We start from the raw sequence: 72089 nt of genomic DNA on the forward strand, positions 1-72089 counted from the left end.
ATGAATAGTTTCAAAAGTGTAAAAGTGTGTAAGTGTTTAAGTGTTAGTTCCTTGATAACAAGATCATTTTTCGTCTAATTCATCTATGTATTGCAATACTCAAAAGTGGTTGACATTTAACATGCAGGATTTTTTTTAAATTAAGGTTAACTGATTGCAAAACTCGTCAAATTCTTTTATGTCCTTATTTCCACCTTATCCTTCATAGTGATCAGTTCAAAGATATTACTTTGCAATATACATCACTTTATAAACTACTTATTTGATATACTGATAAAGGATAGTCAAGCTAAAAATAAGTGTGATAATTACATGTGATATGTAGATAGTCATATTACTCTTTTTCCTATTGGGAAATAACAATCTATTTAAATCCTTCTCTCTATAAATAAGCCATCTCATAATAATTTCATACTATATGATGAAATTTCATACTATATGATGATGGTTTTGTTATCATATTTTAATCTGGGTTACTTTGAGAAAAAACTGTTAGAAATTAGTCTTTTTATCTCAGAAGAGGACATAGGTCTTGATCTAATTTGTGAATGTTGATTTATTTGCACATTGAAGGAAATTTTTCTAAAAGACTGTAGTTATAGATTTCATTTATATACTATAGAAGTCAATTTAAATTAGAATGCATTTCTCTTTGCTTTTTGTATAAACATTTCTTTGTGGAAACATTGGCAGTGGTATGCTTATAATGAAAATCATTCATTATATTTATTGAAATCATATCTTCTGTAATGGCAACATCCTTAGCAAGGGAATGGAAGATAGTACTCATTAGATACTTTTCTTGATTTAAGAGCCAAATACTATATTAGTTTTATCCAATTGCCATCTGCCGTACATTTTATATACAGGATGCCTAAAGAACTCACTCCATACTAGGGTCTATAAGATAAAGGTAGACCATATTGTATTTATAGTTGTAAGTATTGTATGTATTAAATTACAAATATTTATGTGTCACTAAGGTTTGTGTAAATGGCTGGGGGTAAAGGATAAGTTTGATTAGAAATGTGGTTAATTTGTGCATTTAATCTGCCAGTTTGATTTGAGCTTCCATTTATTTTGCTCAATATCATTTGTAAGATAAATAAGCAAATAATGTCATATGTTTGAGATTATTTTTTAAATCACTTAATTAAAGATTTTTGTGTGTGTTCGTTTGTATTGTAACCAGGGTTATGGCTGAGGCTCAGTGGCTGCACTAGGACTCCACTGCTCCCGGTGGCCATTTTTTTCTTTTCTGTTTTAATTTCTATTTTATTTTCACTTGTCACGATAGAGAGAAATTGAGAGAGAAGGGGAGAGGAAGAAGGAGAGAGAAAGATAGACACCTGCAGACCTGCTTCACCGTGCAAGAAGCATTCTCCCTGTAGGTCGGGAGGGGGGGTCTCAAACCCAGATCCTTTAGCATGGTAATACGTGCACTAGACCAAGTGTGCTGCCACATAGCCCCCCATATTTGCACTTAAAAAGAGTGCACTGTTGAAATATTTATGTTACAGGGTCAGGCATTTAATTGTTCTAATGAAGAAGCACATTTAATACCTTTTCAAGTGAAATAATTAATTTGTATTAATGAAATTATGTAATGATATTACTTGATAACTAAAGTCACAAATTTTGTAAGCACAGTGGCATATTTCAGTTTTCAAATGGAGAGAACAAAATTGTCCTGTTTTTTGACATCGTACATAAAAACTTCAATTTACAACATAAAATATTGGTTTTTAAATCCATTTCAGGAAAATCTAATATTAAAATTACTAATGAGTATGTAAATATAAGACCTAATCTAAAACAATCCAAAATAGTTTTGCTTAAAATACTCCTTGTAAACTCATAAGGAATCTCTTATTTGGTTTAAAATTATGAAGGTGAAAACCTCCATGCTTAATATTGATGAATTACTTTGAATATTCACAGAGGCAGAAATACAGTCATTCTGATGATTCTGGTCAGATTGAGTGGATTATAGCGGTGCTGCTCTCATACGGCAAAGATGTGTGTGTCCATGTGTGTGCAAACGTGTGTGAACGCTTGTATACAGGCAACATGGCATTCAAGAATTGCACAAGGAAATGAGCCAGAAACGCCTCACATTCTTTGGCATCTGTGGAGTGTCGCCATATGAGAACCATATGACTGCTGGCAGATCGGCATGTCAACTCAGGCATTGAAAACTTGACCACATTGAGCTCAGGGTTTATCAGTTTATCACAGAACTGTTGACACAATGCACTTTCTCTGTGTGCAAAGACACTTTATTCTATTGTAACATGTTTCTGATCTCAGTAACCGGGATCCTTTGTAACCATCTTTGAATAGATATAAGGCACATACTTTTTTCAAGGTTATTTAAAATGAATTACTGAAAACTACCATAATGTTTTATGAGGAATCCATGCCACCCCTTCTTTATACCATGGTCAACAATCACTACCCACCATGCTCTGATATGAGTCAGAAACACCTATTGAAAAGCAAATCATCTTAACACCATCACTAAGGTAGGACTAGAGTGTGGGGTCACAAATCTTCATAACTGAGTAGAATTACAAAGAGGCAGCCTCTCTTGGAGTGATATGTACTTTGCATATTGGACATTATTCCTGAGGTGAATTGAGTCTCCAAACTCTAGACAAAAAGAAGAGCATCTCAGTTATTGATATTTATAGGCCAAGAGAATACCTGTTATCAGAAAAATAGTTTCCATCATCTACACTGTTTAAAAAAAACCACATTTCTTCTTGTTATAACAGAGTGGCCTTTTAATGAGTGGCTATTTTGAAATATGTTCTATTTAATCTTCATAGCCAGAGGAAAGAAAATAGAAATAACATTACCCTATTTTTTTCCCATCAAATCTACTGTAATCATGATTATTTCTGGTTTTTTTTAAAAAATTTCTTTATTGGGGAATTAATGTTTTACATTCAACAGTAAATACAATTGTTTGTACATGCACAACATTTCTCAGTTTTCCATATAACAAAACAACCCCCACTATGTCCTCAGTCATCCTTCTTGGACCTGTACCCCCCAGAGTATTTTACTTTGGTGCAATATGCCAATTCCAGTTGAGGGTCTACTTGTGTTTTCTCTTATGATCTTCTTTTTCAACTTCTGCCTGAGAGTGAGATCATCCCATATTCATCCTTCTGTTTCTGACTTATTTCACTTAACATGAATTTTTCAATGTCCATCCGAGATCGGCTGAAAACAGTGAAGTCACTATTTTTATAGCTGAGTAGTATTCCATTGTGTAAATAGACCACAATTTGCTCAGCCATTCATCTGTTGTTGGACACCTGGGTTGCTTCCAGGTTTTAGCTATTACAAATTGTGCTGCTAAGAACATATGTGTACACAGATCTTTTTGGATGGGTGTGTTTGGTTCCTTAGGATATATCCCCAGGAGAGGAATTGCAGGATCATAGGGTAGGTCTATTTCTAGCCTTTTGAGAGTTCTCCAGACTGTTCTCCACTTCTAGTGGGTTTGTATGAATTAACAACCAAGCTGCCTCAGCTGCCTCACTTAACCACCAGGGATTTATGCACAGAGCTGCACGTCAAGCATGGGGACAGGCAAGTGGATACTCTGGTGTTTGTCACTTTCAGGGACAATCTTTTTTTTTTTTTTTTTGCCTCCAGGGTTATTGCTGAGGCTTGGTACCAGCACTATGAATCCACTTCTCCTGGAGGCCATTCTTCCTTTTTTTTTTTTTTTTTTAATTGGATAGAATAGAAAGATATTGAGAGAGGAAGGTAAAATAAAAATGGGGAGAGAAAGACACCTGCAGACCTGTTTTACCACTTGTGAAGTGACCCCCCTCTACAGGGGGGAGCCAGGGGCTCAAACCGGGATCCTTGTAAGTGTCCTTGTGCTTCATATTATATGCGCTTAACCTGGTTTGCTACCTCCCAGCCGGCCCTTGGGACAATCTTGAGACATTCTCCATACTTTCTCAGGACCCTTCCCCCACTCCCCAGGCCTCTTCCCAGGGTGGGTTGAACTCCAGTTGACTTGAGTAGTAACTGGTTCCCAGAGTCAGTGCCTTATTGCACTTTTGCTATTCCCTCTCTCATTGTCTCCACTGTCAAACTACAACTTTCCAGGATCAAATTCAAATCCAGTATTGTCCTCACGATTTTATCTTAGGATCTGTATTTGGAAGAGCCCAAAAATAAACATCCAGTATATCTAGTATGTCTACTCCTTTATATTCTCTTTGAAAGTATTTATCACCTAAAATAGCTGACTTACATCCTATGACCAACGTGAATCTTGGCTCCACATCCTGCTAGCACTTATCCCCACTCTGAACTTCACCCAATGCTTTCATACTGAAAACAAAAACAAAAACTTGTTTATTTTGCTCTTGCCATAATTTCTTTGGGAATCTCAAATTTTCCTGGATTGAGAAGCATCTTTAATTATGTGCTCAAATGGTTTTGATAGGCCATTCAATTTATGACACTTGATAGATCACATTGATATTTTATCAAAATCTGGGCTCCCTCCAACTCCCATCAAAGAAGCTGACACCATAGCTGCTGACACAACAAACTTGCCCTGCCAACACCCTTCTTCAGGAAACAACTTCACAAATGTGTGAGTCAAATGGGAAATGGCAGAGCATATAAAATACATGATTCAAATATCACTGGGTGATCTTGAATGTCTACTCAAGAAATTATTGTTAAAATCTTTGAATAGGAGGCCAGGTGGCACACCTGGTTGAGTGCACATGTTACAATGCACAAGGACCCAGGCTCAAGCTCCCAGATCCTATTCCTCACACACAGTGGGGAAGCTTTACAAATGGTGAATCAGGGCTGCAGGTGTCTCTCTGTCTGTCTCCCTATATATCTCTCCCTTCCTTTCAATTTCTTATTGTTTATATCCAATAAATAAATAAATAAAGATAACAACAAATTTAAAAAGAAACATTAGAAAGTTTTAAAAAATATTGACTTGAAAACCTGATACAAGAAAACACAAAATTACAAGCGTAACTAAGAAATGTTTTCACTCATTATACAAAAACATTTCTCTTTTATAAAATATTGCTTGAGGAGGCCTGGTAGTGGCACACCCAGTTGAGCACACATATTACCAAGCATGAGGACCTAGGTTCAAGCCCCCTGTCCACACCTGCAGGAGAGAAGCTTAACAAGTGTTGGAGCACTGTTGCAGTTATCTCTCTTCTGTCTCTCTCCTTTATCACTGTGTGTCTCACTCTATCTAAAACAAAATTTAAAAAGAGGCCACATAAGTAATAACCCTGGTAGCAAAAATTAAAAACCATTCGCTTGATTGTACACTTTACAAAAAAATATGCAAAAATACAACTTCCCCAACAACTGAGTGTTCTTTGTCATGTAGCAATCATCTTGTTCATTTTTATTCTTTGATTACATGAGGCATTCATCAAACCATTTATGAAAATGAATGTTAGGGACCAGGCAGTGGTTCCCCTGGTTGTGAACACATGTTACAGTACAAACGGACCCAGGTACAACACCTGGTCCCCACCTGCAGGGAGACGCTTCACAAGCTCTGCTAATTCCATCTTTATTTTCCCCTTCTCTCTTGATTTCTTTCTGTTTCTATCCAACAAATAAATAAATAAATAAATATTTTAAAAAGAAAATGAAGGTTAAATACCTAAACACTTTTGCTAATTATATAATATTCAAAGCTTACTAAACTATTTATGATTGGGTGAGTGATCTCACAATGACTATTTAAGATAGCAATAGATGGTAAAGGGTAATTTCACTCAGAAATAACCCTATTTATTTATTTTTTTAGCTAGAATAGAGCTAGCACACACATTTAGTATGTAGTAATCAGAATCACTGGCCTGGAAACTAGCCAGACAGAGGTTAAACTCTAGTTCTCCTAATTAGGAGGTACAATTTACTTTCAAATCTCTTTTATTATTATTAGTATTTTTGCAAGTGGCTTCTTTCATTTTTATTTAATTTAATTAATTAATTAATTAATTAATTTATAAAAAGGAAACATTGACAAAACCATAGGCTAAGAGGGGTACAACTCCAAACAATTTCCACCACCAGAACTCTGTATCCCATCCCCTCCCCTGATAGCTTACCTATTCTTTAACCCTCTGAGAGTGTGGAACCAAGGTCATTGTGGGATGCAGAAGGTGGAAGGTCTGGCTTCTCTAATTACTTCCCCCTGAACATGAGCATTGACAGGTGGATCCATACTCCCAGCCTGCCTCTCTCTTTCCCTATTAGGGTGGGGCTCTAGGGAAGCAGAGCTCCAGGACACACTGATGGGTTTGTCTGTCCATGCAAGTCTGGTTAGCATCCTGATGGCATCTGGAACCTGGTGACTGAAAAGAGAGTTAATATACAAGGCCAAACAAATTGTTGATCAATCATGAACTTAAAGGCAGATGAAGAGTTTTGGGGTACTCCATTTTGTAGATAGCATATTTGAGTTATATTTCAAAGGGCCTGTGGCTATACTAGTTTTTTTTTTTTTCCCCGAGCCTGAAATCTGATATGCCAGTGGATCCAAGTTATTGTCTGGGGAGATGATGTTATGGCTGGAAAAGGAACAGAAAGCTGGATCAGGGAAGAGAGTGGCTCCCTAATATGAGAAAGGGGTATAAATATTGTTGACTGTAAACCCCATGTATATATGGGCTCCAGACCAAGTCAAATAGATTTGATCTAAGTAACTCACTTGGATGGTGTGCTGCGTTGCCATACTGCAACCTCGGTTTGAGCTTGACCTCCACTACAATGAAGGAAGCTTCAGTGCTGTGTTCTCTCACTTTTTCTTTGCCTCTAGTCTTTAAAGGAAAAAAAATCATAAAGGTGTGGTAAGAAGAGGGTGGGCAGTCGCACACCTATAGTAAAGAGCACAGGACAGCCTGAGCAAGGTCCCACTTCAAGACTCCAGTCCCCAAATGCAGAGGCAGAGTTTCATGAGTGGTGAGGCTGTGTTTCAGCTGTCTCTCTTTCTCTCGTCTGCACCGTCTCCCCTTTTCCTCTCAATTTCTTTGCATCTCTGTCAATTAAATAAACATGTATTTTAAAACTGTGATAATTATTACTGCAAAACTTCTTTGGCAGAAGTTAGCACAAAAATACACGAAGCCCTTAGACAATGTTTACCCTTAGTTCATGCTCACCAATTGAATAACATCACTATTTATATCACTGTTATTCAATTTCTCTGGCTTCACACAATACATATTGGTAGATGTAGGACAGAGAAAGAAGGTGAGAGAGAGAGAGAGAGAGAGAGAGAGAGAGAGAGAGGGAGAAAAGCCAAAGCATCCCTCAGTACACATGGTGCTGGCAATTGATCTCGGAACCTCAGGCATGCAGGTCAACTCTTTGCTAGTGGAACTCACTCTGCAGCCAGGTAACAATAATTTTTAACAAGTGTCCTTTGTGTGAAAACCTTGGTCAAAACAAGTCACCTAAAATCATAATCTGAATTGGTAACATAGGATTTGAAACACTGATATTTTCCTGAGATACAACTATAGTCTCAGGTATGTCTGGTTGATCCAATCCATTAACAGAGGCACAGATCTAACTAGGGGAGGTGAATGACAGTCTTCAGGATTCCATTTGGGGGATCAATAACCAATATATACCCTTTATGTCATAATGAAGTCATTATTTTCCTTTAGAAAGTACTTCCATTTTTTTTTTCCAGAATCAGGTCGTCATGCATGCTCCATTGTTGAGCTGTGCCGTGGAGAAGAGAGAGAGAAGATCTGGAGTGAAGAGGGAACACAAATCTTTATTTGTGCTGGCACCTCAGAGTTGGGTGAGAGAGAAGCAGCTTGGGCCATGTGGAGGTAGCAAAAATGGCCGTCTCACTCAGTAACCTTTCCTGCCTCTAAACACCAAAGTGAAGGGCTGGCAAGAGAGAGAGGTGCGGAAGAAGAAGGGCTTTTATGGGAGTAGCTCTCGTGAGAATGGGAACAGGTAGGAGTAACCATAGCACTCCAGCGTAGGATAATAACTCTAGTGAGAATGGGAAGGGGGAGGAGTAACCAAAGGACTTCAACTATCATGGGGAATCAACGGTGCCCTGAGGGCACAACATGGCAGATGTGACTGCATCTGCACAATTTCCCAGCACTCCATTTCACTTCTACGGACCTAATTTTTCTCATTCAGAGAGAGAGAAACCACAGAACCAGATCTTCTTCTACTGACATAATACTTCCCATGTGTTGTCTAGGTTTGAACCTGGGCCTTGTGCATGACGAGGCATGCTTCCTACCCAGTGAGTATCTCTTTAGCTCTAGAAAATACTTAACTTAGATGATACCCTTGAGATGACCAATAAATGTACACTTGACGTAGCTACCGGGATTGTCTGTTTCATTGTCACTGTAGTCCGTGGTGTTGAGCTGATAGAAAGGATCACCTGTTCCAAGGTGATCCTTTCTATCCCTGCCTGATTCATTCACAAGCCCAGGATTGTCTGACATCAGTGCTAAAGTTTGTTGCTCCTTGCTTCAACTAAGATTATTATTTATCACAAAGATCTAGGTTACAGTCTTATAGATCTATTTTGCCCATTCAAAGTTGCATTTTTTAATTGATTTAATAATGATCGAGAAGACTATAGGATAAGAGAGGTACAATTCCACACAACTCCCACCACCAGAGTTCCATATCCCATCCCCTCTATTGGAAGTTTCCCTATTTATCCCTCTGGGAGCATGAACCCAGGATCATTATGGGGTGCAGAAGGTAGAAGGTCTGACTTCTGTAACTGCTTCTCTGCTGGACATGGGCATTGGCAGGTTGATCCATACCACCAGCCTGTGAGTATAGAAGTTGCTTTTTAACCCACCCACAGTAGAAACAATAAGGACACCTACCTGCAAGTTTAGCTTGTCCTCATCAAAACTATAATAACAATTTATTTCCCCTGCTTAGGCATACATAGTTCCCCTCTTAGTAATTTCAAGGACTTTGATTATGCCTCTTTGTTGGCAAACTATCCCAAACTGACACATTTACTCTTATGAAACAGCAAAATAGACACATCCCTACTCTCTCCATTGACTGTGGCTGGTCTAAATTTGTAATAAGCAGACTCTTATAGCATTTTGTGTCAAAAAGATGGGTTTTCTGAGTAAACCCATTCAAAAAAGATCAAGATACCTCCTTTTGGAAGAAATATGATGTCCTATTACAACAAAAATCTGCTTCTAAAAAACTATTTCTGAAAAAGTCTGTTGAATATGTATTAAAGAATCAATTACACCCATCTGGAGAAACTCATGTTAAAAAAAAAAAAGGCTACATGAAACAACAAACCCCAGTTATAGCACTTCTTGCAGCAAACAAAGAAATGCTGAATGTATCAACAGGCAGGCTTCTTTCTGATTAAAAAGTATTTACAGAAAGAAAACGAATCAAGCTGTTATCCTTTCTAACTCTTTTCATAAGGTGAGGATGATTGGTAGGGGGTAGGGGCAACTGCACATTCTGAGTAATTCATACAGGAAAAAAAAATCATTTTCGGCAGTCTATGGATGGCTTTGAGTGAGGGAAGATTTCCATGCAGAAATGATCTATGGGCCAGGGATTACACCCCTTTCTGCTCACACGAGGACTGATTGCATGGCCCACAGCTGGAGCTAATCCAGATATCTGTTTAATTAAATAGGAGCTGTCATTCTGTTGTATTACATCAAAGCCCAGGAAGGTGACACAGAGGTGAGATGGCAAATGTAAATTTCTAGTCCTTCGTTTCTTCTATAGTGAAGGGATAAAAATTATTTTTTTTAATTTTTGTTTTTATTTATTTATTATTGGATAGTGACAGAGAGAAATTGAGAAGAGAGGGAAAGATAGAAAGGGAAAGAGACAGAGAAACACCTGCAGCCCCTGTTTTATCACTCCTGAAGCTTTCCCCCTGCAGGTGGAGACCAGGGGCTTGAACCTGGGCCCTTGCACAGTGTAACGTGTGTGCTTAACTAGGTGTGTCACTGCCTGGACCCTAAACATTCTGGTTTTCAACAATGTTTTCTGTGAGAAAAGAGTAGAAACACAATAGAGACACCTGTATATGCTTCAATTTCCCATCAGGATCATTCTTCCTGAAATTGTTTATGCTTATGGAGTAGAATATTTGGTAGTGTAAGTCTTATTTAAAAGGATATTAGTGAGACAATAGTTTTCTTCAAGTGTAATTCTGAGTCTCAGCTATCAAAATCACACTAAAAGGAATATAATAGACCCATCTAAAATTCAGTTTTCTAATAAAAATACTAAAGCTACTATAAGAATACTATTTAAATAGTTGAATAATTTTGCCTTTTGGGATAAATTTATCAAAATCAGTACCTGAGTGAATTGTATTTACATTCAAAAAAACAAAACATTATTTCTTTAAGTACTTGAAAGAAATTATTTATTTTGAAAGAAGGACAACCTACAATTTGCTAAGTTAACTTTAACTTAAGTACATCATATACATCTAGCAAACTTCTATAAATAAGGTTCTGATAGAGTCTTTCCACTAAGTCATCATAAAATCCTCTTCCCAGATGTGCCTCAGAGAAACCTTTCTGATAGAGAAATGTCTCTCCTGGCTGGAGAGTTTTCCTCCTGCCCCTGTTCCCCAGTCTGCATGCCTGTTTGTGAGAAGGCAAATATTTCCATGACAAGGTCTTTATTATTAGCGTGAGAAATTGTTCAGAACTGCCTTTGTTCCAACTTTGTGTGCAGAGACTTCATGAATTATTCTCACAGTAGATTTGTGCCAAATTACGTTAGGTCTTTTTTTTTTTTTTCCTTTAACGTACACAGTAAGAAGGTGACTTAAGCGGATTGACCCATCTCAGGAGCTTTTGCACCCCTATGATTATTGGGTTGTCATAAAAGACATGACACATTTATTGCATAGAGAGCATAGAAAAATATGTCATGGCTTTTCCAACAACCCAACGTTTACTCCACGCCCTTGTTAATCTAGTAGCTAAAGTCACTAGGGTGCTTTAATGATATGGAGACATCTGTCTTCATTTTGGCTTTATTGAGGAAAAGAAAACACAACATTCAGGTTAAATAATCCCAGAAAAATCACAGCTAGTGTACTTGCCACCTATCTCTCACAGTGGCTGAAAGTATTTTTTAAAGTTCAGAGATGGGTGGTAGTAGTTCATTTCCATGCCTACCCATTACTTAACTTTTCTTTGAATGTCAGTATCTTTGTATGTAAAGTAGGGATGGTAATAATTTATTCATGTTAAGGAAGTGAAAGACAACTACTGGATTGCTTCTCCCATTCTCATATTGTAAAGTAAGGCAAAATATAAATACAGAAGGCTACAGAGCACAGTTTGAATCTCACGGTGTCACTGGGCAGAAAGACGTCTTTTGTTTCTTCACTATTTCAGTTTTGTTCTCTCGGGGTTGCTGGGGGGAGTTGTTTATACAAAACAGCTAAGAAGTAAAGTGGGAACTCTGACACTTCTTGTTACTGTGGTTATTCTGTATCCTTTTCTCTTTCATTTACTTGTGGAAGGAGGTTATTTGTATCTCTAAAATTCACAGCCAGCATCTACAGTAACCTATACAGTCCTGTTTTATGAAATCACGAAACAATAATACTGTTAATAGCAACATTTGCATAGCAGATTTTTACTGGACACCATTCTAAAAGATTTTCATATATTAACTCACTTAGTCCTTGCAAGAACTTTATGAAGAATTGTAGAAATGTTCTGACCTGTAAAGAATGACACTCAACAGGGAGCTTTACTAATGATCTGTGAAGAAAAAAAGGGGGGGCGGGGAAGAAGCAAATGTATCAAATGGAGCACTAGTAAGGGGAGCCCAGGAACTATATATGGGGCAGAGTTTCCTTTCTGGGCTGAGATGCACCTTGAATTTGAACTAATTGCTGTGGGTAAATACAAGTTAGCTGATGGAAGCTGTATATATGCAGGATATTCCTTCATAGTTGGAACATAGGGAACTGAAACTTATGAACTAGCAAAAAGAAAAAAAAAAGTGAACAAATATTTACTAAGATTTGTGCAAACTATAATACCTTATTGGATGAAGAGGAGAGATTGGCTAGTATTTCAACCTTTCTAAGCAGGGCAGCTTGAACACAGCAAATGCACTCAGGCAAAAGAGACACAGAAGAGATGAATGGCTGTTGTCCAATGCATTTACCACAAGAAGGCTGGAAGTTTTGAGGTATAGACCATGTAGGGAGACAGGTGCACTCCACAAGCACTAGCATTTTATTTCTGAAAATCAGAGTAGTATGGCCAGGGAGGAAGGTGGTTCAGTAGCAGAAAGCAGCTCTTGCATGCAAAAGCTACAACTCTCATCTCCCTTGCACTACATACAACAGAGAGTGATACTCTGGGTCTTTCATTAGTAAATGAGTCATCTTTTTAAATTGAAAGTGTAAGTGTAATTCACAATAAAAGTTTAATCCTTGATTCCAAAACAAATAGTGTTTCACTGGGTAGAACTTATATCTGTGTCCCTGACGCATGACCAGAATTAGAGCCCTGGTATCAGATGGCAGTACCATGGACTTAGGGGCAGTTATGGAGCTGTGGTCTCTCTCTCTTTCCCAAAATAAAATGAGAGAATGTACTCAGGGGCAGTGAAAGCATACATATATGAGTTTTCTGGAGCTGCAAAAAAAATAAATAAGTAATATAAGATGACTAGAACTAAAGTCATGAAGATATATCTGAAATATTTTTATGTAATTATTTCTGGAAAGAAAATAAAATGTGTATTGCACTAAAGTAAAAGTTTCTGAGGTAGTAGGGGGAGAGTACAGGTCCTGGAAAAGGATGACAGAGGACCTAGTGGGGGTTGTGTTGTTATGTAGAAAACTGAGAAATGTTATGCATGTAAAAACTATTGTATTTACTGTCCAGTGTAATTAATACTCAATAAAGGGAAAAAATGAAAATAAATAAATAAAATGTTACACAGAGACAATACAGAAATGTTTACATTTTCTGATATTCTTCCTCGTAACACTGTGCTCATGCATCCTCATATGGAAAATACTAAATGAGAACTAATTTTTTATCTTCAGATATATTTTCATTAATTATTCATTAAAATTTATTATTACTTTGTGATCAGTTTTATACACAGTAACTTTACCCTTGCCTTGGTCTCCCATACAAATTGGGGAGACATTTTTGATTTCATGACAAAAGAGTTGTTGTGTCTTGCTTGAATGACCAACTCATGCTCAGTATTACCTTCTGTCTCTGGAGTCTTAGTTGTCATAACCCAGGGGACTGTCTCCCTTATCTAGCGATGACCAATGTCAATGTCATAGATTCATTGTTCTGGATTCCATTGGAGGGCTCTCAATGAAGTCTTGTTTTCTTTTATTTGTTTAATCTTTTCTAATGTATAACAACAAAGATATATTCTTCCTAATTCCCATTTTGCATCTCCTTTCTGCTTCAGTAGAAAAGTTTTTTTTGCTTCCATTTCAATTTTAAGTATATGTAATTATGCAAAATGAAGCCTGATTTGGTAAATATATCTGGAATACTATTAATCTATCAAGTACTAAGTCTTGTTAAGGATAAATGGCTCATTAAAATGCACAAAACAAGACCTGCTGTCATGAAATCTAACGTTTATTGGAGAGCTAGTCATTGAAGAAACCATCACAAGAATTAATCTCTATTTAAAAAATGTGATGTGTGTTATGATGTAAAAAGCTCTGTGAACACATAATGTGGCAGTTTAACCCTGCCTGACACTGTGTGTGTGTGTGTGTGTGTGTGTGTGTGTGTGTGTGTGTGTGTGAGTCTGTGAGATGTCAGAGAGGATTCTTGAATAATATCCCTGACATGAGTTGTGACCTATACTATGTATAGAATTAATTCCCTCCCATGTAGGAATTCTTACAGAGAGACAAAATGTGTGTGTGGTTCCTAGAATGGAAAAAGTCTGATGCCTGGACTAACTGCAAGGGTGGCATGAAACTCATGGTAAGTACATATGAGGTATGAGATAAGCACAAAAGACAGGTAGGGACTAGAGTAGACTAAAGAGTTATGAGTGGCAGCCTTTATTCAAAGTTCATTGAGTAGCCATTAAATAGTTTATAATAAAAGGGTAGTATGAATGGAATTTTGAAATTTTAATTAATTTGTTTGATTCATTTCATATAAGGTAAACAGAAAGAACTTCATATGAGAGAATAAAACACATCTAGAGAGAGAGAGAAGCCGAAGCATTGGGCTGCATTGGATCAACCTTCCCGTGGTGCATCCCATGAGTACCCATTCATTGGGGAAACTGATGATCCTTCCTAGCCGACTGAATCCACATGGATCCACATGGATTTCAAAGCCAGCAACAAGCAGCTCCTGACAGCTTTCAAGCTGTTGGTCCTGCTCTTTGAGTCCTCCAACTTAATGTTGAGGGGCTGTCCTTTGCCAAACGCGTTCTTATTGGTCAATTGGCGATACAGCATCAGGCAGATGTTATTTGCCTACAAGAAACACATATAGCAGTCGATGAAGCTGCTCGATTCACCATCAGTGGATTCGATTTAATATGCTATAATCTCCATCCTAAACACGGCCAAGCCATCTACGCTAAATCATATCTTGCGGATGTTTATCATACGGCCTCTTCGACCTTCTACGACTCCATTACTATTGGAACTATTCAGCTCGTCAACGTATATAAGCCTCCCAGTGCCTCATGGGATAATGAGGTCCTGCCTAGCCCGAACCACCCAGCCATTTACGTTGGAGACTTTAATAGTCATTACCAAGACTGGGGATATTCCTCCACTCGTGCTGACGGCTCTATCTTAGCCGACTGGGCTTCAGCGAATGACCTCAACCTATTATACTATCCCAAACAGCCAGGCTCTTTTCACAGTGCTAGATGGAATAAAGACTCGTCACCCGACCTGTGCTGGATTAGCACAGTCAACAGCCAAGCCGTTCCCGCTACGAGACAAGTTCTCAAGATCTTCCCGCACAGTCATCACCGCCCAGCTATCATCCACATTGGTCTCCAGCTCCCACTGATTCTGTGCTCGGAGAAACTAAGATGGAACTTTTGGAAAGCAAACTGGCGTCTGTTCAGTGATCTTACCAACAAATCTGTTCCTGCAATTCCAATTAACTCTATCCCCTCTGAAGATTCCTACAGGTGCTTCTGCCAAGCCATCTTCAAAGCAGCTTCCCAAGCCATTCCTTGTGGGAGACGTGCTAACTATACGCCTTGTCTTGATGCTGAATGCGAGCAACTACTAAAGCAGTATGATGAGTCGGGCGACCCAGATGTGGCTGACCATCTCATTGCCTCCCTGGATGCAGCACGCCAAGCCCGCTGGCAACAACTCACGGAAAGTCTGAACTTCACCCACTCAAGTAGGAAGGCCTGGAAGCTTCTTCATAGTCTGGGTGCCGGCAGCCAACCCTCTCCCATCTCCCATCCTCCTGTATCTCCAAACTCAGTGCCCAGTCACCTAACTCAAGTTGGACGTGCTAAGATTGACCCAGCCTGGAAAAGAGAAATTTCCCATGAGTGGTCATCCCACTTCCATTTATCTTGTCCATCTCCAAAACTCTCTCCCTTTACACTGTCTGAACTGGAAGATGCTTTGAAGAGGGTTAAACCGGGAATGGCTGGTGGCTATGATAACATCACCCCAGAACTCATTCTTAACTTGGGCCCCGCGGCAAAGAAGTGGCTCACTACATTCCTGTCCCACATCTTGGAATCCGAATCTATGCCCAAAATTTGGCGTCATGCGAAGATTATAGCGGTTTTGAAACCAAAGAAAGACCCAACACTGGCCGCCAGCTATAGACCAATTTCTCTCCTCTCCGTGTGTTACAAACTCCTTGAGAGGCTGCTTCTGTCATGAATTTCTCCTCTTACAGAGAAATTCCTATCACCCGCCCAAGCTGGTTTCCGCCCAGGAAGATCTACCTGCGAACAAGCCCTGGCCCTCTCAGCTTACATTGAAAATGAATTCCAGAAGAATTTAAAGACGGGTGCTGTCTTTGTTGATCTCACAGCAGCCTATGACACGGTCTGGCACCGTGGTCTCCTGGTCAAGATCTCAAGATGCCTGCCTCTATGGGTGGCCAACACGATATCGTTTCTTCTCCAAAACAGAAGATTCCAGGTGCATCTGGGTGACAAGTCTAGCAGATGGAGATTTGTCTCAAGTGGCCTCCCCCAGGGCTCTGTTCTGGCTCCTACGCTTTAATATTTACATCAGTGACCTTCCAGAAACTTCTTCAAGGAAGTTCATCTACGCCGATGATATCTGCTGTGCAACTCAGGCATCCAAGTTTGACATCCTCTAGGAAACACTCACGAAACACATGTCTCTGATATCTGATTACTGTAAAAAATGGCGACTAATCCCTAGCACTGCAAAAACGGTATCATCTGTTTTCCATCTACACCGTGCCTCGGCCTCACGTGAGCTTAATGTGCAGCTTGATGATATGAGAATTCGGCATGAAGCCCAGCCAGTCTATCTTGGCGTTACTCTCGATCGCACCCTGTCATTTCACGAACATCTCATAAAAACTGCAGCAAAGGTGGGCGCGAGGAATCACATCATTGCAAGACTGGCCAGTGCATGGGGCGCGAGCGCTTCCACACTACGATCATCCTCTCTGGCATTATGCTATTCCACTGCAGAATACTGTGCCCCAGTATGGTTCCGTAGCCCCCATGTCCACTTGGTCGATTCCAAATTATATTCCTCCATGAGGATAATTTCTGGAACCATCCATTCCACCCCGGTTCCATGGCTGCCAGTTCTTAGCAACATCGCCCCGCCAGATATTCGTCGGGATGCGGTATCATCTAAGTTCATTTCCCACGTCTACGCTCAACCAGACCTGCCAATATACGCGGATATCTTTGCCCACCCTGTCCAACGCTTGATGTCTCGTCATCCAATCTGGTCTCCTACGCCTACACTGAACTTCTCTGTTCCAGACTCTTGGAAACAGAGTTGGCAGTCAGCTGAGGTAAAGAACAAACACCTCATGACAGACCCCTGCAAGCGTCAACCCGGCTTTGACCTAGCACGTTATGATTGGGCCCTCCTCAATCGCTATGGAACAGGCCATGGCTGGTGCGCCGCTATGTTCCACCGCTGGGGAGCCAGAGACGACCCGAACTGCCCCTGCGGCTACAGACAGACTATGACCCATATAGTCAACGACTGCCACCTCTCCAGATACAAAGGAGGTCTCGAAACTTTACATCAGGCTCAACCTGATGTTGTTAACTGGCTACAGAAGAAGGGCAAACGCTAGAAGAAGAATCACTGTGGCATATGCAAAGCTCAGGGATTAGTTGGGGAGCTTCAGGCACACAAATCCTGTGTTCTGACAGTTGAACAATTTCCCTGTTCGTGGCAATTTTGTTTTAGATGAGTGTTCCTGTATTGAGAGTGAACTGGAAGAAGGCAAGGTTCAAATCAAGGAGACTCACTGAGGAAGTTTGTAGCAAAGCTTCATGTGAGAGATGGTTATATCTTTGATTAGCCCTGAGAACAAACATGGCATGATATGAATGTGCCCAGGAGATAGACGAATTCCCCAGAAGACGTCCTAAATATCAGAATATATACAAAAGAAAGTCTAAGTGGTATCATATTTTTCCCTTTCCTTTGTTATTTTATTGCCACTAGAGTTATGTCTGGGTCTTGATGCCTGCATGAAGAATCCACTGGTCTTGGTGGTCACTCCCCCACCTTTTTTAAAAAGTTTTTTTTGATATTTATTTATGTCCTTTTGTTGCCCTTGTTGTTTTATTGTCGTAGTTATTATTGTTGTTGTTATTAATGTCATCATTGTTGGATAGTACAGAGAGAAATGGAGAGAGGAGGGGAAGACAGAGAGGGAGATAGAAAGATAAACACCTGCAAACCTGCTTCACTGCTTGTGAAGCGACTCCCCAGCAGACGGGGAGCCAGGGGCTCAAACCGGGATCCTTATTCCAGTCCTTGAGCTTCGCACCACATGAGGTACTACCACCTGACTCCCTCCCTTTATAAAATATTTCTTAGTGATTTAATGATTGACAAGCTTGTAAGATAATAATAGGAATGTAAGTCTATACAGTTCGCATTACCAGTGTCCCATACCCTCCATTAGAAACTTCCTTATTATTTATCTGTCTGGGAGTATGGACCAAAATCATGTAATTAGTTAATTAGTTTTATTACCACAAAGGTTATTCCTAGGGCTCTTTGCCTGTAGTACAAATCCACCACTCTTAGCAGCCATTATTTTTTCCCTTTAAAAAAATTATTTTAAAGGACAAAGAGAAATTGAGAGAGGAGGGGGAAATAGAGAGGGAGAGAGAGAGAAAGAGACAGAAAGATACATACAGATCAGCTTCATCACCTGTGAAGCATCCCCCCTGCAAGTGGGGAGCAAGTGTTTGAACTTGAGTCCTGGCATTTAGTACTATGTGTGCTTAAGTAGGTTAAGCACTCCCGCTGGGTCCCTTGACCAAAATTCTTTATGGAGTGCAGAAGGTGAGAGTCCTGGCTAGTGTAATTGTTCCTCTGATGGACATGGACATTGGCAGATTGATCCATACCCCCAATCTGTTTCTGTCTTTCCCTAGTGGAGTAGGGGTTGGGACATGTTGGTGAGGTCGTCTGCTCAGGGAAGTCAGGATGGAATCCTAGTAGCGTCTGTAACTTGGTGGCTGTGGATTGGTGAGGTTTTGAGGAATTCCTAGTCACATTTTGAGGAATTTTCATTGCTTTGCCTAGTTGATCCTGGAAAGCAAAAGAGCAACTACTACTACTGCATAGTCACGCCTCTGGGGGTTCCCCTCTTATTCCTCCTCCTCCTTTGAAATTGTGAAGGAGATGAGAGATAATGAGGGAGAGAGAAAGAGAGACAGCTAAAGACCCACTTTACTGGTCTAAATCTTCTCTGACAGTAGGGAATGGGGCTTGAGCATGTAATGTGCATGTTCAACCTGGTATGCTACCTCCCAGCCCTCTTATTTTTCTTTTCTTTTGCCACTAAGATTTGCTGGGGTTCCAATATAATACCATTTAATAGACACAATCTCTCTCCCTCTCTCTCTCTCTCTCTCTCTCTCCCTATATATATATTTGTTTTGTTTTGTTTTGTTTTTACTAAGATGAAGGGTGACAGCAAGGGAGCAGCAGAAAAAGAGTACAGACATCTCTGAACACTGCTCCACTGCTTGTGAAGATTTCCCTGTGCAGGTGTTCCTGTGTGGAGGCTGGGGGCTCAGGTCCAGGCCTTCGACTACCGCACAGTGTGTTCTTTACTGGGTGAGCTATCTGCCAAACACCTGTTTCACATTTTATACTTAAGTAAGCTAACCCCACTAGATGCCTTGTTGGTGAGAAGACTATGATTATACACTTAGGCTTATCTGAATCACTGAAGTACCTTCACCCAGACATAAGTCTGAAATGAGGTACTCAAGCCAGCAAACAAGTGGGGACGTTGGTGATGCTGTCATTAATTAGCTCCTCAGTGTACTGCAAGATGTTGTTCAGTAAATCGAATAAATCTAGTAAATCTAATGCCACTGGTTCTTGCTCTAGAGTCCTAGGAGGCCATTCCTTCATAGTATAGTCAAATAATTTATTATAACAGAGATGAAAGGGGAGAAAGTTTCTTTAATAAATGGGAAAAAAAATAGACCACTACCTCATCTCATACGCAAAAATTAATTCAAATAATATTAAAGAAAATAGAGGTGATAGTCTTCTTTTGCTTCAACACTGGTTCTCAATATCATAAGATTTTAGATGCTTAGTTCCAAGCACTATATATATATATATGTATATATATACATATATATATAATATCTGCTACATATATTTCACCAAACCCACTATCAAAGATTCAGTGCATATAACAGAGAAATCTACCTACCTATATAATCCCACCCCATCCCCATGTACCCTTCTCATCCCCCTTAATAATCACTACAGTTTGCATGGAGTCTATAAGTCAGTTTACTTGTCATGATGATTTGAAAGTTAATCTTTTAGTTATTTATCATCCATATGTGAGTGAAATTTTCTGATGTTGTTTTAAACCTCTTGTTTTACTTAGCACAATATCACTTCTAGTTCCATCTGTTTTGTTCCAAAAGACAAACTGGCAGCTTTTTAATGGCAGAGCAGTATCCCACGGAGTATATATTCCTCAGCTTCTTTATTTGGTTATCTGTTGATAGGAATTCAGATTCATTTTAGAGTTTTGGCTATTGTGAAAATTACAACTATGAATGTAGGGGTGCATATATTCTTTGGAATTAATGTTACCATGCCTTTCAGATAAATGCTTAGGAGTGGTATTGTTTTGGGGAGAAGGGAAATGATGCTTGTTTCCCCAACATTTAAAAAGTGTGTCATGAATTATCTCAACAAAGAATTGAGGAGAAAGCATGATTTTCAGGAATGTTAAATTTTATTTGGGAAAATTGAGAACATTCGCGTTAGGACATGAGATGCATTGGATCGACCTTCTCGTGGTGCATCCCGTGAGTACCCATTTATTGGGGAAACTGACGATCCTTCCTAGCCGACTGAATCCACATGGATCCCAGTCACTTTCAAAGCCAGCAACAAGCAGACATCAGACTCAACCTGACGCTGTTGACTGGCTACGGAAGAAGGGCAAACGCTAGAAGAAGAAGTGGGGAGAGAGGCGTGGGGAGAAAGAAGAAGTGTTAATAAATAAATGATGATCTGAACAGAAAAGAGAGAAAGCCCAGATCACAGGTCTAACTTATAAACACTCAAGTCCAGCCTCCACCTTTCCAAGCCACACCTGTGATCACTCCCATTTTCTGGGTGGTACCTCCTGTCTCTCAATAGTATTTTAAAATTATATGGGATTTTCATTTTTAGTTCATTTATTTTTAAAAATTGCTTTACTGGGATATGATTTGCAACACTTTTGTCAACATGTGCACAGTTTCCTGTTCTCCACACTATGCATCAGCACAGCTCACCCAGTACCAACGTATTGTTTGCCACATAGGACACTGGGCTCCCCACCCCCTTCCAGCATCCTCCCATCTCCCCCACTAGAGTTACTGGATCTGCTAGAATAGGCCATAGCTAATAAGGTGCTAGGGAACAATACTGAGCAAAATAATTGTGATCTCTAGTCTCTATGTCTATATAGTCATCAAGTATTGTATGATATAAAATGTTCTGGTGGAGCAATTCTCTTGAAACATTTATTCCAGTTGTATATGACTCCAGAAAGATGAAAATTTAGTAGTCCAAAAGTAAGTAGAAAATTCATCTCAGGGAGAAAGAATGATGGATACCAAAGTTGTAGTGAAAAAAAAAAGTTTGTTAACAGCTTGCTAATATAATCTTTTTACCCATGATTTTTCTTTTGTCTTTTAGTTTTATTTTGTAGACAGAAGAGGGCCCATTCTTTTAATTATTTTATTGGGTGGAGGGAATATATTACATCACCACTCCACTGTCCTTGTTCTATAAAATTTCTTATATTTTATTTTAAAAAGTCTTCTATGCTTACAGCTTATTCAAGTTTTTTAAAACATTAATTTATTGAGAGAGAGAGAGAGAGATAGATTCAGGGCACCACTCTGGCACATGCAATGCTAGGGATCAAATTATGGGCCTCGTGTCCATGATTCCAACACTTTGTGCACTGCACCACCTTGTAAACCACAGTTTATCCCATGTTTTTATAAAAAATATTTTATTTTTATTTTATAGTATAGAGACAAGAAATCAAGATGGAGGTGGGAAATAGGAAGAGAAAGACGCCTGCAGCATTACATTACCACTCAGGAAGATTTCTCTTTGCAGGTGAGGACTAGAGGCTTGAATGAGTGCACCACTGCCTGACCCTTAGTTTGCCCCACTTTTAAGTGACTTTATATATACTATACAACAATGGAGAGAAAAAAGGAGAAAGAGTCTCATATGTAGCTAGAAGTTTTGAGCCAGATAGTGGCACACCTGGCTGACTGCACATGTCAAAATGCACTGGGACCTGGGTTCAATGCCCCAGTCCACACCATAGGAGGAAAGCTTTGCAAGATGTGAAGCAGTGCTGCAGATGTCTTTCTGTCTCTCTACCTCCCTATCACCACTGTCTTCTCAATTTCTCTCTGTTTCTATACAATAAATAAATAATTTGAAAAGAAAGAAAAAACTTTACTTGCTAAAAGAAGTCCATGGTAAACGAGAGAGAGAGAGAGAGAGAGAGAGAGAGAGAGAGAGAATGTTGAAAAGATAAAGGAGCCAAAAATCCCAGGGATAGGGGTTCTGTTAAGCTTCTTATTTTTTTAAATTTATAAAGTGGAAATATTGACAAGACTATAAGATAAGAGGGGTACACATTTCCACACAGTTCCCACCCCCAGAACTCTGTATCCAATCCCTTTCCTTGATAGCTTCCCAATTCTTTATGCTTTTGGGAATATGGATCCAGGATCTTTATGGGGTGCAGAAGGTAGAAGGTCTGGCTTCTGTAATTGCTTCCCTGCTGAACATGGGCTTTGACAGGTCCATCCATACTCCCAGCCTGTCTCTCTATTTGCCTAGTGGGGCAAGGCTCTGGGGAGGTGGGGCTCCAGGACACACTGGTGGTGCCATCTGCTCAGGGAAGTCAAGTTGGCATCATGGTAGCATCTGTTAAGCTGCTATGAAGGTAGAAGGGTGAAGATATTCTTAAGATCCACAGGAAATTGTGGTCCGGGAGGTGGTGCTGTGGCTAAGTCACTGGACTCTTAAGCATGAGGTCCTGAGCTCAATTCCTGGCAGCACATGTACCAGAGTGATGTCTGTTTTTTTTTTTTTTCTCCTATCTTTATCATTAATAAATAAAACATTTTTTAAAGAAAACCCACAGAAAATGATGTGGATCAGGTTAAAAGCTACAAGTGTCCCTGTTCTGATAAAGGAGGATCGGATGACATGAGGAACATCCGTTCTTCTTTCTGCTATCTGACTTTTGTAGGCAGGAAGAGATACTAAGCTGGTGCCTACTTACAGTCAGTCGTACCATCTATCTCTCCTATGTTCTGGTGCTTGTGGGGTCATCTGCTGGTCAAGGAGGCTTGCAGGATAATTAACTGGGGCTATGGCTGTTAAGTGTCTTGGCAAAAGTGCTTCCATTACTTTACATGTATCTTCTTTTTCTTGACCAATCTAACCAAAGGTTTATCTATTTTAGAATATTTTTCAAATAATGAAGATTTTAATCATCTCTATGATCACCTTGATCATTAATCAAGTGGGTGATCAATTTTACTTTCATTTACTATCAGTCATTTAATTTTTCTCTCATTTAAAATTTCTTTCCACCTTCTATGGGCTTATTTTGTTCTGTTCTTTAAATTGTTTATTTGTTTAGTTGAACTCAGTCAATTTTGAGGGTCTTCTGTGTCCTGAATTTTTTTAATTTAATTTTATTTATTTTGGATAGAGAAAAAATAGAAATTGAGAGGGAAGGGTAAGAGAGAGAGGGATAAAGACAAAACTGCAACACTGTCTCGCCACTCGTGAAGCTTCTCCTTGCAGGCGGGGAGCCTGGCTTGAATCTGGTCCTGGGACCCTGTAATGCTCGTGCGTTTTACCAGGTGTATCACTGCCTCATATCTGTGCTCTGTATTTTACAACGTTATAAAATGTATAGAATCTTGAATTTTAAAATATTATAGAGAATCTAAATCTGATCACTAGGGGGACAACATAATGGCTACGCAAAAGACTGTCATGCCTGAGGCTCTAAGATTCCAGATTCAAACCCTAGCACCACTATAAGTCAGAGCTGAGCAGGGCTCTGGTGTTCCTTTTGTTTTTATGTGTCATTCTCATTAAAGTAAAATAAAATATTTTTAAACGAATAAAGGTGGTCTTAGTTGCATTCTCTAAAATTATGCACTGTTGGGAATCAAGCCCAGGGCTTCAAGCTTATGAAATATGTGTTCTACTGGTGAGGCTCTTCCCCAGCTCAAAATTCTCTAAAATTTTATATATAATCCTTCAGAGGTTTTTTAGTGCTAAATATTTGATCATTTCTCTTGTGATCCCATTTCAACCTATAAAATGCAAAGGTTATTTTAAGCATAGGAAATGTGATAAATTTATTTCAAGGTAGTAGGATCTTTCCTTTTTTTGTCTTTACCTATCCATTATCAGGAAATTGTGGCGATTACTTTGATATCACCACTGAAATGTGTGTAAGTCAGAATTTAGGTACTCAGCTAATGGTTTTGCAAAGAGCTCAGACTTCAAACTGCTTGATCTTGTCTTTGTGTTTTAGTAAAACATTAAGGATACAATTCCAGTTCCCTCTAAATGATATCAGTTTCATTTCCCAGCTCTCTAAGCATACTCCTGAAAGATGTAACTTAATATTGAAAGACAGTGACACTCTGTTTGCAGAAGTTAAACTCAGTTTGCAAAGAGAGATCAAGAAGATACTCATGCACCATTTCCCCCCTTGCTCTTGTCTGCCCTTTACCTTCAGGGCGAAGAGCAGAGTTTATGACCAGTTAAAGGAATAAGGGTGGGGAAGGTCCATATATATGATCTGATGGCCTCAGTATCCCACCCTGTTTATCTCAAACCTACCTTATAAGTTTAAAAAATAAAAATGGTGATTTAATAATGATCAACAAGATTGTCGGATAAGAGGAGTACATTCCACACAATTATAAGTGTTAAGCAATGGACAAGTTAAAGATTCTAGTCCTTCCTTTTACCTGTCCAGATACCTTCAGTAGCAAAGAGACTGGGGTATTGAAATTAACTAATGAATATTAACTTAAGTTCCTTTCTTTTCTTAATTTTTTTCTCTCCAGGGTTATCGCTGGGGTTCCTGGAAGCCATTCCCCCCCCCCCCCATTTTATTGGCTAGGGCAGAGACAAATTGAGAGAGGAGGGGAAGGTAGTGAAAGACATGGACACGTGCAGACCTGCTTCACCATTTATAAAGCTTTCCAGCTGCAGGTGGGGAGCAGGGCTCGAACTGGAGTCCTTAAGCGGGTCCTTGCACTTAGTATGGGTGCGCCACTGCCTAGCCACCTTGAGTTCCTTGCTTAAAGGCAAATGTTGATAGGTCAAGCTTTAGATATAAATTAAAATAGCATTCTTGACAATAATAGATAATAATAGATGCTAGCCAAAGTTTCTATCTTAACAATAGTATATGCTAACTAGAGTTTCTTAAAAATTTTCATTTCTTGCTCCATTACAAAATAAAGATTATAATTACAATATTTTAATTAACCAAATAATAATGATGCTATAATGTGACTTTATGTCTGTGTAACCCACCATGAAAAAATGTTAAATATTCCGTTTGAGATTTTCTTTATATTTTTAGATGACTCACATTTTGAAAACAAAAAAGTGATGTGAAAATTGTTACTACTTAATTGGAAATATTTTTATTTTTATTTCTGAAATAAACTAAAGGCTTCATGATGGGTAGATGTGGGATATGTAATAATGCCCGTGCAAATTTAGAATACAAGAAAACTGAGAGAAATTATGTAAAACACAAAGTCCCTGATGCACTATGAGAACTTAGTGAAAAATGGCAAATAAGGAAATTACACAGATTCACAGTAACTCTTGGTGCTTTCACATCCAGAATCTACTAAACTAAAAAGGAATTTAGAATAGTTAGCAATGAAAGAAGACAAAAATTATTTCTCTCAGGTGTGCTCATTGATTCTGGTCAAGAACTTTTCTCAGCAAATTTAAGACTCAGGTATTTCTTTCATAACACTTATGAAGAATTATGCAAATACAAACTTTTATTGACATTTTAGCTGTATAAAATATGTTTCATTTCCATGAAGAACCCAAAAATCATAAACGTGGGTCCAACTGTTTTTTTTAAATGAAGTAGTGTCTTTCTTTCAAGTGACAACTGAGAATCTAGTCTTGTTATTTGATTGAATAAACGAACAAACATTAATTAAAAAGGAATGCTTACCTCCTGTCTAATTGAGTACTAACCAACACAGTCAAAATTACTTTTGAAAACAAAGTCACCATCCACCCATTCCACTGACTGCAGGCTTGTGTCTGGTCTCTTGGAAACCATAAGCAGGGCTAGGAGAGCCAGCAAAGGTCACCCTAAGAAGCAGAGGTGGAGGTAAGAGACCAGGACTTACTTAGGCTGTGTTAGGCACTCTGTCATTTTAATAGCTCACTAATTCCAAAAACTTTCAACATTATGGCCTTGAAGCTTAATTACTCTCATTTATCTTTCTAATAAATGAAGTCAGAGCTGAGAAATGCAAGAGATTTTACCCAGGCTAAATCAATAAATGAGTTTAGGGTCATGACTATATTGGAACACCTGATCTCTGCTAAACTTAGTTCAGCTTGATGCCAAAACAGTCAGTAACAGTAATACTCAACACAGATGTCATTGCATCTATCAGATAATTGCCATCCTTTTAACTGATATCTCAGTAGATTTGATTAAGACTAAATGCTCGGCACAATGTAGTTTCAGTATTTAGAAGATACAGAGATGAGTAAAATGAATCAATAAAATCACAAGAATGAGAATTATGACTGTATTTGGCCTCATTGTATCTATTGAAATTTAATAGAGATAAATATTTTGAAAAGGGCGAGAATCCCAGCAATTAATAATCTCAATTTTTTTAAATGGATTAAGTGGAAGGAATTTAAGAGATTATGTAGATTAAAGGCCAGCTCAAGTCAAAGCGACAGAAGTCTCAGGAGTGAGAAAGATGTACTCTGCATGTACTCTGCATGGAAATTCAAACTGGTACTACAGACTATGAAAACATTTATTTTATAAAGCAATGAGATACTCTATTCTTTCTTTTTTAAAAAAATATATTAGTGTTTTAATAATGATTAACCAGACTATAAAATAAAGGGTATAATTCCATACAGTTCCCACCACTAGAGTTCCTTGTCTCATCCCCTCCATTGGAAAGTTCCCTATTGTTCCCTATTTTTAATCCCTCTGGGAGCCTGGGCTAAAATTCTTTATGGAATGCAGTAGGTGGAAGGTCTGGCTTCTGTATTTCTTCTCTGCAGGACATGGACCTACCCCACTAGGGAAAGACAGAAACAGGCTGGGGGGTTGGGTTAATTCTATTCTTTCTTTAAAATATTCATTAAAATAATGGGAATATTAAAATACATATTAAAACTAATTTCACAATGCAGACATCTTCTGTAGACACATCTATAAATTTTGGTGTAAATTCTTATATATCATCTGAATATATTAAAGTGACATCACTAAAAGTCTAGTCCCATGTTTCACCATATAATTTTTTTCAGTGTTTTTATTTTTTTTATTATCTTTATTTTATTTATTGGATAGAGACAACCAGAAATCAAGAGGGTAGGGGTGATAAAGAGAGAGAGAGACAGAAAGACACCTGCAGCACTGCTTCACCACTTGCAGAGCATTCTCCCTGCAGGTGGGGACTGGGGGCTCGAACCTGGGTCCTTGTGCTCTGTAACATGTGCGCTCAATCAGGTGTGCCAACACCCAGCCCCTACTCTTTTTTTTTTTTACCTGATTTAAGGTAACTACTAATTGGTCTTATTTCTTCCTTCAGTTTTTTCTCCTTTCATTTTCTTTCCCTCCCTCCCTTTCTCCTTCCTTCTCTTTCTCCCTCTCTCCCCTCCCACCCTGCCCTTTCCTTTTCCTTCCTTTCTTTTTTCTTTTTCTCCCTTCCCTCCTCTCTCTTCCTCTTTCTCTCTTCCTGCCATTCTTTCTCCACTCCTTCCTTCTTTCTCCATCCCTTCTTTCTCCCCCCCCTTTCTTATTAAGTATATGTAATTCATCTTTATGTAATCATTTGCCATTGAACACGTAAGCTGCTCCCAACTCTTGGGTTTTGTAAATAATGGCGTAATAAATACCCATGAATAGTGGCTGGCTATCTGAATTACTGTTTTGGTATATTTGGGGGTAAATACCCAGATATGGGGTGTGAGGAGCATATGGATTTTTAATTTTTATTTTTTTACATTTCAACTAAGGGGGTGCAAAGGTATTCTTCTCTCCACCTTCTTCTCAATACTTGTTGTCTTTTGTTCTTTGAATAATACTCTCACGGGTGTGAGATAAGATCCCATTTTGTGTTGGTTTCATTTCCTTAGCGATAAGAGATGATGAACATCTTTTCACATGCTGATGGTCATCAGTGATCTTCCTTGGGAAGTATCAATTCAGATTCTCCACCCATTTTAAAAGTATGTTAATTTATTGTTGAGTTTTATGAATTCTTTGTGTATTTTAGCTATCAAGTCTTTGTCAGATGTAATGCCATGTAAATATCTTCTCCCATTAAACAAGATGGTTTTTGTTCACTTTGATAATATAATTTCTTACACTTCGCAGAAAGACTTTTAGTTTGAAGTAATCCTATTTGTTTAGTTTAGTGTTTTTTATTGGTGACTTAATAATGATTAACAAGATTTTTTTATTGGTGATTTAATAATGATTAACAAGATGGTTTTTTTTTTTTAACCAAAGCACTGCTCAGCTCTGGCTAACAAGATTGTTTTATTGGTGATTTAATAATGGTTAACAAGATTGTATGATAACAGGCATACAATTCCACACAGTTCCCACCACCAGAGTTCCCAGTCTCATCCCTTCCATTGGACGCTTTTCTTTTCTTTTTTTCTTTTTTATTTGCCTCCAGGGTTATCATTGGGGCTCAGTGCCTGCACTACTAATACACTGCTCCTGGAGGCCTTTTTTTTCCATTTTGCTGCCCTTGTTATTATTATTTTTGCCATTGCTGTTGTTGGATAAGACAGAAAGAAATTGAGAGAAGAGAGGAAGACAGAGAGGGGGAGAGAAAGACAGACAGACACTGCAGACCTGCTTCACCACATGTGAACCGAGCCTCCTACAGGTGGGGAGCAGGGGGCTCGAACTGGGATCCTTAGGCCGGTCCTTGCCCAGGAAGGTCAGGTTGGCATCATGGTAACATCTGCAATGTGGTGGGTGAAAGGCAATGATATAAAGCAAATTGTTCAATAAACAGGAACCCAAAGGTAGGAATAGTTTTTCTTTCCTTGCTGTTGAAGTCAAATCCTCTAAGATATCTTTAGGTCAATGCCAAAAAGCACATCACTGATATTTGTTCCTATATATTCCATGATTTCAGGTATTGCATTCAAGTATTTCACTCATTTTGAATTAATTTGTGCTATTGAATTAGGTAGCTATCTAGTTTTATAATTTTGCATGAACTTGTTCAGTTTTTCAAAAGACATTTATTGAAAGAGCTGTCAATCTCCTTTGTTGTAAATTAGTTATGTATATGTGGTTCATATGTCAACTCTCCATTCTGTTCCTCTTATCACTGCCTGTCTTTACTTATATACCATGACATATTGATTACTCTCAGTAGTATATCTTGAAATTAGGAAGCATAATACATCTGTTTCTTTTTTTTCTTTTTTTATTTAAGAAAGGATTAATTAACAAAACCATAGGGTAGGAGGGGTACAACTCCACACAATTCCCACCACCTAATCTCCATATCCAATCCCCTCCCCTGATACCTTTCCCACTCTCTATCCCTCTGGGAGCATTGACCCAGGGTCGTTGTGGGTTGTAGAAGGTGGAAGGTCTGGCTTCTGTAATTGCTTCCCCACTGAACACAGGCGTTGACTGGTCAGTCCGTACTTCCAGTCTGCCTCTCTCTTTCCATAGTAGGGTGTGTGTCTGGGGAAGCGGAGCTCCAGGACACATTGGTGGGGTCTTCAGTCTAGGGAAGCCTGGCCAGCATCCTGATGACATCTGGAACCTGGTGACTGAAAAAAGAGTTAACATACAAAGCCAAACAAATTGTTGAGCAATCATGGACCCAAAGCTTGGAATAGTGGAGAGGAAGTGTTAGGGGGATACTCACTGCAAACTCTAGTGTACTTCTGCTTTCAGGTATATATTTTGCAGTAGTTTATGGGTATGTGTGAACATATGCTCTCTCTCACAGAAACTGGTGTATATCTAGGTTTTGGGACTTTGTTAGAAAGTGAACCACCTGAGATGGAATTAGAGTATACTATGAAAGGAAAGGTCTCACCCGAGTAATGAAGCTGAAGGGTTGTCATTCCACACGTCTAGTCTCTGGACACAGTCTGAAGTGAAGCATGTTGAGGTGGCAATCGTTGTGTTGGTTAGATTTGATCGGCAGATGCAATGTTATTTGATATGGATTGGGAGAGGCATATGGGAAAGTAGGCCCTATCCAAGGGTTCCAGGACTGGGGGAAGAAGAGGCCCTATAGTGGAGATGTGAGGTTCCTGCTGTCTTAGGGTTCAAAAAGACAATCGATAGTTAATGTTATCATCACATTATTTGGTAATTGGGTTAACTTTGAAAAGTCCTTTTGTTAGGGTTTGCTGTACAGTACCCAGTATCTTGTATATAGCTGTGCTATTGGTTGCTTCTGATCTACTTGGTCTAGGCTTTTGAGAGAGTCTGCATATCAATTACACAGCCTATATATTAAAAAGATTCAGTCTGTGTTTTGAAAAATTTCGAGACATACAATTAATTTTCCCCCTCTAGTATTAATTAACTAGTGATTTATAGGACTACATTTTACTAGGAGTGTACATAAACACCATTCCCACAACCAAAAGACTGTGACCCATCCCTCCCACCCACTCCCACCACCCACTGGCCCAGGAAGCTACATGTCTACCCCTCACCACTGGGTTTTTACTTTGGTGCCCTACTTGCAATTTGGTCAGGTCCTGCTTTTAGTTTCCCTTTCAGATCTTCTTCCTCAACTTCTGTTGATGAGTGGGATCATCCCATACTCATCGTTATCTTTCTGACTTATCTCACTTAACATAATTCCTTCTAGCTCTGTCCAAGATGGGTCAGAGAAGGTGGGTTCATTGTTCTTGATAGCAGCATAGTATTCCATTCTGTATATATACCACAGCTTTCTCAGCCACTCATCTGTTGTTGGGCACCTGGGTTGCTTCCAGGTTTTAGCTATTATGAATTGTGCTGCTGTGAACATAGGAGTACACACCTCTTTTTGGTTGGGTGTTATGGACTCCTTGGGGTGTAACCCCAGGAGAGGAATTATTGGATCATATGGAAGGTCCATGACTAGCCTTCTGAGAGTTTTCCAGACTGCTCTCCACAGAGGCTGTACCAATTTACATTCCCACCAGCAATGTAAAAGGGTTCCTCTGTCCCTGCAACTTCTCCAGCATTTGTTGCTGCTGTCCTTTTTGATGTATGCCATTCTTACAGGAGTGAGGTGGTATCTTAATGTTGTCTTTATTTGCATTTCTTTGACAATCAGCTACCTAGAGCAATTTTTCGTATGTTTGTTAGCCTTTTTGGGTCTCCTCTGAGGTGAATGTTTTGTTCATATCTTCTGCCCATTTTTGGATGGGGTCATTTGCTTTTTTGGTGCTAAGTTTGCTGAGCTCTTTATATATTTGGTGATTAGTTTCTTGTCTGATGTATGGCATGTGAAGATCTTCTCCCATTCTGTGAGGGGGTCTCTTTGTTAGTTTAATAGTTTCCTTGGATGTGCAGAAGCTTTTCAATTTGATGTAGTCCCATTGGTTTGTTTCTGCTTTAGTCTTCCTTGCAATTGGGTTTAATTCATCAAAGAAGTCCTTGAGGTGAAGGTGGGAAAGTGTTTTACCAATGTTTTCCTCTAAGTATTTGATTGTTTCTGGTCTGACATCTAGGTCTTTGATCCATTTGGAGTTGATTTTTGTTTCTGGTGAGATAAAATGGTTCAATTTCATTCTTCTGCATGTTACAACCCAGTTTTCCCAGCACCATTTATTGAAGAGAGCCTCCCTTTTCCATTTAATCCTTTGGGCCCCCTTATCAAAGATTAGATGTCCATAGGTGTGGGGATTTATTTCTGGGATTTCAATTCTGTTCCACTGGTCTGTGTGTCTATTTTGTTCCAGTACCATCCTGTTTTGATGATGATGGCTTTATAATATAGTTTAAGGTCTGGGAGTGTGATGCCTCCATTTCTGTTTCTTTTCCTCAAGATGGTTTTGGCAATTCTAGGTGTTTTCAGGTTCCAGATAAATGATTGTAGTGTTTGTCCTATTCTCTTAAAGAAGCTTGGTGGAACGTTGATGGGTATTGCATTAAATCTGTATATGGCTCTGGGGAGAATATTCATTTTGATGATATTTATTCTTCCAATCCATGAGCATGGGATATCTTTCCATTTCTTGGTATCAGTTTCTATTTCCTTGAATAGCGACGCATAATTTTCAGTATACAAGTCTTTCACTTCTTTGGTAAACTTTATTCCTAGGTATTTGATTGATTTTGCTGAAATAGTGAATGGGAGTGATTTCTGGATGTCTTCTTCTTCAGATTTAGTGTTTGCATAAAGAAATGCCACTGTTTTGTACATTGATTTTGTAGCCTGATACATTGCTATATTGCCTAATAACTTCCAGTAGTTTTCTGCTGGACTCTTTAGGTTTTTCTATGTATACTATCATATCATCTGCTAATAGTGAGAGCTTGACTTCTTCCCTTCCAATCTGTATTCCTTTGATTTATTTCTCTTGCCTGATTGCTATGGCAAGAACTTCCAATACTATATTGAAGAGTAATGGTGACAGTGGACAGCCCTGTCTAGTCCCCGATCTGAGGGGGAATGCTTTCAGCTTCTGTCCATTAAGTATGATGTTGGCTGTAGGTTTGCTATATATAGACTCCACTATCTTGAGGAATTTCCCATCTATCCCCATTTTTTGTAGTGTTTTGAGCATGAATGGGTGTTGGATTTTGTCAAAGGCTTTCTCTGCATCTATTGAGATAATCATGTGGTTTTTGGCTTTGCTTTTATTGATGTGTTGAATGACATTGATTGACTTATGGATGTTGAACCAGCCTTACGTTCCTGGGATGAATCCCAGTTGCTTGTGATGAACAATCTTTTTGATGTCCTGCTGTATCCATTTGGCCAAGATCTTGTTTAATATTTTGGCATCTTATTTCATCAGAGATATTCGTCTGTAGTTTTCCTTTTTTGTTGTGTCCCTATCAGCTTTTGGTATCAGGGTGATGTTGGCTTCATTGAAGGTGGAAGGGAGTATTCCTGTTTCTTCAGTCTTATGGAAAAGCTTAAGAAGTATGGGTACTAACTGTTTCCTGAAAGTTTTGTAGAATTCATTTGTGAAGCCATCTTGCCCAGGACTTTTGTTATTGGGGAGATTCCTAATAACGGTTTCAATTTCTTTTTCTGTGATTGGTGCATTTAGATTTTGTAGTTCTTCTTGGTTCAGTTTTGGAATGGAATATGCTTCTAGGAATTGTTCCATTTCTTCCAGATTTTCTAGCTTGGTGGCGTATAGTTCTTTATAGAGGTTTCGCAGTATTTTCTGGATATCTGTGGTGTCAGTTATGATATCTCCTGCACTGTTTACAATTCTATTAATTTGAGTCTTCTCTCTTTTTTGTTTGGTGAGTCTGGCTAGGGGTTTGTCAATTTTGTTTAATCTTTCAAAGAACCAACATTTGGCTTCATTGATCTTTTGTATGGTTCTCTTATTTTCGATGTTGTTTACTACTGCTCTAACTTTAGTGATTTCTGTCTTTCTGGTTGCTTTAGGGTTCCTTTGTTCCTCTTCCTCTAAGTCCTTGAGGTGTGCAGTAAGGTCGTTCATTTGAGCTTTTTCTTGGTGTTTAATATGTGATTGTATGGCTATAAGTTTCCCTCTCAGTACTGCTTTAGCTGTGTCCCATATTTTGATAGGTTGTGTCTTCATTTTCATTTGTTTCCAGGAACATTTGAATTTCCTGCTTGAGTTAATCTCTGACCCAGTGGTTCTTAAGGAGTATGTTGTTTAGTTTCTAAATTCTGTGACTTTTAATAATTTTCTGTTTGTTGTTAAATGTTAGTTTTACTCCACTGTGGTCTGAGAAGATATTTGGAATGATTTCAATGCTCTTACATTTATTGATGCTGTCTTTGTGGCCTAACGTGTGGTCTATCCTTGAGTATTTGTTATGTGCATTTGAAAAGAAGGTGTATTCCAGTTTTGGGGGGTGAAGGACTCTGAAAATGTCCAAGAGGTCTAGTCTGTCAATCTCTTCACTCAATTCTCTTGTGTCTTTGTTGATTCTGTGCTTTGTTGATCTGTCTAAGTGTGAGAGTGGGGTATTGAATTCTCCCACTATTATTGTATTACTGTTGATGTATTTTTGAAATTCTTTCAGTAAGTTCTTGACGTATTTAGATGGTCCCTCATTGGGTGCATAGATGTTAATAATTGTTAAGTCTTCTTGGCTGACTGATCCTCTAATAATTATGTAATGTCCTTGCCTATCTTTTTTTTTACTTTATTTAATTTAAAATCTATCATGTCTGAGATGAGAATGGCTGTTCCTCCCCTTTTTTGAGGTCCGTTAGCCTGTATGATAGTTTTCCATCCTTTCACTTTAAGTCTGTGTTTATCTTGTGGTGACAGATGGGATTCTTGCAAGCAGCATATGGTTGGGTTATGTTTTCTGATCCATCCCCCCACTCTGTGCCTTTTGATGGGTGAGTTTAAGCCACTGACATGTATTGATATTATGGATTTAATGTATTGTAGTGCCATTGTTCAAAAAAAAAATTTGTTTGCTCTGATATATTGCAAGTATTATAGTGATGTTCTTGTTTATAAGAGGTCTTTTAGAACCTCTTTCAGGGCCAGCTTGGTGATGGTTGCCTCCTTTAACTGTTGTTTGTCTAAGAAGGTTTTGATCCCTCCATCTAGTTTGAATGAAAGTCTATCAGGATGTATTATCCTTGGTTGAAACCCTTTTTCATTCAGGGCTCGATAGATATCTTGCCATTCTCTTCTGGCTTTTAGAGTTTGAGTGGAGAAGTATGCAGATAATCTTATGGGTTTTCCCCTGTATGTGACTTTTTGTTTCTCTCTTGGAGCCTTTAGCATCCCTTCTTTATCCTTACTTCTTCTCATTGTGACTATGATGTGTCTTCATGTCTTCAGGTCCGGGTTGATTCTATTTGGAACTCTCTGGGCCTCTTGAATCTTGATGTCCTTTCCGTTATTCAGGTCTGGGAAGGTTTCTTCTATTATTTCCTCTAGAATTTTTGCTTCCCCTTTCTCTCTTTCTTCCTCTGGCAGGCCAATTATGTGAATGCTACTTCTTTTGAGATCATCCCATATGTCTCTGTTGTTGTTTTCAGTGTCTCTCAATCTCTTTTTAAGCTCTTTCACCTCTTTCTTAGTTTTCTCTAACTCATCCTCTGTCTTACTAATTCTGTTTTTTGCTTCTGTTAGTCTGCTTTCCCTTGCCTCAGCTTCTTTCTTCATTACAGCTATTTCAGCTTTCAGTTCTCTAATTGCCTCAAGATAATCAGTATTTTCCTTGGGGGTCTCAACTGTTGTTTCCCTAATACTGCCATTCCTTTCCTCCAATGTTGTTTTCATTTCTGTGATTAATAAGTTTATTATTGCTTGCATACTTTTCTTATCTATGGTTACTTCTGGCTGATTTGTAGTTTCTTCTGTGCTCTTGTCTTCATTCATTGGAGTAGCAGTTTTATTTGTTTTTGATCTACTCAGTTTTTGATTTATGTTTCTTTCTTTATGCTCTGTTGTTCCTCAGTTGTTGTGTCTTGACTACAAGCAACACTGTACTAAATACCTTTATGAAAATTGCACTCACCAACCTCAGGAATTACAGTAGCAACTGAAGCAAGTATTAAAGCAGTTTAATCACTACCAGTTAGCCAAAAAATTTCTCCAATATGTGAAAAAATAGTAACCAAATCGCAGTGAAGAGGAAAGAGAAAAGAAAGAAGGGATAGCAAGAATAGACAGTTATGCAAATCTACTATCCATTGTATATTCTAGGGGTAATAAGAGGAGAAAGGGAACTAGAGCAGAGATACACACATAGAGAGTCCACTCTGAGTCAGATTTCTTCCCCAACATAATTCACAAATTCAGAAAGGCAAAGAGAAGGAAGAAGTGTATTATAAGATAAAAAAAAAAGAAAAAAAGAAAAAATGAACAAGACAGAGAAAAGAGAAAAGATAAGAAAAGGAGCTGTAATTAAAGAGCAGTGAAAGGAAAGGTTTTTTTGATTATTTTATTTTTAATTTAATTTAATTTAATTTTTTTAATTAGCTAGGAGGAGGAGGGAGGGGAGAGTCTGTAGAGGATGTAGGAGTAACGAGACAAGTTCCTCCCACAATAGATAAGATGCCCACTACTCTAGCAATGAAAGATACCCTAAGAGTTAATTCTGATCAACCTCAAGGGGGGGAAGATATATGCCTTTATATAATGTTAATAATAAAATAGAGCAGGTTAAAAAAAAACCCTGTCCCAGATTACCTCAAACCTTGTCATCAGAGGCAGCTGATTGTTAAGAAAGAGAAAAAAAGAATTAAAAAAAAAAACCTCCTCAGGACTAGACAAGGATAACTGAAATAGACAGTTATGCAAATCTACTATCCACTGTATATTCTAGGGGTAGCTCAAGGAGGAAGGGAAGTTGAGCAGAGATACTCACAGTGAGAGTCCACTCTGAGTCAGAACTCTTCCCCAAAATAATTCCCAAATGTGTATCAGTGAATTCAAAAAAGCACACTGCTTGGTGGTGTGGGGGATGGGGCCTGTGGCTTTGGAAGCTGTAGGATTAAGGAAGAAAGGATGACAAGAATGAGAAAAAGAAAAAAAAGAGAGAGAGAGAGACAAGAAAAAGATAAGAAAAAGAACAGTCATAAAAGAGCAGTGAAAGGAAAGAATTTTTTATTTATTTATTTTTAATTATTTAATAAGCTATGCAGGGTGGGGTGGGGGGGTTGGCTACTTAGAAAGAAAAAAGGCCAGAGGTTTCAGAAGGGAATAGACTTAGAATGAATGATACTCCCTGGTGGGACAGGAATCTTGGTAAAGAAAGAAGCTCAGCAGGGGAGCCTGCTAGGAGCTGGTCCCCAGGGACTGGTTATGGGGGGGAAGGGGGGATGTGTGTTTTGGGATCAATAATTTAAAAGAAAAAAATTTTTCCCTTTTTTTCCTACTCTATTTTTGAACCCAAATTAAGTTATAGTCACCTCCTTGGTGTGACCGCTAGGACCCCTTATTGACGGGCCTACTAAAGGCAGAAAATCCTACCGTTTCCAGAAGATGTGGTCAGAGCTCAAGCCACTAGCAGCTTCTCAGTCCGCCATCTTCCAGGAACCCCCAATACATCTGTTTCTATACTTCCTTTTCAGGAGGTTTACTTTACAGATATATGTTAATATGTTTTAAAAGAAATTGCACACCTACAATTGTATAAAAGCATAGAGAAGTTATAAGTAAATTAAAATACTTTTTTTTTAAGAAATAAGAGAGGCAGTACTCAGCCATAAACTTAAAAAATAAGTAAATAGGAGATGAGAACAATGTCTTCAGAGGGAGAAGTTGTTTCCTTAACACAAAATAAGGCATTGATAAAGTATTAAGGGAAAAAAGTATATGTATGAACCTGTTTGGATTGCTTATTTGGAACCATTTCATAGTTTCAAATAAATCCTATGATTTTTTTAAAATTAAATTTCTGTTAAGAATTTGACCTTGGTTAAGATTACATCAGATCACACAGTACTTTAGGGTAACATGGCTATTTTAACAATATTACTTAACATTAGTCTGTGGGCATAAACTTTTCTTCCCTTTCTATATTTTCTATTGCTTTCCACAGTTTCTTGTAGGTTTCAGTATACAGCTCTTCTACCTTCTTGGTTAAAGTATAGTCTTTGCACAGAACATACAATTGCACCATTTTCCCCATTGTAGTTAGTTAACATGATAACTGAGAGTTTCAAGTCCATCATTCTCCTACTTATTTTCTGTTCTTTTTTTTCTTAATACTTTATCAATACCTTATTTTGTATTAAGCAAACAACTTCTACCTTTTAATACCTTGTTTTCATCTCCTATTTAATTTTTTTTAAGTTTATGGCTGAGAACTGCTTCTCTTGTTTTTATAAAAAAGTATTTTAATTTACTTATAATCTCTGTGTTATCCAATTGTAGGTATATAATTTCATTTTAAATATAGTTGTATTTTTGTTTTAATAGTAGTTTTAGACATAACCTTAGTTTATATTCCTGTGTTTTAGAAATGCATTTTCTCACCTCCTCAAAATGTATTCCCCCACCATTACCACCATCAAAGCACCAATGTTTCTCCAGTAAAGTCTGTTGGATCCCTTCATCCTCCCTGAAGTCCTGCAACCCCATAACACTTTGTTAACCTCCACTGTACTGTCCATAGCCTTTGTTGGGCTCTGCTAATTTTCCTTTCCTTTCCTCTAGTGGGTGAGGTCATTCTACATTTTTTTTTTCATGGGAATCACTTTAGTATTTCTTATAGGCCAGATTAGCTGCTGCTAGTCAGAAATGCTTATTACTACTTTTGTTGTTGTTGTTTTTGCTTCCAGGGTTATTGCTGGGGCTCAGTGCCTGCACTATGAATCCACTACTCCTGGCAGCCATTTTTTTTCCTGTTTTATAGGATAGGATAGAGAGAAAATGAGAGAGGAGGGGAAGATAGAGAAGAGGGAGAGAAAGATAGACACCTATCTTTCTCGAGTGGCCAATCTTCCTTGAGTGGCAGGGCAGGATACCCCAGCCTTCCTTTGGAGAATGGACTGTCCCTACCATAGCTGCTCTGTGGTGAGGACAAGGTCTTGGGAAGGCCCACAATGGGGCTTGTGATGGTGTTCCTGATAGAAGTGACCAGTGGTGGTGCAGAGAGAGGTCCATTAAAATTCCCTCATTTCTTTTGATTGATTCTCCTATAGTTCTTCTTTGGTAAGTATTCCTATGACCATGGCTTTGAGGTCTTCATAGGGAGGTTTATATAGCACTATTGAATTCTTCAAAATGTTGTCTTGGTCCAATATTTCAGGTGAATTATCTTTTATTTCTATTATATTTGATTCTCCATGAAGGGAATGAAGAAGTGGATGGTAGGGCCTTAGCCAGAATTGGATGATGGCCACTAAGGCAGGGGCCTACCTGGAACCAGGCAAGCTGTACAGGATGAAGGTTCAACCCAGCATCAGGGCATCTATCTAGAGCCAGGTGGTCTGACTGGGCTCGAGTTGAGCCAGGAGTGGGCTGAACCCAGAAGCCACCACAGATGCAGCAAGACCACAATAGGTGACCATGGCAGAGGTAACACTACCACAAGTGACAGCAGCAGAAATAGCCACAACCAAACCAGCTGGTTCCAGGAGTGATAAGAATCCAGTAGGACAGATGGCTGTAGCAACAGGATTCTGGTCAGGTGGTGTGGAGTTGAGCAGAGAGAAATTTTTTTATTTTGATTTTTTATTGGGGAAGGGATTACTGGTTTATAGCTAACAGTAAATACAGTAGTTGGCACATGTGTAAACTTTTCAGTTTTCTGCAAAACACCCCCTCATACACCTAGGTCCCCCTCTATCACTATATACCATGTGTGAGCCTCTCTGCATTTACTGTCCAGATTCTAGGCACTTTTTTCTTTATTGTTAGTTGACCAAACTTATTTGTGTGCTGATTTCCCCCTGTATGACGTAATTTTTTAAAATTTTTTTATTTAAGAAAGGATTAATTAACAAAACCATATGGTAGGAGGGGTACAACTTCACACAATTCCCACCACCCAATCTCCATATCCCCCCCCTCCCCTGATAGTTTTCCCATTCTCCATCCCTCTGGGAGCATGGACCCAGGGTCATTGTGGGTTGCAGAAGGTAGAAGGTCTGGCTTCTGTAATTGCTTCCCCGCTGAACATGGGCGTTGACTGGTCGGTCCATACTCCCAGTCTGCCTCTCTCTTTCCCTACTAGGGTGTGTCTCTGGGGAAGCGGAGCTCCAGGACACATTGGTGGGGTCTTCAATCCAGGGAAGCCTGGCCAGCATCCTGATGGCATCTGGAACCTGGTGACTGAAAAGAGAGTTAACATACCAAGCCAAACAAATTATTGAGCAATCATGGACCCAAAGCTTGGAATAGTAGAGAGGAAGTGTTAGGGAGATAGTCACTGCATACTCTAGTGTACTTCTGCTTTCAGGTATATATTTTGCAGTAGTTTATGGATACGTGTGAACATATGCTCTCTCTCACAGAAACTGGTGTATATCTAGGTTTTGGGACTTTGTTAGAAAGTGAACCACCTGAGATGAAATTAGAGTATACTATGAAAGGAAAGGTCTCGCCTGAGCTGCCCCTGCGGCTACAGACAGACTATGACCCACATAGTCAACGACTGCCACCTCTCCAGATTCAAAGGAGGTCTCGAAACTTTACATCAGGCTCAACCTGATGCTGTTGACTGGCTACGGAAGAAGGGCAAACGCTAGAAGAAGAACCTGAGTAATGAAGCTGAAGGGTTGTCATTCCACATGTGAAGTCTCTGGAAATTTTTATTGTGGTGGTGGTGGTAGTGGCAGGACCAATAAAGACTGCTGGTATGCTGCCATCTTGACTAGAAGTTGTGTAGTTTTTGTTTGTTTGTTGTTTTCTTAATCTATAGATGTATATGGGACTCATCACACTTATAATCCAAGTTCCTCTTGACAAGAGAAACCCCTCTAAATCTCCCATTCAAATCTCTTCTTTATTTTTACTGTACATCTTAAAGTTGTTTTCCTAGTGATTATCTTGGGAATTAAAAGTCTTAGATACATATTGAATATCTTTCATTTTATTTTAATGTTTTATTTATGAGAGGGATAGGAGGAGAGAGAGAAAGAGAGTGAGAGGGAGAGAGAGAGAACTTGACATCATTAATTTTAACTGTGCTTTATCTCTTCATGTGAAGTGCAGCCTCTGTTTTTTATTCTGTCAAATCAACTTGAAGAGCCTCCTTTGGCACTTATGTGAAGGGTAGGTTTAATAATTTTATTATTTGGGAATTTCTTACATGCGCTTTTTTTTTAAAGATTAGTTTTACTTACTACATATAAGAGAGTCTCCATGAGACAGGGAGATAGATAGATAGATAGATATCCCACTCCAAGGGATATTTTATCACTTCTCTGGATAAACTTCTAAATACTTGGCATCCTGCTTCTGGAATCAAAGACCATGACTAAGAAAGACAAAGAGGACAGGATCAGAGGAAGCAACTGAGATAATTAGTGCCAAAAGGAAACACAGAATACTAAGGTTTAATTTTTGGAACTGGTGAGGCTTTATAATAGCTATTCACTTCTAATCATCCTCAAATAGTAAAAGAATAGAACAGTCAATGCTATTAGAATAATTTATTATTCATCAAGAATAATAAATGAGGAGGATAGGTTGCTATTCAAATTTCTCTAAAAATAGCCAAGAGGAAAGAGAAAGAAGGAGAACTACAACTGTTTGTCAGTCTGGCAACAACTGGTGCAATGGTAGCAGGTCTCTGGGACACCCGGGGTGGCAGAAGAAGGGATGGAGCCAAATGTGCTTGCAGTCAGTGCCTCTGGCTTGGCTAGACACTACAGTCAACTGAAACAATGATGAATCCTCCTGGATATTCCAGCTCCAAAAAAGCAAAAGACCTTCCTGCTTTACTAATGCTTTACCCCCAGTGGGTTGCCTCTTCCTCTCATTAATCCTTAGTTTGTGAACTCTGTTGGCAAGAGGCACACAAATCCCGTACAGAGGTGGATGGTGTTGACAGCTCCTAGACACAGAGGGCTGTGCTTTCATTGGCAGCAGTTCTGCATCAGCATCATCAGCTTCTGCGTCACCAATGATACAGATGTGACTGAAAGGTGATTAAGTTTTGTTGCTCATCCATGACTCTCTTCCAAATGCTCTCAGTGAAAATAAGACGTGAGTATAAAGCACCAGGGCACAAAGTTGGGCTTAGGAAGAAAGGACAAGGGGTCAAGACTGCCCTCCTACCAATTCAGCTTCAGGGTTTAAATTGCCATTAGCAACGTCACCTCGTTTTGGTGGCAGCCTGGTAGAACTAAGCTGAAGTCTCATCATGAAATCATTCTAAATGTTTCTCCTCCATGACTAAAGATATTGACAGTTCACACAATCCACAGGGCAGTGTGTCCAGACAATCTAGAGCCTGCATTCCTTTCCTTCTTGTAAATTTGTTGGTAAAACGACATTATCTGGCAAAATTCTATCAACACTGAGGGTGAAGTTTTTTTTTTTTACAACCCAATGTGAAGGGTTAGGACACCTCGGTCAATTATATAAACATTGAACGTATACCTGTGTCTCTGTGTGCGCACACATACATATTTAAACTCATGAGGCTAAACTCATAAAATTCTAAATCAAGATCTAAATCCTTTTACACCCAGTAGATTCCTCCATGCAGTGTAATTCACAAGAAAAAGGGAAAGGGATGTTACCCATGTCTTTTTGGCGAAATTTAAGCCCCAATGGCAGTGGGTTTATTGGAGGTGGGAATTTATAGCTTAAGGGATCTGGTATCGCCCAGTGTCATGTTACTGACCTGGAATTTCATTCATTCATTCTTTCTTTTTTTTTTTTTTTTGCCTCCAGGGTTATTGCCAGGACTCGATGCCTGCACCAGGAATCCACTGCTTCTGGAAGCCATTTTTTCTCTTTTTGTTACCTTGGTTGCTGTACCATTGTTGTGGTTATTATTATCATTGTTATTGATGTCGTCGTTGTTGGACAGGACAGAGGGAAATGGAGAAGGAGAAGACAGAGAGGGGGAGAGAAAGATAGATACCTGCAGACCTGCTTCACCGCCTGGGAAGCGAGTCCCCTGCAGTTGGGGAGCTGGGGGATCAAACTGGGATCCTTCCGCAGGCCCTTGCGCTTTCTGCCAAGTGTGCTTAACCCGCTCGCTACCGCCCGACCCCCACTGACCTGGAATTTCTGTATGGTCAGTACTAGCTTGAAATGTCTATTGTTGAAGCTTTTCTTCTTATTTTTTGTCCACTGGGAACTCATACCTGCATGATTACACTTCTCCCGGCAGCCTTTTTTTATCTGTTTCAATTTCATATAGAAAGAGACAGAGAGGAAGAGAGAGAGACACACACACAGACAGAGACAAAGATGAAGAAAGTTCACAGCACTTCCTCACTATCCCTGGAGCTCCCTTATAGTGTTGTCCATGGTACTCCTTTGTAGTGTTGCAGATTCAAACCCAGGACTTTGCACACAGTCAAGTGTGTACTCCATGGGATAAACTATCTTCCATTCCTGAATTTTATTTATTTATTTTTTTTATTAAAATTTTTTTAATTTTATTATTTTTATTTATTTTATTTATTTATTCCCTTTTGTTGCCCTTGTTGGTTTTTTATTGTTGTAGTTAATATTGTTGTTGTCGTTGTTGGATAGGACAGAGAGAAATGGAGAGAGGAGGGGAAGACAGAGAGGAGGAGAGAAAGATAGACACCTGCAGACCTGCTTCACCACCTGTGAAGCGACTCCCCTGCAGGTGGGGAGCCGGGATTTGAACCGGGATCCTTATGCTGGTCCTTGTGCTTTGCGCCACCTGCCTGGATTTTATTTTTTTTAGTTATTCTTTATAAAGATTTACTTTTGAGATAAAGAAAAAGAAATAAAGAGCACTTCTTAGCTCTGACATACGCAACTACCAGGTATCCAAATTTTTTAAAAGAAATATTTATTATTCTAACACCAAGGGGTAGGGTTGCCTGATAAAATATAGAATGCACAATTAAATGGAAAATTCAAGTCAACAATAAATATTTTCTGTATAATTAAGCCCCACTGTTGCTTGAGACATACTCACATTTATTCTTTAGCTGAAAGTCAAATTTAACTTAGTTTCCTATATTTAAATTTGCTAAGTAGGGCAGTTCTGTAAAGGGAACTAGATCATACAAGTTTCTGCTCAGTTGGAAAAACACTGTTCTGTGTAGACTGTGATGAGAAGTCCTTTGCGGGTATGTACCCTTTGTGGAATTACTCATGAACTTGTTAGAGAACATGTGAAATGGCAGTGCTCTAAAGCCTGTTAAACTGTTATTAGCATGTGACTTATATTCTGAGTAAAACACCAATAAATATGTATGATGTGAAAATAAAGAGCCTACACAAATGGCTCCAAACACAGTATAACTTGATTCCTGGTGCCATAATCAAATGGATTCATGCAAATGAAATGGCTTCCGTAGTTATCAGGTAATGATATTGTGAAACAGCCCTAATGTCAGGCAACCTTATCTTTTATGCACTTTTCAAAATGCCTAAAATGTCACAGTAAGGCTCTTTTAAAATTAAATAATGCCTCGCTATTTCTGAGGTGAGATGCCTGCTGAGTTTAAATCACTAGCGAAAAAAATAAGGAAAGGAACATTAGTAATTTTTCTACAAAATTAGGTAGTCAGGTATCTAATTCCATGAAAGAAATATATTAACATATTTTAGGTTAAACTAAACATTGTGGTAAATGTTTACTTGCTACGATCAATATTTTCAAATAAAAGGGTCATTACAAAGATAAGTCAAACTGTTGAACCACAGAGACTAAGGTGCTCTGTATAAATATCCAGGAGATTTTAAAATAAACTGAAAGTAACAAGAATTTTCTATCTTTTTCTACTCAGCAATGCAAACACTTTTCTTTTTGGCTCTAATTCCTTGACTCTCTCGTGTCTACTTCATCCCCCACGTGGGGTTGCATGGTAACCTCTTACTATGGTTCCCCAGGGCAGTTTCAAGCACTGCAATTCCAGTCTTAGGTAAGAAAGAAATTATGGAAACATGACCAATAATTTATGACTTTTGCCCCATCACCACCACAGCCTGTCCAGTCCTGATTTTGTGTGCTACTAATAATAATGATGCTGGTTTCACACCTAGATATGAAACTCAAAATACTATCCACTTTTATCATATCAATAGGCATTTCCATAAGTTTCCACCATTTAAAGTAACTTTTTCTTCCCTTACTCAGATAAAGTTTCTGCAATTCAGAGAAAGATGACAATTGTGTGAGGTAGGCCTACAGAGCATTAGAGAGCTTTTTGCAGCCCTAGCCTTTCCTTATTACATCGTTTACTTTTAGCTAGTAACTTGAAATATACCAGAGAACCTAAGTAACAAGGAATAATATGAAGACAGAGTAAGTGAGTTAACTGGATAGTGAAGCGATAATGGAGAGAAGTGCTGTTTAAATGTGTGAGTACTATGATAGTGAGTGTCAGTGAGATACATTGCTGAGAGACTTTTGAGAAAGGAGATTTCACTGGATGTTCAGGAAGAGAAAAGCAAAGTCAGTTTTTCCTTCTCACACACTGAGGCTGGCTTTCAAGCTTTGTTCAGGTATGTTTAGACTAGCCCTTACTCATGGACTTGGCACCTCTTCTGAAAATATCACTCTTGTCAGGTTTTTATTTAGTATGCCTAGTGCTCATGGAGTCTCTTTATTTGGATTGGGCCAGAAGATTATGTGCCTAGTCAGGTACTTTTCTAGCTTCTAGCACTCAAATAGTGGCTCTTTGCCTGGCACTTGTTCTCTCTTACACTCTTTCATGACTCATGCATATAAATTCTAATCCTCTCTGCTTTCGTAATCTTTGATCTTTTGTCTCAGTCTAGAAGCACTGATTCATCTGTCCAACAGAAACTGATTCTGCATTGACTAGATGTTGGGAAATATTAATTTAAAATGAAAACTAATATGAGACAGAGATTAAGTTTCCATAAATGAGAGATCATCTATATTTTAATATTCATAGATATTAAAATATGTAATAAATAGATAATATATAATAAGATGTAAACCATATAGTATATTTGAACATAATACAACAGAGCACCAAAGAGTGTTTCTTTTAATTTTTTTAAGCAAAGCAATGTTTAGCTCTTGTTTGTGGTAGGACTAGAAACCTCTGGTGCCTCAGGCACGAAAGTTTATTGTGTAAGCCACATGTTATTGATATTTCCCCAGTCTGCTTCTCTTCAGATTTAAGTTAAATGTATCATCTGAAAAACCTGCAGTGGCTCCCTATTCTATCCAGAGTGAAGCTAAAGTCCTTATAATGGCTAACAAGGGCCTTACATAACGCACTCATCTCTTTGCTCACCCTTCAGAACTCATGAGAACATTTCTTTGTTTTTATTTCACAGTTTTCATTTCTAATATTCACATTCTCCTTCCCTCACTTCATTTAAGTGATTATTCAAAATATTCATTCTTAATGAGCTCTCCCATGACTTAAAAATGTTAATCACCTGTAACCTGATGCCTGCAACCTGATCTCTTCTGTTCTATAGAGAGGTCAGGAAGAATAAGATTGTAAAGACATGGTAAAATCAACAAAGTACAGTGTCATGAAAGCCAAATGATGAAGGTGTATCAGGGGGATTCAGTGGTCGACTCAGCTAAATGCTATCGAATAGTCAAATATATAAAGATTATGAATAGTGCATTGGGTTCAGAAAAGTAAAGGCCACTGGAAATTTGGTGTTTTGAGGAGTTGGAAAGTGTCAAAAGACTGATAAGAACTGATTTAAGAGGGATTGAGAGCAGAGATACAGGAAGCACTAAGACAATAAATTTCATCAAAGACTATGTCAATTTAGGGAGGGAAGTGAAGGAAGGGTATATGACGACGAGATAAGAAGCAAGAGGAGATCTCAGAATGAAATAAGTAACAATAAGATGCTGTGAAAATGAGGGAGCCTCAGAAGGAGAGGCAGATTTATAACCTAGGAGAGAAGAAGTTGGAACAACATCCTGATATAAGAGAGGATGTACTATACATACTACACCTGTAAAGGGTTCACTGTAGGTAGGAAAGGTAGGAACCTTCACAGTTTCTCCATACAGTCAGCTCACATAATATCATATTATTTGCATATAATATAATGTGTTATATTATATGCAAATAATATAATAAGGTTGTGCCCTGTCCTAAATCTTCAATATGTGCTCTTATCTGTAACATTCTCATTCAACCTGAAAAAAAAAACAAAAAAACAACAACACTCTTAGAAGGGGGGGGAGGTTGGGGCCAGGCAGCTGTATACCTACTTAAGATCTCACATTACAGTGAGCAAGGACACAGGTTCAAGCCTCTGCTCCCTACCTGCATAGGGAAAACTTCTCCATTGGTGGAGCAGGGCTGCAAGTGTCTCTCTGCCTCTCTCCCTCTCTACCCTACCTCCAACAGTTTGTCTGTCTCCAATAAAAAAAAATGTGGGGATTGAGGTAAAATAAGAGGATAGTCTAAGAGTGGGAAAATGAACACACTAGAGGTAATGAATGGTATAAAGACCAGGAAGCATATGGGTGAACCTAAGATTCTCATCATATAAGGGAGGCTGGGTAGAACAGTTGTTAATGAAGTGCTTTTACTTCTCAGTCATCATTTTGCTCTGTAGTCTATGAGATTATAATGATAGATCAAACAATTTAAACTGGGGAGAAAGTTTGAGAGCTTGAAGACTAACGGATTTACAGGCTCTGAATGGGAAATAAGCAGTTTAGCTATGGCACAAAGTCAGACTTGGGTGAGTATCCATTTATAGGGTCTAATGTTTGTGTTTTAGGAATCTGATCTGGGAGAAAGGCATGGCATCCTTTCAAGATAGCAGAATAAATGAATACACAAGTCAGATAACAGTTACTCAGATGCTTTAACATATTATTGTTGTTATTATTTCAATAAGAGAGTGGCAAAGAGAGAAGGACACTAAGAGAGACCAGAGCACTGCTCTTTTCTGGCTTGTGGTATAGCAAGGAGCTTTAACACGTTTTTTTGAAGTACTTAAATATCATGGGAAAAAAAGAATTGGAAAAAAAAAAGGAAAAAATGACTTAACGACTTTCCACAAACTCTTTACAAAAGGTTAATGGTTCAAATGTGGTTGGAAAAATATATTCTTCATACCCTTGGACTTCACATTGCCTAGAAATACAACTTCAGACTACATATTCCTAAATTACAATAGTACATAGATTCATTTTCTGATTTTGCTCTTTAACTTCTCTACCAGAGCTGTTTTGGACATGAGTGTGTGTGTGTGTGTGTGTGTGTGTGTGTGTGTGTGTGTTTTGTTTTGCTTTGTGTTTAAGCAAGAAATGGAGTTTTATTTGTGTCTGTTATGCAAGCCCGGCTCAGGAAAGTGAATGGACCCTGGGAAGGACTGGAAAGGGTAGCAGGAAGTCATTGATGAAGTTTTCTGTTGCTAATTAAAATAATTTATTGAGAGGATTAATGGTTTGTAGTCAATAGTAAATACAGTTGTTGGTACATGAGTAAAATTTCTCACTTTTCTGCAAAATACTCATACTCCAAATCTAGGTCCTCCTCCATGCACCAGGATCTGTACAGCCCCCCCAGCCCCACCCCAAGTCCCATCAGAGTCCTTTAATGGAATACACAAAAACCTAGTTCAATTTCTGCTTTGTGTTTCCCCTCCTGATTTTATTTCTCAACTTCTGCCTATGAGTGAGATCATCTGGTTTACCTCAGTTAACATGATTCTCTTAAGCTTCATCCAAGATGAGGTGAAGAAAGTGAATTCATCATTTTTAATAGCTGAGTAGTATTGCATTGTGCATATATCCCACAATTTTCTCAGCCACTTATCTGTTGTTGCACACATGTGTTACTTTCAGGTTTTGATTATTACAAATTGTGCTGCTATGAACATAGGTATACATAGATCTTTGTGGATGGGTGTGTTTAGATCTTCGGGACATATCCCAAAGAGAGGAATTACAGGGTCATAGGGTAGGGCCATCTCTAGCTTTCTGAGAGTTCTCCAGACTGCTCTCCACTGGGGTTGGACCAATTTATATTCCCACCAGCAGAACAGGAGGGTTCATTTGCCCTCATATCCTCTCCAGCATTTGTGGTTGCTCTCCTTTCTGACATATAACATTCTTGCAGGAATGAAGTGGTATCTCATTGTTGTCTTTCTTTACATTTCTCAAACAATCAATGACTTGGAACATGTTTTCATATGTCTGTTGGCCTTTTGAATCTCTTATTTGATGAATATTCTGTTCATATCCCAATTATTGGATGGGGTCATTTGATTTTTCAGTTGCTGAGTTTGGTGAACTCTTTATATATTTTGGTCATTAGTCTTTTGTCTAATGTATGGCAGGTAAAGATATTCTCTCATTCTATAAGAATTTATCTTTTTTTTGGATGGTATTTTCTTTTTCTATGCAAAGCTTTTCAATTTGATGTAGTCCTAGTAAATTATTTTTGTTTTAGTATTCCTTGCAATTGGATTTGTATCATTGAAGATGCCTAAAAAATATAGATGGAAAGTAATGCTACCACTATGTTCTTCTAACTATTTGATAGTTTCTGGTCTAACATCCAAGTCCTTTTGTGTGTGTTGAAATATTGTGGTTTAGTTTCATTCTTCCATGTGTTTCAACCTAAATTTTCCAGTACTATATGTTGAGAAGGCTCTGCTTTTTCTGCTTAATAGTTTGGGCTCCCTTCTCAATAATTTGATGATCATAGGTGTGGGAGCATATTTCTAGACTCTCAATTATATTGAACTGGTGACTGTTATCTATGGTATCTATTTTTGTTCCAAGACAGGCAATTTTGTTTAAAATGGCTCTATAATATTGTTTCAGATATGGGAATGTGATGCTTCTAGTCCTTTCTTATTTATTTATTTATTTAGTATTTTTATTTACTATTGGATAGAGACAGAGATAAACTAAGGGGGAAGAGGAAGCTAGAGAGGGAAAGAGATAGACACCTGAAGCTTTGCTTCACCACTGGTGAAGCTTTCCTCCTGCAGGTGAGGACCAGGGCCATGAACCTGTGTCTTTATGCATCGTGATATGAGCCCTTAATGAGGTATGCAACCATTTAGCCACTCTTCTTTTTCCTCAAGACTATTTTGACAATTCTAGGTATTTTTATTCCAGGTAAGTTTTTGTAGGTTTTGGTCTATTGTTTAAAAAAAAAAAAAAAAAACGGGAACTGCACCAAATTTGTATATGGTTCTGGGTAGAATATTCATTTGGAAGATGTTATTCCTTCCAATCCATGAACATAAAATATCTTTCCACTTCTTTGTGCCTTTTTCTATTTCCTTGAATAGTGACTCATAATTTTTAGTATAGAAATCTTTGACTTATTTTGTTAGGTTTATTCCTATATATTTTGTTGTTTTTGCTGCTATAGGAAATGGGGCTAATTTCTGGATTTTTTTTTCCTTCTGACTTAGTGCTTGTGTAAAAGAATGTTCCCAATTTCTATATGTTAAATTTTTTAGTCTGATACTTTAGTATACTGCCTGATCCGAACACTACAAAAAATGGTAATAGACGGAATATTCCTTAACCTAGTGGAGTTCATATAAAACAGACCTTAGCCAACATCATACTCAGTGATAAGAAAAGGGAAGCATTCCCCCTCAGATCATGTACTAGGCAGGGCTGCCTACTGTCATCATTACTATTCAACGTAGTTTTGGGAGTTCTTGCCATAGCAATCAGGCAAGAGCAAGAAATTAAAGGGATGCAGATTAAAAGAAGAAATCAAACTCACGATTTGCAGGTGATATGATGGTATGCATAGAAAAACCTAAAGGATCCAGCAGGAAGCTTCTGGAAATTACCAGAGAGATGAGGTTTTGAGGCATGGATGTTTTTGTGAAAGGTCATTGCAATGCATTTCATTTTACTTAATTCTAGAAAAAAAAGATTAAAAATATAGAAAACACATTCCTCAGAGATACAGTAAGAATTTTACCAGGCTTCATAGGATGTGAGTTGGGAAGATACAAACTCTAAATTCTTTCTTGTCTGTGTCATAGGCTATATGTTTACATAGATTCATCTCTATTTCTACCTATCAAGAAACTTCCTCTGTTTGCAAATGAAACAACATGACTTCTAGTTCTGGTCTACTTGCTTTCACATATCTAATATGGTCTTCATCAGTAACTAAGATCTCTTAACCTCAGTATCAACATTTTAAAGAGATATCTGAAGCCTTATTACCCTATTAACTAATTGATGGATATCTGTCTAATTCAACATAATGCAGATCGATCAGCTGTAATTAGGTAGCATTTAAGTTGTATAAATGCCATAAGCAACTAGTTACTCTTTAATAGAAGAAAATATTGTAGATGGATTAACATAGCTAGCATAAGGAAAACACATTTAACACATCACACACACACCCACACACACAAACTTCTTAAATATACTCATCAATGCTAATTTCATTGATTCTTTTTTCTATTAGAAGCAAATAAATCAGAAGTCATAATGATTCTGCCTTTGCCATTTCCTATTTCCTGGTTACTTAAGGATGTTTTTTTATTTTTTATTTATAAAAAGGAAATGTTGACTAAATGATAGGATAAGAGGGGTACAACTTCACACAATTCCCACCACCAGAACTCTGTATCCCACCCCCTCCCCTAATAGCTTTCCTATTCTTTAACCCTATGGGAGTATGGACCCAAGGTCATTGTGGGATGCAGAAGGTGGAAGGTCTGGCTTCTGTAATTGCTTCCATGCTGAACATGGGCATTGACAGGTCGATCCATATTCCCAGCCTGTCTCTCTCTTTCCCTATTGGGGAAGGGCTCTGGGAAAGCAGAGTTCCAGGACACATCAGTGGGGTTGTCTGTCCAGGGAAGTTTGGTCATCATCATGCATGCTGACATATGGAACCTGGTGGCTGAAAAGAGAGTTAAGATACAAAGCCAAACAAATTGTTGACCAATCATGGACCTTAAGGCTGGAAAGTGCAGGTGAAGAGTTGGGGGGTCTCAGTTTTGGAGATAGCTCATAGGCATATTTTAGTTATATTCCAAAGGGCCTGCGGCTATACTAGTTTTTTTTTTTTTTTTTGCCTAAGCCTGAAATCTGATATGCAAATGGATCCTAATTATTGTTTGGGGAGATGATGTCATGGCTGGCAGAAGTACCAGAAACCTGAATCAGGGAACAGAGTAGCTCCCAAATATGGGAAAGTTGTATAAATATTGTTGACTGTAAACCCCATCAATTTGATGTGATCTGGGGCCCATATTCAGCTTAGGAGCCTATGTGACCTCTGCATCCCTGTAGATCTGAGCTCACATTCTGTGGTCGTGAGTAGGAATGTTCCAAGCTGCCCCAATATCAGGACCCATCTTCCTCAGGTATAGCATAGAATATATTGTCTAGTCTCCCTTTGGAGTATGGAACGTTCTCTACCATTGTCCATCCAAGGTGAGGGCAAGGTAATATGGGGGCCCACAAAAGGGTCTATTGTGTTGTTCCTGCTAGACCGGTAACAATGGAGAGAGGGGTTTAGTTGAGGTCTAGGCCCATCATGTCTGTTTGGGTATCTCAGGACTCCCTGAATAGGGCCCCAGCTGATGGGGTGGCCTGATAGTGACTAAAGAGTCATGGTTAAAGTATGCCAGTCTCTTGCCATTATTCAGCTTTTGTAGTCTTTGGTTTGATGAGGTTTGCTTTGGACTGACAGAACTGTAACAGGAAGTAGGTGAGGAGGGTATCTAAGTCTAAGTAGACACTATTTCATTTTGAACTTTATACTGACTCATTACAGATTGTTATGTATTTTTGCTTTCAGGTATATATTTTGCCCTAATTTATGGATCCATGTGAACATATGATCTATCTTATGGGACCTGATCTATATCTCAGTTTTGGGGTTTTTTAGGAAGTAAACCTCCTGGAATGGAATTTGAGAATACTATGAAAGGAAAAGTCTCACCCTAGTAATGAGGGTGAAGGGTTGACATTCCACGCCTGATGTCTCTGGACACAATCTGAAGTGAAACATGCTGAGGAGGTACTCATTGCATTGATTAGGTTGGGATCAGCAACTGCCACCTCTCCAGATTCAAAGGAGGTCTTGAAACTTTACATCAGGCTCAACCTGACGCTGTTGACTGGCTACGGAAGAAAGAAAAATGCTAGAAGAAGAAGTGGATGCAATATCATTTGGTATGGATTGAGAGAAGCATGCAGGAAAGTGAGCCCCACTCTAGAGGTTCCAGGATTGGGGAAATATAGGCTCTATAGAGGAAGTGGGAGGTTCCTGCTGTCTTAGGATTTAAGAAGACAATAGATAGTTATTGCTATAATCACATTATTGGGCAATTGGGTTAACTTTGAAATATCTCTTTGTTAGGATTTGCTGTATGATATACAATATCACCATAATTTAAGTTCTTTGACATTATTTGGTTATAGCTGTGCCACCAGTTGCTTCTGTTCTCCCTGGTCTGAGCTTTTAAGATAGTCAACATATCAAAGATTCAGCCTATGCATTAAAAAGACTCAGTCTATGATTTAAGAAGTTTGAGACATTCAATCAGTTTTCCCCTCTCATATTACTTAAGTAGTGATTTATATGACTACAAATTAATAGAAGTGTACATAAACACTATTCCCACCACCAAAAGACTGTGTTCCATCCAATCCCCCCTGCCCTCCCACCCCGTGAATCTGAAAATACACCCTCACCCTCAACCCATGGTTTTTACTTTGGTGCCCTACTCCAAATTCAGTCAAATCCTGTTTTGAGTTTCCCTTTCTGTTCTTCTTTCTCAACTTCTGTTTATGGGTGGGATCATCCCATACTCATCTTTAGCTTTCTGACTTAGATCACTTAACATAATTCCTTCTAGCTCCATCCATGATGGGTCAGAGAAGGTGGGTTCATTGTTCTTAATAGCTGCATAGTATTCTATTGTGTATATACAACACAACTTTCTCAGCCACTCATCTGTTGTTGGGCACCTAGGTTGCTTCCAGGTTTTAGCTATTATGAATTGTGCTGCTATGAACATAGGTGTACCCATTCCTTTTTGTTTGGTATTATGGAGTCCTTGGGGTATATCCCTAGGAGAGGGATTACTGGGTCATATGGAAGGTCCATGTCTAGCCTTGTGAAAGTTCTCCAGCCTGCTGTCTACAGAGGCTGGATCAGTTTACATTCCCACCAGCAGTGCATGTATGTCCCCACAGCCTCTCCAGCATTTGTTGTTGCTGTCTTTTTGATGTATGCCATTCTCACAGGGATGAGGTGGTATCTCAATGTTGTCTTTATTTACATTTCTCTGACAATCAGCGACCTGGAGCAATTTTTCATATGTTTGTTAGCATTTTGGATCTCCTCTGTAATGAATGTTCTGATCATATCCTCTGCCCATTTTTGGATGAGGTCATTTGCTTTTTTGCTGCGCTCTTTGTATATTTTGGTTATTAGTCTCTTGTCTGATGTATGGCATGTGAAAATCTCCCATTCTGTGAGGGGTCTCTTTGTTTGTGGGATATTTTTCTTTGGGTGTAAAAAAGCTTTTCAATTTGATGTAGTCCCATTGATTTTTTTCTGCTTTAGTCTTCCTTGCAACTGGGTTTATTTCATCAAAGATGCCCTTGAGGTTGAGATGGGAAAGTGTTCCACCAATGTTTTCCTCTAAGTATTTGATAGTTTCTGGTATAACATCCAGGCCCTTGATCCAGTTGGCCTTGATATTTGTTTCTGGTGAGATAAGGTGGTTCAGTTTCATTCTTCTATATGTTTCAACACAGTTATGCCAGCACCATTTATTGAAGAGAGCCTCCTTCCTCCATTTAATAATTTGGGCCCCCTTATTAGATGTCCATAGATGTGGGGGTTTAGTTCTGGGCTTTCAATTCTGTTTCACTGGTCTATGTGTCTATTTTTGTTCCATTACCAGGCTGTTTTGATGATGATGATGGCCTTATAATATAGTTTGATATCTGGGAGTGTGATGCCTCTATTTCTGTTTCTTTTCCTCAAAATTGTTTTGCAATTCTGGGTGTTTTCTGGTTCCAGATAAATGATTGTAGTTTTTGTTCTATTCTCTTAAAGAAGCTTGGTGGAACTTTGATGAGTATTGTGTTAAATTTGTATATAGATCTGGGGAGAATATTCATTTTGGTGATATTTATTCTTCCAATCCATGAGCATGGGATGTCTTTCCATTTCTTGGTATCAGTTTCTATTTCCTTGAATAGTGACTCATAGTTTTCAGTATACAAGTCTTTCACTTCTTTGGTCAACTTTATTCCTAGGTATTTTACAGTGAATGGGAGTAATTTCTGGATGTCTTCTTCTTCAGATTTAGTGTTTACATAAAGAAATGCCACTGATTTTTGTACATTTATTTTGTAGCCTGACAACCTTGCTATATTGTCTAATAACTTCCAGTAGTTTTCTTCTGGACTCTTTAGGTTTTTCTATGTATACTATCATATCAACTGAAAATAGTGAGAGCTTGACTTCTTCCCCTCCAATCTGTATACCTTTGATTTCTTTCTCTTGCCTTATGGCTATGGAAAGAACTTCCAATACAATGTTGAAAAGTTATGGTGATAATGGACAGTCCTGTCTAGTCCCTGATGTGAGGGGGAATGCTTTCAACTTCTGTCTATTGAGTATGGTGTTGCTTTAGGTTTGCTTTTTATGGACTCCACTATCTTGAGGAATTTCCCGTCTATTCCCATTTTTGTGTAGTGTTTTGAGCATGCATGGGTATTGGACTTTGTCAAAGGCTTTCTCTGCATCTATTGAGATAATCATGTGGCTTTTGGTTTTGCTTTTATTGATGTGGTGAATGATATTGATTGAATTACATATGTTGGACCAGCCTTGCATTTCTGGGATAAATCCCACTTGTTTGTGATGAACAATCTTTTTGATATATTGTTGTATCTGGTTGGCCATGATATTGTTTAATATTTTGGCATCTATGTCATCAGAAACATTAGCATGTAGTTTTCCTTTTTTGTTGTGTCCCTATCTGCTTTTGAAACCAGGGTGATGTTGGCTTCATAGAAGGTGGAAGGGAGTGCTCCTGTTTCTTCTATCTTGTGGAAAAGCTTTAATGTATATGTATTAATTATTCCATGAAGTTTTTGTAGAATTCATTTGTGAACCCATCTGGTCCAGGACTTTCATTGTTGGGAAGATTTTTAATAACCATTTCGATACTTTTGTCTGTGATTGGTGCATTTATGTTTTGTAGTTCTTCTTGGTTCAGTTTTGGAAGGGCATATGTTTCTAGGAATTCTTCTGTTTCTTCCAGAATCCCTAGCTTGGTGGCATATAGTTCTTCATAGAAGTTTTGCATGATTTTCTGGATTTCTGTGGTGTCAGTTGTGATCACTCCTCTATCATTTACAATTCTATTTATTTGAGTCTTCTTTATTTATTTTTTTTGTGAGTCTGGCTAGGGGTTTGTCAATCTTGTTTTATTTTTCAAAGAACCAACATTTGGCTTCATTGATCTTTTGTATGGTTCTCTTATTTTCTATGTTGTTTATTTCTGCTCTAATTTTAGTGATTCCCATCCTTCTGGTTGCTTAAGGGTTCCTTTGTTCCTCTTCCTCTAAGTCCTTAAGGCATGCAGTAAGGTCATTTATTTGAACTTTTTCTTGTAATCTAATGTGTGATTGTATGGCTATGAATTTCCCTTTCAGTACTGCTTTAGCTGTGTCCCAAATATTTTGATAGAGTGTGTCCTCATTTTCATTTGATTCCAGGAACATTTGAGTTACCTGCTTGAGTGTCTCTTTGACCTAGTGATTTTTTTTTTAATTTTTTATTTAAGAAAGGATTAATGAACAAAAACATAAGGTAGGAGGGGTACAACTCCACACAATTCCCACCACCCAATCTCCATAACCCACCCCCTCCCATGATAGCTTTCCCATTCTCTAGCCCTCTGAGAGCATGGACCCAGGGTCGTTGAGGGTTGCAGAAGGTAGAAGGTCTGGCATCTGTAATTGCTTCCCCGCTGAACATGGGCATTGACTGGTCGGTCCATACTCCCAGTCTGCCTCTCTCTTTCCCTAGTAAGGTGTGTCTCTGGGGAGGCTGAGATCCAGGACACATTGGTGGGGTCTTCAATCCAGGGAAGCCTGGCCAGCATCCTGGTGGTATCTGGAACCTGGTGATTGAAAAGAGAGTTAACATACGAAGCCAAACAATTTGTTGAGCAATCATGGATCCCAAGCTTGGAATAGTGGAGAGGAAGTGTTAGGGAGGTACTCACTGCAAACTCTTGTGTACTACTGCTTTCAGGTATATATTTTGCAGTAGTTTATGGATACGTGTGCACATAAGCTCTCTCTCACAGAAACTGGTGTATATCTAGGTTATGGGACTTTATTAGAAAGTGAACTACCTGAGATGAAATTAGAGTGTACTATAAAAGGAAAGGTCTCACCCGAGTAATGAAGCTGAAGGGTTGTCATTCCACAGGTGAAGTCTCTGGACACAGTCTGAGGTGAAGCATGTTGAGGTGGCAATCGTTGCGTTGGTTAGGTTGTGATCGGCTGAGGCAATATTATTTGGTTTGGATTGGGAAATGCATACGGGAAAGTGGGCCCTATCCAAGGGTTCCAGGACTGGGGGAAGTAGGGGCTCTATAGTGGAGATGTGAGGTTCCTGCTGTCTTAGGGTTCAAAAAGACAATCGATAGTTAATGTTATCATCACATTATTTGTTAATTGGGTTAACTTTGAAAAGTCCTTTTGTTATGGTTTGCTGTACAGTATCCAGTGATTTTTAAGCAGCATGTTGTTAAGTTTCCAAATTCTGTGTCTTTTAGTAATATTCTGTTTGTTGTTAAATGTTAGCTTACTCCACTGTGGTCTGAAAAGATACTTAGGATGTTTCAATGCTTTTGAATTTGTTGATACTGTCTTTGTGGCCTAACATGTCATCTATCCTTGTGTATGTGTTGTGTGGATTTGAAAAGAATTGGTATGCCAATTTTTGGGGCTGAATAACTCTGAAAATGTACAGGAGGTCTAGTCTGTCCATCTCTTCATTTAATTCTCTTGTTTCATTGTTGATTCTCTGCTTCACTGATCTGTTTGAGTGTGATAGTGGGTTGTTAAAGTCTCCCACTATTATTGTACTACTACTGTTTGTATTTTTGTAGCTCTTTCTTTAGGTGTTTCATGTATTTAGATGTTCCTTCATTGGGTACATAGATGTTCACAATTGTTAAATCCTCTTCGTTGATTGATCCTCTAATCATTGTGTAATGGCTTTGTCTATCTTTTATTACCTTATTTAATTTAAAGTCTATGGTGTTTGAGATGAGAATGGCTGTTCCTGCCTTTTCCTGTGGTTAATTAGCCTGTATGATAGTTTTTCATCCTTTCACTTTAAGTCTGTATTTATCTTGTTGGGTCAGATGGGATTCTTGCAAGCAGCATAGTTGTGTTTTCTGACCCATCCTCCCACTCTGTGCCTTTGAATGGGTGAGTTTAAGCCACTGACATTTATTGATATTATGGATTTAATGTAATGCCATTATTCAACAATTTTTATTTGTTCTAATATATTGCAAGAATAGTGATGTTCTTTTTTTTTTTTTTAATTTTTTATTTAAGAAAGGATTAGTGAACAAAAGCATAAGGTAGGAGGGGTACAACTCCACACAATTCCCACCACCCAATCCCCATAACCCACCCTCTCCCATGATAGCCTTCCCATTCTCTAGCCCTCTGGGAGCATGGACCCAGGGTCATTGAGGGTTGCAGAAGGTAGAGGGTCTGGCTTCTGTAATTGCTTCCCCGCTGAACATGGGCGTTGACTGGTCGGTCCATACTCCCAGTCTGCCTCTCTCTTTCCCTAGTAAGGTGTGTCTCTGGGGAAGCTGAGCTCCAGGACACATTGGTGGGGTCTTCAATCCAGGGAAGCCTAGCCAGCATCCTGGTGGCATCTGGAACCTGGTGATTGAAAAGAGAGTTAGCATACAAAGCCAAACAATTTGTTGAGCAATCATGGATCCCAAGCTTGGAATAGTGGAGAGGAAGTGTTAGGGAGGTACTCACTGCAAACTCTAGTGTAATCCTGCTTTCAGGTATATATTTTGCAGTAGTTTATGGATACGTGTGCACATAAGCTCTCTCTCACAGAAACTGGTGTATGTCTAGGTTATGGGACTTTGTTAGAAAGTGAACTACCTGAGATGAAATTAGAGTGTACTATAAAAGGAAAGGTCTCACCCAAGTAATGAAGCTGAAGGGTTGTCATTCCACACGTGAAGTCTCTGGATACACTCTGAGGTGAAGCATGTTGAGATGGCAATCATTGCTTTGGTTAGGTTGTGATCGGCGGATTCAATATTATTTGGTATGGATTGGGAGATGCATACGGGAAAGTGAGCCCTATCCAAGGGTGCCAGGACTGGGGGAAGTAGGGGCTCTATAGTGAAGATGTGAGGTTCCTGCTGTCTTAGGGTTCAAAAAGACAATCAATAGTTAATATTATCATCACATTATTTGTTAATTGGGTTAACTTTGAAAAGTCCCTTTGTTATGGTTTGCTGTACAGTACCCAGTATCTTGTATATAGCTGTGCTATTGGAAGCTTCTAATCTACTTGGTCTAGGCTTTTGAGAGAGTCCGCATATCAAATACGTAGCCTATCTATTAAAAAGATTCAGTTTGTCTTTTGAGAACCTTTGAGACATACAATTGATTTCCCCCTCTCATATTAATTAACTACTGATTTATATGTCTACATTTTGCTAGGAGTGTACATAAACACCATTCCCATCACCAAAGGACCGTGACCCATCCCTCCCGCCCACTCCCACCCCCCACTGGCCCAGGAAGCTACATGTCTACCCCTCACCACTGGGTTTTTACTTTGGTGCCCTACTTACAATTTGATCAGGTCCTGCTTTTAGTTTCCCTTTCAGATCTTCTAAGTCAGCTTCTGTTGATGAGTGGGATCATCCCATAAGAGGTCTTTTAGTACCTCTTTCGGGGCAGGCTTGGTAATGGTTGCCTCCTTTAACTGTTGTCTGTCTGAGAAGGTTTTGATCCCTCCATCTAGTTTGAATGAAAGTCTAGCAGGATATATTATCCTTGGTTGAAACTCTTTTTCATTCAGGGCTTGATAGATATCTTGCCATTCTCTTCTGACTTTTAGAGTTTGAGTGGAGAAGTCTGCTGATAATCTTATGGGTTTTCCCCTGTGTGTGACTTTTTGTTTTTCTCTTTCAGCCTTTAGGATCCTTTCTGTATCCTTACTTCTTTTCATTGTACCTATGATGTGTCTTGGTGTCTTCAGGTCTGGGTTGATTCTGTTTGGGACTCGCTGAGCCTCTTGACTCTTAATGTCTTTTCTGTTGTTTAAGTCTGGGAAGTTTTCTTCTATTATTTCCTCTAGAATGTTTGCTTCCCCTTCCTCTCTTCCTCTGGTAGGCCAATTATACAAATGTTACTTCTTTTTAGATCATCCCATATGTCCCTGTTGTTTTCACTGTCTCTTAATCTCTTTTTGAGTTCTTTTATCTCTTTCTTAGTTTTATCTACTTAATCTTCTGTCTGGCTAATTCTGTTTTCTGCTTCTGTTAGCCTGCTTTCCCTTCCTTCAGCTTCTTTCTTCAGTTCTGTTATAGTATTAGCTTGTTCTGCTAATTGGCCTTTTGGTTCAGCTATTTCAGCTATCAGTTTTCTAATTACCTCAAGGTAGCTAGTATTTTCCTTGAGGGTCTCATCTGTTGTTTCCTTAATTCTGATAGCCCTTTCCTCCATAGTTGTCTTTATTTCTGTGATTATTAGGTTTATTATTGCTTGCATACTTTTCTTATCTGTGGTTACTTCTGACTGATTTGGAGTTTCTTCTGGTCTCCTGTCTTGATTAATTGTGATTGCAGATTAATAGGCTGTTGATTGAACTCTTTTTTATTGATTTTTTTTATTTTTCTGTTCTGTCATTCTTCAGTTGTTGTGTTTTGAGTATAAGCCACGCTATACTAAATACCTTTATGACAAATGCAGTCTCAAACCTCAGAAATTACAATGATAGCAACTGAAGCAAGGATTGATGTAGTTTAACCAATACCAGTTAGCCACACAACACCTCCAGTCCAATAAATAATAGCGACCAAATCCAAATGAAAAAGAGAAAGGAAAAAAGGGACAGCAAGAATAGACAATTATGCAAATCTGATGTCCACTGTAAATTCTAGGGATAGCAAGAGGAGAAGGGGAAGTAGAGAAGAGACACACACACAGAGAGTCCACTCTGAGTCAGATTTCTTCCCCCAAATAATTCACAAATGAGTATCAGTTAACTCAGAAAGTAAAAGAAGGAGGAAGGAAGAAAAGAAGACAAAAACAAGAAAAAAAAAAAAGAACAGTGAAAGGAAAGAGTTTTTGTTTTTTTTTAATTATCTAGGAGGAGGGAAAAAGGGGAGTGGAGGGAAGAGGTAGAAACAAGTTCCTCTCACAATGTATAGGACACCCAGTCACCTAGCAATGGAAAAAACTACAATAGTTAATTTGGGTCAACCTGAGGAAGGAGGGGCAAAAGGGACACTGGTATATAATAATAGTAATAATAAAATAGAATAGATTAAAAAACTCTTAACAGTCAGTCTGCAGCTTGGACTGCTCTAGATGGATTGGCTGCAGGCAGCCTGATCAAAGGCAGCCAATTTTAAGAAGTATCCAAAGAAAAAAAAAAAAAAGCCCTCCAGCTAGTCTTTCCCAGGCAGGGGTGAGGCTCTGATTGGTCAAATATTTTGTCACTCAAATAGAGCTCCAGTCACTTAAACAAAAAGAGAGAAGGAAAGGAAAAGGCTTGGAATGACACCCTTGATGAGCCAGGAATCTTGGTAAAGAAAATAGCTCAGTGGGGAGCCTGCTAGCAGAGGCTGTCCCAGCTAGCAGGGGCTGGTTCTGGGGTGGGTGGGGAGGGGTGAGCTTCAGAAATATCAAAAGATTTCCTTTCTTTTCCCTCCTGGCCTCTGTTTTCTAACCCAAGAGTGGTATCACCCTGAAGACCCCTTACTCACTGAGCTGCCGGCCCAGTATCCTGCCCTATCCAGAGAATACTGGGTCACAGGCTGTTGCTTGTTTGAGCTCATGCCAGCTGCTGTGTCCAAGTCGTCATCTTGGTTCCACCCTCAAGGATGTGTTTTTAAAAGCAGATTTATTTTTTAGTTAGTATACTGCTACTTTGCTAAATTTGCATCTGATAAAGACACTTTCATTAAAATAAAACCGAGTTTTATCAAAAAGCTAAACTAGTAACAAGAAGCCCATGTTCGAAGAAGGAAAAAAGTGCCCAAGTGAATATTTTAATTAACTCACATGCAATTTTAATTAAAAACATAATGTGTCAAGAAAATGAGTAATGCCTTAGGGCAATAAAGTAACTGAGTTTCTTCTGCTTCATCTCTCTCATGACATGTGTATACTGTTAAGAAAGCATTTTTTTTCTTTCTCTGTTTCATAATAAAGAAACCCCCTGCTGACAAAATTAACTGAACAAAATGAGAAAGTTGTAGAATATGCCCCATGTGAGGGCTCTTGTTTCTTTCTTAACCAGTTGTCTTATTTTCTTTGGCCTTGTCACTTCCTTTCTTAGAACACCATTCCAAGAAATCCAATAGCTGGATTAAATCAACGCTTTAAACAACCTGGCCAAAATTTTATTATCCTTATGCAGTTAGGATTATAATGAAAAACTATCCCTTTCTCACCACCACCACCCCTCCCCCCCAGACTGTTAGATAACAAACATTCAAGTGTTTTTACCTTCTGGGGTAAAAAAAAAAAAAAAAAAGTAATGTGTTGTCTGGGAGGTGGTGCAGTGATAAAGCTTTGGACTCTCAAACATGAGGTCCCAAGTTCGATCCCCGGAAGCACATGTGTCAGAGTGATGTCTGGTACTTTCTCTCTCCTCCTATCTTTCTCATAAATAAATAAAATCTTTAAAAAAATAATATAATTTGGAGTCTTCTAATTAGGTGTTCTCTCATCTCTTTTGCCAACAATCTGAATATTTTTGGACTCTATTTCTTTCACTTCTGAACTATGATGAGCAATACTGCCTCCCTGGAATACAAAGAAGAATAAATGGTACCAAATTCACAGGATTGGTCACTTTTCTAACTAAGAACTTTATTCTGTTGTGATAGAAGTATTTTGTTGGGGTGTGTGTGTGTGTGTGTGTGTGTGTGTGTGTGTGTGTGTGTGATTCATCATTTTCTTAGAGGGGTTGTTCTTGATTACTGCATAATGAATAGGTATGGATGGGGAGCCAGTAGAAGACTACAGGGGGCCAGGCGGTGATATACCAGGTTAGGAGAACATAGTATGAAGCAAAAAGACCCTGATTCATACCCCCAGCTGCCACCTGCTGGGGTGTTGCTTCACAAGTGGTGAATCAGATATGCAGGTGTCTGTCTTATTCTGTCCCTCTATATCTCCCCACTTTCTCAGTTTCTCTCTGTCCTAGTCAATAAAATGGGGGGAAAAGTGGCCACCAGGAACAGTGTATTCATAGTGCCAGCACTGAGACCCACCCAGCAATAACCCTGGAGGGGGAAATAAAAAAAAAAAAAGAAAGAAAGAAAGGGAGTCGGGCTGTAGCACAGCAGGTTAAGCACAGGTGGTGCAAAGTGCAAGGACTGGCTTAAGGATCCTGGTTCTAGACCCCGGCTCCCCATCTGCAGGGGAGTAGCTTCACAGGCGGTGAAGCAGGTCTGCAGGTGTCTATCTTTCTCTCCCTTTCTCTGTCTTCCCTTCCTCTCTCCATTTCTCTCTGTCCTATCTAACACCAACGACATCAATAACAACAACAATAAAACAACAAGAGCAATAAAAGGGAATAAATAAGATAAAAAAAAGTTTCCAAAATTAAAAAAAAAAAAAGAAAGAAAGAAAAAGTGCGTAAAACTACAAGGTCCAGCCTGAAAAGAGTTTGTTTGATGGGCCCTCTAATTTCCATGTTTCATTAGGATTGTAACAATATCATGACACTAATTAAAAGGATTTTCCATTATAATTCTTTGACAATATTAGTGATAACTCTAATTGACTGTTGGGCCCACAGGAGAGGCTGTATCTCGACTCTATTTTTCAGAATTACTTTTGGCTTCTAGAAAACCTAGGGCCCTTCTAACAACTCTAGAAGCAAGATCATGAAAAGCATGATACCCAGCATTAATGACAATCATTCTGTAACCCAATTTGTCTCTAAAATTGGCCAAAGCCTTGTGGCTAAGCAAAGTGGGTCCGTATCTGCATAGCTTTCTTTCAGAAATGGTTATAGTCTGAGGCTGGAAGAGGGTGAGTTTACTTGAAAGTAGAAAGAATGCCAGAACACAAAGGTAGACAAAGATAAAAATTGGGCATAAGTACTGAGATCCACACATTATGAAGATCAAGAAATTCAGCAGCTAGAATTAAAGTAGGCCACTGATTTAGCTCTGTGGACCCCCAGAATATGTCACATTTTAGGGTTCACATTTCTATATTCCTTTCTGACTGAACTCTAGTACATAGCCTATGCCAGCAACAGTCAGCTATGCTCTAGAATGATAGTGTGTCAAAATTGATTGCTTGTTGAAAAGATATTGTCAAAACTCTTATTAAAGTTCCTGCTATTGTAACCATTTGCCACTGATTTCTTTCTGTTACTCAGGCTACCAAGGTCAGTTGAAAGCTCGTTTTAAGAACTATTAACTCAATACTGGGTTCATCATTATCTGGGCTCAAGAAATACGAAAGAGTTACTAGTCATCCTTTATAAAAGGTGCTACTCAAAAAGTGGTCAATTTCACATGCAGCTTTAATTCTCATTCCAACTACTTCATTTCCAAGTTCACTAGCTAGAATTTTTTTTTGTCCTTTAACTATTTTATTTTATTTATTGAGGGATTAATGGTTTGTCCTTTAACTTTATTTTCTTTATGAAGGGATTAATGATTTACAGTTGACAGCAAAACACAATAGTTTGCACATGCATAACATTTCCCATTTTTCCACACAGAGTTCAGGTCCTGGAATATGATGGCAGAGGAAGACTTGTGGGGGTTGAATTCTTATGTGGAAAACTTGGAATGTTTTGTTCACTGTTTAGGCTTTTCGGCCATGAAAAAGAAAACCATAAAGTTTCCTCCATAAAAATAACTTAAATACTTTTCTGTCAACATGGTCGTAGTAGTATCACACAAGTCTTAGGCTTATATAAATCTCCACAAGCATATTCCCAATATATAGCGGATCCTTTGTGAGGGAAAATCAGAGCCCTTGAGATTGTTGCGTGCTTGCCTGGAGTTCTAAATGACCCTGCGAACTCTCCCTTCTGGGCTGTTTCCTGTAACTGCCCAGAGAAACAGAGGAAAGATCAACAGTAATTCTGCTGACTTTCTTCTTACATAACCAATCCACTTTTCTTTGTTCTTGGTGCTCTATCTAGCTAGCTCTTCTTTTGAAAGAAAAAAACAGTTCTGTCCCCATCTAAAATAAACTTTTAATTTTAAATATTTTCCACTTACCAAAAACAATCCTGAAATCATTTTGTCCTCATGTTCATTAGAAGTATAAGACAATTAAAAAGATTGCACAATCTCATTAGTGCAGAACACATAAACAAAAGACAGATTTTTGACCTTAGTATGTAGCAGCCTTTTTTTTTTTTGTTTGTTTGTAGTTTCTACAAAGCCCTTAGCTCCAGAAATTCTGTTTTTATCTCCCCATATCTCTTTTCCATTGTCCAAATTTCAATAATGATCCCATCACTATTAGAGCAAATTTTGAATGACTACATTTATACCTCTGAAATCTATTCATATCACTATATTTCTATCAATAAATGTATGGGAAGAAGTCAAAACAATTGTATATGCTACATTCTGTAGTCATCTGGAGCCTGGAAACTTTACAGATAAGCAAGGTAGGGTCTCTGTTGCCAGTACTTAAATACATGCCTACATTTCCTCAGTGGAAACTTTAATTAATACATTTGGAGGCATTTGTTCCTGGTTACAATGCATAGGATTCTCCTTTAGTTTTCAGTCTCTACCCTGCAGTCTAACTAAGCTTCAGAAAATTTCCCCATGTTTTGGTACAAGTGCAGAAGTAGTGTTCCAGGCTTAGTTGGAACAGAATGAGTAGAACATGCCAGGAAGAGAGGCAGTAGGAACTTTGAGGCTGGGATGAGTTGTCTTCATTTTGGCTGACTAACTGGGAATCAGAGATTTCCCAGGAAAGAGCAAATTCAAGATAGGCTCGGTATTTCCTTGAAGCAAACTACTCTCTCTGGGATAATCTGAATACAGGGTGGTCCTCCAGGATATCCATAACTTCCTTTAGTTTCCTAAAGCAAGCAAGGCAGCATTATTTTCAATGGCTCACCCTCTTCCCCTCTCCCTCCCTCCGCCCCTTCCCCTGCCTAGCCCAGTGCCAAGGATGATACTTGGTGAGTGTGTAATTGTTTTGCTTTCCTTGGACCCATGAAAAATATAAACTGTTCCAATGCCTGATATAGGCTTTTGGAAAAAGGGGCACTATAGGAGGCACTATAGGAGGAAAGTTTAAGGGGTAGAAATTAAGAATATTTAGGCTCCCTGGGCATGGCTTCTTGTTACTTCAGACCTCATTCTGCCATGGAAGAGGCATAAAACCATTTTATAACATGCTTTCTACTTTGACTAGATGTAAAGAAATTTTTATTAGATTATTACCATTATAATGGGTACTAATCAGTTGATAAACATACGGGCAAAGCTTGTATCAACACCTGTTCTCTGCTGGTATGGAGATGTCTTTGCAGCATTCCACATACATAGGCTTAGTTCATTAAATACTAAATACTGTATTAATAATTGACTTCCTTGGAAACCAGTTGTCCCCAGTGCTGTGTATTCTATTTGAATTTTCCTTGTAGAGGCACAAAAATCATAGAAAGTTTCTAATACTGAGTATTTTAAACAAGTGATCACAATTATTACTGAAAACAACAGTGCTGATACTTTTTTGCTGGTTTCCAGGGACTCATGAAAAAGTCCCCTACTTTCCCTTTTGCAAGACTATTCATTTCATTTAGCTTTTAAGATTTATTTATTTATGAACATGAAAAAAGACCAGAGAACCACTAGCACATGTGATGCCAGGGATAGAACTTGAGATCTAATATCTGAGAGTCCAACACTCTAAACCACCTAACTACTTTCAAGTTTCATTTACCTTTTAAAATCCATTGCTATCCTTTCTCAATTGCAGGACCTCACTTTTTGAAGCCAAAACAGTCTGTTTTTTTTTTAACAAAAAATGAGACGAAATCAATATGAATGATACTACTGGATGATTTCATTCATATCTGAAATCTAGAGACCTGATACACATGAACCTGAAGAGAAAGAAAGAAAGGTGAGGAGAGGAGAAGAGAGGAGAGGAGAGGAGAGGAAAGGAGAGGAGAGGAGAGGAGAGGAGAGGAGAGGAGAGGAGAGGAGAGGAGAGGAGAGGAGAGGAGAGGAGAGGAGAGGAGAGGAGAGGAATAAGAAAGGAGGGAGGGAGTAAGGAAGGAAGGAAGAAAAGGAAAGTAGGGAAGGAAGGAAGGAAGGAAGGAAGGAAGGAAGGAAGGAAGGAAGGAAGGAGGGAAGGAAGGAAAAAAAGGAAACTATTACTAAGACTTTGTGAGAACTATGGTGAATATCTTTGGAAGCACAGAACTTTAGTGGTGGATATGCTGTGGAACTATAAACTGCAATGTTAGAACCTTGTAATCCACTATTAATTACAAATAAAAGATGAAAAAAAGAATCAAAGTTTGATCTACTCAGTGTAATTTTATTTATTGAATAGATGTCTGCATTTTGGATTTAATAATATTTTTAAATAATTTCATTTTCACTTGACATTTATTTAATCTGTAAAAATAGTGCAAAATGAGGAAAGTAAGATGCTAAAAGGCTAGATTATTAAAATAGGTAAAATCATTTTTTAACCAGTAAATCATTATAGATATGTCCTGCTTGGGCTTTCACTGTTATTTAATAATCCCAGTGACTATGGTTATGTGTGTAATAATTACTACACGATACACACTGTGCCAGCCGTGTCCTTTTTTTTTTTCTGTTAGTGTGATAACACAAAACCTGATGCCTGCACAATGGCTTCCCACCCCCAGTAGCCATCTTCCTCCCTCCCTCCCTCCCTCCCTTCCTTCCTTCCTTCCTTCCTTCCTTCCTTCCTTCCTTCCTTCCTTCCTTCCTTTCTTTCCCTTGTAATAGCATAGAAATAGAGAGACAGAGAGAAGAGGAAAGAAAGAGAAACACTTTCAAGTACTGTTCCATTACTCATAAAGCTTCACCCCTTCAGGTGGGAACTGAGGGCTTGAACTCAGGTCCTCACTCATGCTAACACATGTGCTCTATTGAGTATGCCACTGTACCTGCATTCCCTCCCTTAGCTACATTATTAATAATAATAATATTATTATTTATTATTTTATTATGTGTTATTATTTACATTATAAGATGACTCCATTGAAGAAATGATTGGATTCTAAATTTGGTAAACACCTAAGGTTTAATTATATAATTATCTTCTATTGTTGCATGATGTTTTTTCTTCCTGTAATAAATTATATTTACTTACCATATACTGTATGTACTAGGTCCTGTATACATGCCATTTCTACCTTTTATAAATTCTGTGATGTATTTTTTTTCTATTTTTTATTTTTTATTTATAAAAAGGAAACATTGACAAAAACATAGGATAAGAGGGGTACAAGTCCACACAGTTCCCACCACCAGAACTCCGTATTCCATCCCCTCCCATGATAGCTTTCCTATTCTTTTTTAAAAATTTTTTAAAAAATATTTTTTTTATTTATTTTTCCCTTTTTGTTGCCCTTGGTTTTTTTAATTGTTGTAGTATTATTGTTGTTGTTATTGATGTCATCGTTGTTAGATAGGACAGAAAGAAATGGAAAGAGGAGGGGAAGACAGAGAGGGGGAGAGAAAGACAGATACCTGCAGACCTGCTTCACCACTTGTGAAGCGACTCCCTTGCAGGTAGAGAGCCGGGGGCTTGAACCGGGATCCTATGCCAGTCCTTGCACTTTGCGCCATGTGCACTTAACCCGCTGCGCTACCGCCCAGCTCCCAGCTTTCCTATTCTTTATCCCTCTTGGAGTATGTAGAGTTTTGTCTATTTTTAACTGAAGATGAAATTGAATTTTAGAGAGGCAATTTCCTGTTTAGATGTGCAGTACTAGGAAGAGCAGAACAGTATCTCAAATCCAGCTCTACCTAACACCAAAATTGGCATTGCCACCTTATCAGGGATCAAAAGTGCATGATGTGGGATGAAAAAATATCTCTCAAGATTACTAATGTGGCTAACTGCCAATGATGCAAGAAGGCTTTAAGAAGTAAACAACTTGATCAGGTCCTGCTTTTAGTTTCCCTTTCAGATCTTCTTAGTCAGCTTCTGTTGATGAGTGGGATCATCCCATACTCATCTTTATCTTTCTCACTTAGTTCACTTAACATAATTCCTTCTAGCTCTGTCCAAGATGGGTCAGAGAAGGTGGGTTCATTGTTCTTCATAGCTGCATAGTATTCCATTGTGTATATATACCACAGCTTTCTCAGCCACTCATCTGGTGTTGGACATCTGGGTCGCTTCCAGGTTTTAGCTATTATGAATTGTGCTGCTATGAACATAGGAGTACACACCTCTTTTTGGTTGGGTGTTATGGAGTCCTTGGGGTATAACCCCAGGAGAGGAATTATTGGGTCATATGGAAGGTCCATGTCTAGCCTTCTGAGAGTTTTCCAGACTGCTCTCCACAGAGGCTGTACCAATTTACATTCCCACCAGCAATGTAAAAGGGTTCCTCTGTCCCCACATCCTCTCCAGCATTTGTTGCTGCTGTCCTTTTTGATGTATGCCATTCTTACAGGAGTGAGGTGGTATCTTAGTGTTGTCTTGATTTGCATTTCTCTGATAATCAGTGACCTAGAGCAGTTTTTCATATGTTTGTTATCCTTTTGGATCTCCTCTGTGGTGAATGTTTTGTTCATTTCCTCTGCCCATTTTTGGATGGGGTCATTTGCTTTTTTGCGGCTAAGTTTGCTGAGCTCTTTATATATTTTGGTGATTAGTTTCTTGTCTGATGTATGGCATGTGAAGATCTTCTCCCATTCTGTGAGGGGTCTCTCTGTTTGTTTAATAGTTTCTTTGGATGTGCAGAAGCTTTTCAATTTGATGTAGTCCCATTGGTTTGTTTCTGCTTTGGTCTTCCTTGCAATTGGGTTTGATTCATCAAAGATGTCCTTGAGGTGTATGTGGGAAAGTGTTTTACCAATGTTTTCCTCTAAGTATTTGATTGTTTCTGGTCTGACATCTAGGTCTTTGATCCATTTGGAGTTGATTTTTGTTTCTGGTGAGATAAAGTGGTTCAATTTCATTCTTCTGCATGTTTCAACCCAGTTTTCCCAGCACCATTTATTAAAGAGAGCCTCCTTTTTCCATTTAATCCTTTGGGCCCCCTTATCAAAGATTGACTATTATTTTTATAACTATCTACCTATATTTATATGTATTTGCCCATATTTTCTATGGTCTTACCTTCTCTTTCTAAGTTACACCTACTATTTCTGAGGTCCTTCCCTTTTCTTTTCTTTTCTTTTTTTTTTTTTCCACTCTTCTCTCTTTGGGTACTGATGGAACTGGAATTCATAGCCCTCTGGTCATCTGCCCCTAAAATTTACCTCTCTGAGAATATAGACCAAAATTCTTTATGGAGTGCAGAAGGTGGTCATTCTGGTTTCTATAATTTCTTCTCTGCTGGACAAGGACTTTGGTAGATTGATCCATACCCATGCCCTCTTTCTATCTTCCCCTAGTGGGATTGATGGGTTGCATTGGATCGACCTTCTTGTGGTGCATCTCGTGAGTACCCATTCATTGGGGAAACTGACGATCCTTCCTAGCTGACTGAATCCACATGGATCCCAGTCACTTTCAAAGCCAGCAATAAGCAGCTCCTGACAGCTTTCAACCTGACGCTGTTGACTGGCTACGGAAGAAGGGCAAACACTAGAAGAAGAAGTGGGATTGGTTTCTCGAGAGGTGAGGTTCTGTCCAGGGAGTTCAGGATGAAATTGTAGTAGCATTTGCAACCTGGTGGCTGAAATGCAGTAATATATAAAGCAGGACAAAATTTTTAATAAGCAGAAACCACAAAGTAGGACTAGAGAAGATGTAAATAGGGGTTTTAGGGTGGATAGAAGCTAGGAAATCTAAGTATGTTCTTCTGATCCTATGACTGTGGTAATTTCTGCTGGAGCTTGATAGACAAGCTGCAAATGGACTAAAAATATTGTTTGGGAAGGTAGTCTAAGAGTTGAGACTAGGACTAGGAAGCTGGATTAGGGCAGAGAGTAGTTCCAAAACTTGAAGAAAATATATAAATACAATTAACTATTTACCATGTTGATCTGACCCAGGGTCCATATCTATTCATATTTAGTACAGGAGCCTACGTAACCCTGATAGTCTGTGTTTGCAGTCCATTGTCACAGCTTGGAATATTCCAGGCTGCATTTATTTCAGGATCAGTCTTCCTCAAGAAGACTGATTAATATGACAGATTAATATGACCCAGCCTCCCTTTAGAGAGTAGGGCAGTTCTTACCATTGCTATTCAATGGTGTGGAGTGTCCGGTCATGAAGAAGACCACAATAGGGCTTATAATGACATTCCTGATGGAAATGACCACTGATGGTGGCTCATCTCACTTAACATGATCCTTTCAAGATCCATCCAGAATGAGTTGAAGAAGGTGAATACATAGTTTTTAATAGCTGAGTAGTATTCCGTTGTGTATGTAGAACACAACTTTCTTAGCCACTCATCTGTTGTTGCACTCCTGTGTTACTTCCAGGTTTTGGCTATCAAAAAGTGTGCTGTTAGCAGCATAAGTATACACGAATCTTTTTTGGATGGGTGTGTTTGGTTCCTTAGGACACATCCCCAAGAGAGGGATTGCTGGGTTATATTGTAGGTCTATTTCAGACCTTCTGGGAGATCGCCACACTGCTCTCCATAGGGATTGGACCCCCACCAACAGTGCAGGAGTGTTCCTTTGCACCCACAACTTCTCCAACACTTGTTGTTATCCTTTTTGACGTATGACATTCTCACAGGGGTGAAGTGATATCTCAATGTCTTTATTTGCATTTCTCTGATAATCAATGACTTAGAGCTTTATTTTA

Source organism: Erinaceus europaeus, chromosome 1 (genome assembly GCF_950295315.1).
Source record: "Erinaceus europaeus chromosome 1, mEriEur2.1, whole genome shotgun sequence".
NCBI lineage: Eukaryota > Metazoa > Chordata > Mammalia > Eulipotyphla > Erinaceidae > Erinaceus > Erinaceus europaeus.